Genomic DNA, 72,089 nt, shown 5'->3' with positions numbered 1-72,089 from the left:
AAATGGACAAATTCCTAGAAACATATATACTACCAAAACTGAAACAGGAAGAAATAGAAAATTTGAACATACCTATAACCAAAAAAGAAATCGAATTAGTAATTGAAAATTTCCCAAAACACAAGAGTCCAGAGCCAGATGGCTTTCCAAGAGAATTCTACAAACATTTAAGGAAGAGTTAAAACCTATTCTCTTGAAACTGTTCCCAAAAAATAGAAATAGAAGGAAAACTTCCAAACTCTTTCTATGAAGCCAGCATTACCTTGATTCCAAAACCAGACAGAGACCCCACTCAAAAGGAGAACTATAGACCAATTTCCCTGATGAACATGGATGCAAAAATCCTCAACAAGATATTAGCCAAACGTATCAAACAATACATTAAAAAAATTATCCACTATGACCAAGTGGGATTTATACTTGGGATTCAGGGCTGGTTCAATACCCACAAAACAATTAACATGATTCATCACATCAATAAAAGAAATGACAAGAACCACATGATCCTCTCAATATACACAGAGAAAGCATTTGACAAAATACAGCATTCTTTCTTGATAAAAAACCCCCAAGAAAGTAGGGATAGAAGGATCATACCTCGAGATCATAAAAGCTATATATGAATGACCCAACGCTAATATCATCCTCAATGGGGAAAAACTGAGAGCTTTCCCCCTAAGGTCAGGAACAAGACAGGGATGTCCTCTCTCGCCACTGTTATTCAACATAGTATTGGAAGTCGTGGCCTCTGCAATCAGACAACACAAAGAAATAAAAGGCATCAAAATCGGCCAGGAGCAGGTCAAACTTTCACTCTTCGCAGATGACACCAACTAATCTTTGACAAAGCAGGAATGAATAACCAATGAAGTAAAGACAGCCTCTTCAGCAAGTGGTGCCAGGAAAACTGGACAGCGACATGCAGAAGAATGAACCTGGACCACTTTCTTACACCATACATAAAAACAAACTCAAAATGGATGAAAGACCTAAATGTAAGACAGGAAGCCATCAAAATCCTCAAGGAGAAAGCAGGCAAAACCTCTGATCATGGCCGCAGCAACTTCTTACTCTTACAACAACTTACAACGTCTCTGGAGGCAAGGGAAACAAAAGCAAAAATGAACTACTGGGACCTCATCAAAATAAAAAGCTTCTGCACAGAGAAGGTAATAATCAGTAAAACTAAAAGGCAACCGACAGAATGGGAGAAGATATTTGCAAAGGACATATCAGATAAAGGGTTAGGATCCAAAATCTATAAAGAACTTATCAAACTCAACACCAAAAAAACAAATAGTCCAGTGAAGAAATGGGCAGAAGACAAGAATAAACATTCCTCCAAGGAAGACATCCAAATGGCCAACTGACACGTGAAAAAATGCTCAGCATCACCAGGGATGACACATGAAAAAATGCTCAGCATCACCAGCATCATCATCAGGGAAATACAAATCAAAACCACAATGAGACACCACCTTACACCTGTCAGAATGGCTAACATTAACAACTCAGGCAACAACAGATGTTGGCGAGGATGCGGAGAAAGAGAATCTCTTTTGCACTGCTGGTGGGAATGCAAACTGGTGCAGCCACTCTGGAAAACAGTATGGAGGTTCCTCACAAAACTAAAAATAGAACTACCCTACGACCCAGCAATTGCACTACTAGGCATTTATCCACAGGATACAGGTGTGTTGTTTTCAAAGGGACACACGCACCCCCATGTTTATAGCAGCACTATCAACAGTAGCCAAAGTATGGAAAGAGCCCAAATGTCCATCAATGGATGAATGGATAGAGAAGATGTGGTATATATATATACAATGGAGTATTACTCGGCAATCAAAAAGAATGAAATCTTGCCATTTGCAACTACATGGATGGAACCAGAGGGTATTATGCTAAGCCAAATTAGTCGGAGAAAGACAAATATCATAGGACTTCACTCATGTGAGGACTTTAAGAGACAAAACAGATAAACATAAGGGAAGGGTAACAAAAATAATATAAAAACAGGGAGGGGGACAAAACATAAGAGACTCTTAAATATGGAGAACAAACAGAGGGTTACTGGAGGGGTTGTGGGAGGGGGGATTGGCTAAATGGGTAAGGGGCATTAAGGAATCTACTCTTGAAATCATTGTTGCACTATATGCTAATTTGGATGTAAATTTAAAAAAATAAATTTAAAAAATTAGACAGAAAGAAAGAAAGAAAAAAAATATCCTACTAAGGAATGAATGGGTCAATCAGGAAATTAAAGAACTTTAAAAATATATGGAAGCAAATAAAAATGAAAACATGACAGTCCAAACCCTTTGGCATGCAGCAAAGGCAATCCTAAAAGGAAAATACATCATAAATCAGACCTATCTCAAAAAGCAAGAAAAATCCCAAATACAGAATCTAACCTCACACCTACAGGAACTAGAAACAGAGCAGCAAAGAAACCCCAAAGCCAGCAGAAGAAGAGAAATAATAAGGATTAGAGCAGAAATAAACAATATAGAATCCAAAAACAAACAAACAGTAGAACCTATCAATGAATTTAAGAGCTGGTTTTTTGAAAAAATAAACAAAATCAATAAACCCCCAGCCAGACTTCTCAAAAAGAAAAGAAAGAGAACCTAAACAGATAAAATCATGAATGAAAGAGGAGAGATTACAACCAATACCACAGAAATACAAACAATTATTAGAGAATACGATGAAAAATTATATGCCAACAGACTGGATAACCTAGAAGAAATGGACAACTTCCTAGACATTCACACGCTACCAAAACTCAAATAGGAAGAAATAGAAAACTTGAACAGACCCACAACCAGTGAAGAAATTGAACTGGTTATCAAAAATCTCCCAACATTTAAGAGTCCTGGGCTAGATGCCTTCCCAGGGGAATTCTACCAAACATTTAAACCAGTCATGGTACCTATTCTTCTCACACTGTTCCAAAAAAATAGAAACAGAAGGAAAACTTCCAGACTCATTGTATGAAGCCAGCATTACCTTTATACCCAAACCAGTCAAAGACCCCACTAAAAAGGAGAATTACAGGCCAATATCCCTGATGAACATGGATGCAAAAATTCCCAACAAGATACTAGCAAATCAAATTCAACAGTATATTAAAAGAATTATTTACCATGATCAAGTGGGATTCATTCCTGGGCTACAGGACTGGTTCAATATTCACAAATCAATCAATGTGATACATCACATTAATAGAAGGGTAAGAACCATACGATCCAGCCAATAGATGCAGAGAAAGCATGTGACAAAATACAGCATCCTTTCTTAATAAAAACCCTCAAGAAAGTCAGGATAGAAGGAACATACCTTAACATCATAAAAGCCATATATGAAAGGCCCACAGCTGATATCATCCTCAAAGGGGAAAAACTGAGAGCTTTCCCCTTGAGATCAGGAAATGACAGGGATATCCACTCTCACCACTGTTGTATAACATAGTGTTGGAAGTCCTAACCTCAGCAATCAGACAACAAAATGAAATAAAAGGCATCCATATTGGCAAAGAAGTCACACTTTCATTCTTCACAGATAACATAATACTCTACATGGAAAACCCGAAAGTCTCCACCAAAAAACTGCTAAAACGGATACATGAATTCAACAAAGTTGCAGGACATAAAATCAATGTAGAGATATCGGTTGCATTTTTATTCAACAATAATGAAACAACAGAGGTATCAGGGAATCGACAATTGCACTAAGAACCATAAGATGCTTAGGAATAAACCTAAACAAAGAGGTAAAAGATCTGTACACTGGAAACTATAGAAAGCTTATGAAAGAAATTGAAAACACAAAGAAATGGAAAAACATTCCATGCTCATGGATTGGAAGAACAAGTATTGTTAAAATGTCCGTACTACCCAAAGCAATCTACACATTCAGTGCAATCCAATCAAAATTGCATCGGTATTCTTCTCAAAGCTAGAACAAACAATCTTAAAATTTATATGGAAGCACAAAAGACCCCAAATAGCCAAAGTAATGTTGGAAAAGAAAACAAAAGCTGGAAGCATCACGATCCTGGACGTTAGCCTCTACTACAAAGCTGTAATCATCAAGACAGTATGGTATCGGCACAAAAACAGACACACAGCCCAATGGAATAGAATAAAGAACCCAGAAGTGGACCCACAAATGTATGGCCAACCAATCTTCAACAAACAGAAAAGAGTATCCAATGGAAAAAAGACAGTCTCTTTGGCAAATGGTGCTGGGAGAACTGGACAACAATATGCAGAAGAACAACACTGGACTACTTTCTTACACCATACACAAAAATAAATTCAAAATGGATGAAAGACCGAAACATGAAACAGGATATCATCAAAATCCTAGAAGAGAAAGCAGGCAACAACCTCTTTTGCCTCGGCCGCAGCAACTTCTTACTTGACATGTTCTCCAAAGGAAAAGCAAAAATGAACTACTGGACCTCATCATAATAAAAAGCTTTTGCCCTGTAAAGGAAACAATCAACAAAACTAAAAGGTAACTGACAGAATGGGAGAAGATATTTGCAAAAGACATATCAGATAAAGGGTTAGTATCCAGGGGCGCCTGGGTGGCTCAGTCAGTTGAGCGTCCGACTTCGGCTCGGGTCATGATCTCCCAGTTGACGAGTTCGAGCCCCGCGTCTGGTTCTGTGCTGACAGCTCAGAGCCTGGAGCCTGCTTCTGATTCTGTGTCTCCCTCTCTCTCTGCCTCTCCCCTGCTTGTGCTCTCTGTCTCAAAAATAAAGATAAACATTAAAAAAAGTTGTTTTTAAAAAGGGTTAGTATCCAAAATCTATAAAGAACTTACTAAACTCAACACCCAAAAAACAAATAATCCAGTGAAGAAATGGGCAGAAGACATGAATAGGCATTTTTTCCAAAGAAGACCTCCAAATGGCTAACAGACACATGAAAAGATGCTCAACTTTGCTCATCATCAGGGAAATACAAATCAAAACCACAGTGAGATACCACCTCACACCGGTCAGAGTGGCTAAAATGAACAACTCAGGAAACAACAGATGCTGGTGAGGATGTGGAGAAAGGGGAACCCTCTTGTCCTGTTGGCGGGAATGCAAACTGGTGCAGGCACTCTGGAAATCAGTGTCGAGGTTCCTCCAAAAATTAAAATGTGAATTACCCTATGACCCAGCAATAGCACTACTAGGAATTTATCCAAAGGATTAGGGAATGCTGATTTATAGGGGCACATGTACCCCAATGTTTATAGCAATGGTATCAACAATAGCCAAATTATGGAAAGAGCCCAAATGTCCATCAAATGATGAATGGATAAAGATGTGGTATACACACACACACACACACAATGGAATACTATTCAGCAATGAAAAAGAATGAAATCTTGCCATTCACAACAACACGGATGGCACTGTAAAATATTATGCTAAGTGAACGGAGCCAGTCCATGAAAGACAGATATCATGTTTTCACTTATATGTGGAAGTTGAGAAATAAAAAAATAGATAGATAGATAGATAGATAGATAGATAGATAGATACAAACAGAAAGGGAGGGAAACCATAAGAGACTTTTAATTAGAGAAAAAACTGAGGGTGGAAGGGAGTGGGAGAACAGGGGGATGGATAAAATGGGTGATGCGCATTGAGGAGGGCACTCATTGGGATGAGCACTGGGTGTTTTATGTAAGTGATGAATCATGGGAATCTACTCCCGAAGCCAAGAGCACACTGTATGCACTGTGTGTTAGCTAACTTGACAATAATAAATAAATAAATAAATAAATAGATAGATAGATAGATAAATAAATTTAACCAAAACTAAATAGGACTAAAAAAAAGTTATTTATTGATACCAATTATACTAGTTATTCCATTCTTAAGTCAAAAATCAACAGGACAGGATTTATAAGCCTTACTTCAGTAAAAAAAAAAAAAAAAATTATAGACTCTAGATTTGACATACAGGTGTTCATTTTACAATTTTTTTTAACATCTTCTATGCTTGAAATTTTTCGTAATAAAATTTAAAAAATGTTTTTAATTAAATAGGACTGTAAATTCAGTTATTCTGGCCACATCTCAGGTACTAGTTGCCACACATAGTAGCTGGTGGTTACCTTACTGAACTACAGATAGAGGACATCTCCATTATCTCAAATAAGTTTACTGGCCAGAACCTCTCTAGATAATGTAGCTCAGGAGTACTGCACACCTTCAGAGACTAATTCTTCCCAATAAGGTCATCCTCACTGTCCCGGGGCAAGTGAATCGTCACTACAAGGACTGCCCCTTTAAAAAGTGGGGGTTCAGATGGAGAAAGAACAATACCAGGGGCATGCTTACTAACAGAAATAATGAAAGACCAAGTCTATCAGAAAGACGTTGAAGGGAACTGAAAATCACGAGTGGAAACTATGGTCATTAGAAATTAAAATACACACACACATGTGCGTGTAAAAGCCTAAATTTTTAATAATTTGTCATGCTGAGAACTCATTTAGTTCCTACAGAAACACAAATATATTGTGAAATATCTTATTTACAAAATTTACTGTGAAAATAAGGAATAAGGGCAGAATAAAAGCTGTGTTTAACTTGGGGTGCTGACTTTACTCTTGTAACCCTTTAGGCATGATTGATTATACCAAAAGTATTTAAATTTTAATAATTCCTGGGGGGTTGGTGATAAATGTAAAAAATCCAGAACCTTCTGTAAACAACTTCTATAGGCACCAACAAATTAAGTCCCATTAGGTATGGAAGTAATAAAGGTAACACGTAATTGCCTTTAATGGATGAAACTCTGGCTGCATGAAAGAACTTCTGCCATAGGATGTCCTACCATAACAATTCTTTATTATCTTAAAGTGAATAAAAAGACATACCCTTCTGGAAAAAAGAACAAAAACAAAACAAACAAACAAAAAAAAAACCACTCTCCATCCAGGCTTTGATATGTTTTATTGGAGCAAAATCTCAACAAAAAGTTGCTTTCATTTACAGAATTTAATATGTGTGAGGACTATCTAAACCACTTGGAGCCAAGTGAGAATAACCATTAAGCCTGTTTATGTATTTTCTTATTTTCAGTGGGCATACAAAACAAGAGTTTCACATTTATAAAAATCCCAATATTGTAAATGACAAACCCATCCCTTAATTAAATATAAAAACAGCTTTTAAAAAAACATACAACTTAGATTGGTTTAATCTTGAAATGTAATCCAATAAGACTAAAAACTAAACATTTCAGGTCCTGTACCAAGTAGTAAAATACTCGAAGGCCTTCAGGATCCCTAAAATTTAAAAAGGTAAAAGTTACTTTTTTGTTCCTAAAATGAAACATATCATTTTGTAAGTTAATTCCTAAAACAAAATAAAAAACAAAACAAAGGAATCCAGGAGAAAGGAAGGATTTGCTGCAACTAAAATGAACATACTGAATAATTTTCATTTCCTTTCTCTATCTTTTCTACAAAAAATATAAATTTTATTCACCAGTATTCATTTCATACTCAAGTATTTATTTTCTTATCAAAGTAAGAACTATACATAGCAAAAATGTATAAAGCAGATATAATTATAAAGATAGAAAAAATAATACTCATAATACTATAAAATGTCACTCCTTACAGAAAAACTATGAATATTTTGGCATTTCTCTATTTTCATAACTAAAAGCATTCCCTGGCCCTTTTTGATTACAAAAATTTTTTAAATGTTTATTTTTGAGAAAGAGAGAGAGAGAGAGAAGCAGAATGCGAGTGAGGGAGTGGCAGAGAGAGGGAGACACAGAATCTGAAGCAGGCTCCAGGCTCTGAGCTGTCAGCACAGGGCCCGACTTGGGGCCTCAATTCATGAGCCGGGAGATCATGACCTGAGCCAAAGTCAGATGCTTAACCGAATAAGCCACCCAGGGACCCCTGTTCCTTGTACCCTTTTTAACGTTGTTTTCCATTACATGAAAAATAATTCGCAAATGATTTCTAATTAACAATTCTCTTTTTGTTAAACAGTTGGATTTTTCCCCAATTATAAGTAAGACTCCAATGACCATTTTTATGACTAATAAAGCATTTTCATTATTTGACAGTATTTCCCTAAAATAGATGCTCAGAAATGGAATTACTAAGTCAAAGATGAATTTAAAATGCTAGCACCTTTTGATGCACAATTATCAAACTGCTTTCCAAAAAACACTGTACCAATTTAAAATCCCACTTAGGATATGAACGCCAGCCACATCCTCACCACTGTGGGGAAATAAATGTGATAGTTTAAAAGTATCTGGTCGGTCTTTATTGTATCTAATAGTTACTATACATTCATTCCTTTCTCCTTTCCTCTAACATATATTCACCAAGCACCTATCCTGCGCCAGGCACTGTGTTAACTTTGGAGATATAGCAAGGTTCTCATGGAGTTTATATTCAAGCCAGAAAAGCAAATAAATAAGTTATTACAATTTAGGGTGATAGGACAAAATACTAAGAAAACATTTTGAGGGGTAAAAGAGAAAAGTAACTCCAAGTAGAGAAATTTTTCAGACAAAAACAACAGTATGTCCTACAAAGGCCCAGAGGAAACAAACTTGGAAAGACAGAGGAAGCTAAAACCATCCTTAAGTTACAATGACTTTTTTCAAATTCTTTCAAATATTAAATTCAAAGATGAGGATGATGTGATAATGAATGATATAATCCAATAAGAATTTCTTTTAAACTCTGTAAAAAGATACCCAGACTTTTACCAAAAATAGCTATTACAACGTGGTCATTATTGTACACAGTTGTCAGATTAACATTCTTTTGATAATCACAAAAATACACTAACCACTTTGATAGCAAGTCTTTAATGACATAAAAGTTAGAATTACATCTGCATAATAAACTGATAGGATGCCACCGAAATAATCTTAAAAAACTGGCTACTGTTCTAAAATGAGCCTCTCTAATTAATTACGTCAATTTAGTCAAAATACTTTAACATACTCACTTTGACTGATTTACATCAATAAGAGAACCTATTTTTGATGTGGTAAAAGAAATGTGTTCATCTCCAATTACAATTTCAAGTTCCTGAAAAAAACAAAATAGATTCATGTAGTTAATATAAAACTCCATCTCAGAAGTGTCTGTATTCTTGTTACCTAGAGGTCCCAATTGTAGCTGCGAGTTTTCTAGCAGTCATAGAGGAGAAAAAAAAAAAAAAAGAAAAGAAAAAGGAAAAGGAACTTGACCTGTTAGACATAAACTATGTCTGTAAAATAAAAACCTCATCGAATGCTCAGGAGTCCCCAATATTAGGATCAACCAAGAATTGCTTTCCAGAGATCTCATAAAGAAAACACTATAAATATGAATGACACATGAACATTTCTTATGTCCGTAAAAACTAAAGAAATAACTTTGAAGCACAATGTTGTAAAAATAATAATATGGGTAAAAACCTATTTTTAATAAATAAATATAAGCACACTTAACCATTCTACCAGAAATGCAGAGTATTAACAGCACCACTTTGGGATCTACTGTGTATGAGGCCCTGCTGCTAGGGACTTTAAAACATACTCTGTAATCCCTAAAATACCCTTATCAGGGTATTTGACAAATGCAAAATACAAGATTCATAAAGCATAGGGAAAAACATCAACATTTACAACCACTAATAAGTGATAGTACTCATATTTGAATCCTGGGCTGTTAACACTGAAAGACTCACACTTGTTTGACTTCACAAAACATTTAAAATTAAGCACTACTAAAACAAATACAACATACTGTAGACATTCTCAGTGTGCCATAATTACTGGATAAGTTTTTCTCTATATTTTATCTGCAAATCTAAAACCAATGATTAAGAGGCTATGTCTGTAGTGATTTATCAGGTTAAATAACAAATGCCATTAAAGACAATCTCAGCTATATGTCTGATCAAAAGACCTAATTACACACAGTTTATGGCACACACAACATGGAGAATTACCTAAGGCTCTCAATCAATCATAAAATCTTTGACTTAAAGATCCAATGGATGATCTCTGGAACATGCTTAACCCTCCCCACTAACCAAAACATAAACACATCATCAAGTGGGTACATAAAATACTGGGTTCTCCCAGAGTCTAAAAGAGATAAAAGGTTTACTGCTGTTGTCTGTTTTTTAGTACAAATGTACCCATTGCATAAAGCAAACTGAGATTTAAATTTATTTTTTAAAAGTGTTTCAATGCATAAAATAAATACTGTTAACTATTACCTTTGCTTTCCTAAATAATGTTTCTTTAAACAGAAGAGCTAAGTGACTGCTATAGAATGTCAGCATCTATTCGATTTCTCCACATTTTCTTCTAGAAGAAAGTAATATAAAGTCAAAGAAGGTGACATAAAGTATAATTCTTAGGAACATAAAAAAGTGAAATTAAGTGTTTCTTTCTCCAGGAATTGTATCTCATGTCTTCAAGAGCTGAAAAGACCCAATCAAACTATCTTTTTACAGAGTGAAATGAAACCTTCAAAGTTCTTCACAAGCCCTCTGAGAAACATTAATTACTCTAAAGGGAATATGAGGCAAAAGCAATGGTCAGTTCGAACAAAGACACCAATCAAATCCATCTCCTGGGCATAAGGATGCAGACAAGGGTTCTCAAAGTTATAAAAATGAAGAAAGTAAATTTTACAGTCAATAAGAATCCTGTCTTGAATTTAACAAACACTGTACTTATTCCTAATAGAAGTAATACACAATAGAAATTATTCATAACAGCGTGAAAACATCATAGCTTTAACTGGGGAGGCTAGAGAGAGGACTGGTCAGAAAGGGGTCTAAATCTTGAGCTACACATTGACTCCTTCACTACTCAGAGGTAGCACAGGAAATGAGCCTAAGTGAAACAAAATTAAACAGGATTTACCGGGTGCCTACTAAATGGAAAACCAAAGAACCAATGGTCTATTCTAAATAAATAAGGAGAAACGTAACAATTAATTATATTACCAACTTTTAAGACATATGCATTTAAAGAACCACTAAACACCAACCTGTCGGCCAACTCTGTCAGGGGGAGGCCACAAAGCATCATCTTCTTTTGTAATTTCACTGTCGTCAATGATTCTCTTCAGTTCTTCCATTACACTCTTGTGTACATAAGCCTGAAAATAAGTTCCAGTAAAAATCTCATGTCTATTTCTTCCCCCAACTCAGAATGAAATAATCATACAATGTTACAAACACTAAATATTCAAAGGGAGTATCAGGGAAGAATCGAATGCTGATTCCAAAATTACAAGGTGAGAGAGAATCACTCATCCATAGGATTCTTCTTCATTCTCTTGCCCTTTCCTTGAATATACATTTGTCTCCAAATTAAAAAAAAAAAAAGGTAATTTACTCTAGCCTCCTTTTAAAACCCTGGATTCTGGACTTCATAACATGGGACTCAATTACCTGAGTGGTTAATGGTGATAAGGGAAAATCTATAAGGTGAACAGAGGCAAATACAAGTAGACATCACAGCTACTGTTCTGAACTTTTTCTTATCCCTAACTTTTGAGCCTTTTATTTAAATTCACACTGTGTTTAGCACCTGGGTAGCTCAGGTCATGATCTCAGGAGTTCATGAGTTTGAACCCCACATCAGGCTCTCTGCTGCTAGGGCAGAGCCCGCTTTGGATCCTCTTTCTCCCCCTCTCTCTCTGCTCCTCCCTTGCTTGGTTTCTTTATCTCTCTCTCTCTCTCTCCAATAAATGAATAAAAACTTAAAAAAATAAAATTCATACTGTGTTTAAATACTATCAATTAGTTTTAAATAGTGAATGTGACATAAAGACAAAATGAATTAAATCATATGTTCAAAGGTGGGTCTACAATTTATATTCAGATTGCTTCTTTTGATGTTACACATGCTACAGTTATATCTAATTTAAATAGAATCCCTTTCAAGTCTATAAATGGCTTCTTTATAGTAATATAGCCTTAGATGTAGTTTTGTAAATTCAAAAAAGATCTGAAGAAAATGGTCTAAATGTAAAAAATTAGACATTCAAAAAGAACTTACCTCCTTTCTGATCATGACGTCATTTTTGTAGTTGCTGTTGTTGGCATATCTAAGCTTTCCTGTGGGGAGTGGAAAAAAATTCAATCTATAACAGCAAAAACTGCTAAAAAAAAATAAAGAAAGAAAGAAATGACACTGTAAGCAATTTTGAAGGTAAAGACCATTTTATACTACCACTTTTTTTATTAAAAGCTTCTGCCTTTTTAGCATAAGATCAATGCTAGATCTGTATTTGCTGGTAAAAAAAAAAAAGTTAGCTAAAGCTGAAGTTAGTCATTTTCAAATATTCCATACCTTCAACAGAATTTTTAAGTACTCAACATAATTTTTAAATATTTCATGCCGTTGGGGCACCTGGGAGGCTCTGTCAGTTAAGCGTCCGACTTCAGCTCAGGTCATGATCTCATGGTTCATGAGTTCGAGCCCCACGTCGGGCTCTGTGCTGACAGCTTGGAGCCAGGAGCCTGCTTCAGATTCTGTGTCTCCCTCTCTCTCTGCCCCAACCCCACTCATGCTCTGTCTCTCTCTCTCTCTCTCTTAAAAATAAATAAACGTTAAAAAATTTTTTTTCAATAAATAAATAAATATTTCATGCCTTCAATATAATTGGAGGGCCTTTTTTTAAAGTTTATTTATTTATTGGGGGCGGGGGAGCACAAGCTGGGGAGGGGCCGAGAGAGAGAATCCCAAGCTGATAGCACAGAGCCCAATGTGGACTCAGTCCCACGAACCACGAGATCATGACCTGAGCCCAGATCAAGGGTCCGACACTTAACCAACTGAGGCACCCAGGCACCCTTTAGGAGAGTTACTTTTAAGGCTCATTTGCTTAAGCTATTATCATGAACTAGACAGGGAATCTGAAAAAGGAACTAACATTTCTTTTAAAGCCTATGTTTTATGTCTTCATTGGTCCTAAGTGATTTACCCAGAGCATTTAATCTAATCGGTACTTCATCTATTCATGGTTGAGAAAACAAGAGTTCAGTTATTTGCCCAGGGACACAAAGATTCGGATCTGGATCCACCTTCTTTCAATACTCACGCTTTCCCTACTACTCCAAAATGTTCTCTATACAATATGGCAATGCTAATATTTTAGCACTGTCACTAGGATGCATATGCTATGTAATGCTTCTAGATAAAAAGTAGGCCAGTTTGTTAGCTGACCTACAGTTAATTTTAATCCATCGTTGACTTTTGTACTCCCTGATGCATGCTTCTCCTTATGGCTGTAGTCAGTTGCTCAGGGACAGATGTAATATGGTCCTGATCTCTGATGTTACCCTAATGAGGTGATCCCCTCACTAATGAAGGAAGTATGTAGAATGGTGTGATGGCAGATTACTGGATGAGAACCACCGTCCTGGCATGAAATTTTCCTGATAGTATCAGACTGCTTAATTTACGTGACTGGCTAAACAGGATATAGGCAAGCTGAAAGCTGTTCACAGGCAAAGACACTAAGATTATCACCTAAAAAAAGAATAGATGGAGTATTCAGGTAAATTTGGCTCCTTAGCTAAATTGAGAAGAGACATGGGGAGAACAAGGGAGAATAAAGTGATTACAGTTTCTAAATTGCATGGCTGTAGTTACCTTGAGTTCTTCCTTCAACGTCTGATTCTCTTCCTCTTTCCTTATATACGAGGCTTCTCTACTTTTTCTTTTTCTTTTTTTAAAGTAGGCTCCACGCCCAGCGTAAAGCCCAACATGGGGTTTAAACTCACACGACCCTGAGATCAAGACCTAAGCTGTGATCAAGAGTCAAACACTTAACCGACCCACGCGCCCCTTCTCCACTCTTTCACTCCCACAGAACTTTGCCCAAAACATATCGCACCACTTAATATCCACGCTGTTTTATGGCTAGTTTCATGTCTGTGTCGCCCACCAAGACATAACTCCTTCATGGAAATTAAAGAGTCTTATTCATTACTGTATCCTCAATTTTTGTATTTACTTGTTGCCCAGCACATAACACGTATTCAAAGAAGGAAAAGCCTAGGTGGGTGGACTGCCCAGGTTGCCAGGAGAGTTCAGTATACGGGGCTGTCAAAAGATAGACTATGTTGCACCTACACGGCAGCAGACCGTTCACCCTTTGCTCATGCTATTTTCAGCAGTCTGAATGGTTTTCTCCCTCACAGGCCCAGAACATCCTATTCTCATTTAAAGACTCATTTGGGGCTCCTGGTGGCTCCATCGGTTAAGCATCCGACTTCGGCTCAGGTCATGATCTCTCAGTTTGTGGGTTCGAGACCCGCATGGGGCTCTGTGCTGACAGCTCAGAGCCTGGAGCCTGCTTCGGATTCTGTGTCTCCCTCTCTCTCTGCCCCTCCCCTACTCGTCCCGTCTTTCTCTCGTTGTCTCTCTCAAAAATAAATAAATGTTAAAAAACTAAAAAAAAAAAAAAAAAAAAAAAAGACTCATCTTGAAAGAGGGCTTCGGCTGCCTCCATTGTGATCTCAAACTTTTTAGTTAGGTTCCTCCTTCCAGCTTATCTCTCGGCTCCTGCAGAAGACCCTAAGGGCAAAGTATCTCCTAAAGGAAACCAAAACTACCCCCTCAAGCAACAAGGACTGCCCCGAGCCAGCAAGACCTCAACTGGGATTGAAATCCAAGACAATGATCAATTTAAAATTCAAGGTCCACCGGCACACAACCCACCCACCTGTGCCCCACGTTTTCCTTACATAAACCTGGAAGTATTTTTGGCATTTTAGAGACGTATTTGAGAAGCTAGTCCGCTGTCTTCCGGTGCTGGCCTCTCTGAAATAAACTTTCTTGTTTCACCATCAGTAGATTCTCTACCTTTGGATGTGTCAACAATGAGCCTCCGATTTGGTCTGTTTGGGAACCCGGGAGACAAGTGCTCCTGTAGCCCTGCGCACCAGCTGCAATTTCAACTGTTACCTTCTCTAGGAAGCTTTCCTTGACGCCTCCTACACGTAGCCCTAACCATCCCCCTCTTTTGTATTCTTAACACATCCTATGGCAAACAACTGTATTTAAGCACCCTAAACACATCATTACATTCATTTTTCTACACTGAAGAGCTCCCCTCTTTAGAGCAGGTCCTTTTCCTACACACGTGGCTTGAGAGGCAGGGCCTGAATGAATACAATGGTTGAACGGGGAGTCCGAAAATTAACTGGTCACCGGAAGACCTTCAGCATCCCTTGGACCCCGGCACGATGGGATGTTCTTCAAAATGTTCAGGTATGACGTCAAGTACACGAGATGCCTTTTCAGGTCCCTTCCGGTGCGCTGGATGCAGGATTCTGCTTACCCCCAAGTTTTCAGTATCTGGCAGGGTTCGATTTTTCTGAATTAATTTACACCGATCAATTTTCTTTTCTTCACGGAACCAATGTACGCCTCTGACAGACTTTCGTTCGTGTGTATTTCGGCTCTAGTGGCCCCGGCCCCCACCGCAGGCTCGCCAGCCCACCGCGGACGGCTCAGCCCACCCCGCCCCCTCCGCGTCCTCTGCGCTCCGCTTCCCCCAGCCGCGCAGCGCGCTCGGCGGCGGCGCCGCTCCCCTGCTCACCGTCTGGCCGAAACTCGAACTCCAGGAACTCGTGTCCAAACTTGCCCTTGTGCCCTACGTAGTAGCGCAGGTAGAAATCACTGGCCATAGCCATTTTCGTCCCCCTGAAGCCCGCCCGAGGCCTGGCCGACGTGCCGCCCGGCGCCTGGTAGTGACGTCATCGCCCAGGGTAAAAGCGTCGCGGCGGGCGTGCCTTTCTGGTCCCCGGTGACCGGAGGAAAGCGGGAAGGCGGGTTCTCCCGGGAGAGATTCGGAGGCGCTGGGGAGATCTGAACTTGGTTTCGCAAGGTTGGAAGAACATTTTTTTTCCCCCAAAATTAAGTAGATCGTGTGCTACAAGCAAAACACAGAAGTGTGAAAATGTCATAGTATTTTTTTATGGGCTGAGAATTCAGGTTTGCAAGTCGCTTTTACTTTTTGGGTCTCTAATTCTCGCGGCACCCTGCCCTCACGGGGGGGGGGGGGGGGGGTGGCGTGAATTCGCCTTTCACTGGTGGAGTGAGGAAAGATAAAGCCAGAATCCGAATGGTTGACCTGGACTACAACCCTTTCCTGCAGTTAGATTCCTAACCGGAGATTTCCCCCTTTGCACCACGGTTGCTAGCTAGCTGACAGCTAGAAGCCTATCAAACAAGAGGTATGAAATTTGAAAGACACATTGAAACTAAACATCCCTGAAGTCACGGTATAAAAGAGTTCTTTTAATAGTAAAACGTGTACCATTCAGCAAGGGTTAATCTTCAGTAGCCTGTGGAGTTTTGGCAATTTGAAGATCAAATGGTTTAGCCCACGTTTCTTACCAGAAAAGAATTACATTGGGGAGGGGAAAGAATGCTCCAGTGTGGAATGGGTTTTGAAGGAGGTGGAAAGACAAGGGGAACGTTTACGGAGTCTACTTTTCAAATATTATTGATCACCCTGTTTTTACCAACCGAGTAATTCTGCTGGGTGACCTTTAACCCTCAGCAGTATTTAAAATAAAGAGTGGCAGTCAGAAGACCTGCGATTCATTCCCATCACTTATGCTCTACTAACCTTGGTTACTTAGTCACTGTCCACACCTGTTTGTTCACCAACTGAATGAATATCCTATGATCAACTTTGTCAATCTTTGTTGAGAAGATCAAATGAGATAATACATATATAATAAGCTTTAAAATTTATGAAAACAAGGGTGCCTGCGTGGCTCAGTGGGTTAAGCATTGGACTTCGGCTCAGGTCATGATCTCACAGTTCATGAGTTCGAGCCCCACGTGGGGCTCTGTGCTGACAGCTTGGAGCCAGGAGCCTGCTTCAGATTCTGTGTCTCCCTGTCTGTCCCTCACCCGCTTGTCTTCTCTCTCTCTGTCTCTCAAAAATAAATAAACAATAACTTTTTTTTAGTTTATAAAAACATACAGGGATTTCTTATGTGCCAGAAATGGACAGACACTGGTAATAATGATAGAGCCCTTTACAAGTTTAGTCTAGAAAAGAAAGCAAACATGTAGTCACGTATTAGCACAAGGAAGCAAATATTATAAGAATATTTTTAGCTCTTTTGAGGAAGATACAGTCACAGCTACAAAGGAGCTTTGGACTTGCCCGCTCCTGTTCCCAGCTCACTGCTGTTAGCTCTCTCCAAGGAACCAGTCATGAAGAAGCTGCACCACAGCCATGGCTTTTAAAGACACCATAAAGACACCCGTGGAACCAGAGGTTCTAATTCACTGAATTAGAATTATTATAACCAGACGCAACTTAAAATCTTTGGAGAAGGTATATGCTGACTTGATCAGAGATGCAAAGGGAAAGAATCTCAAAGTGAAAGGACCAGTTCAGATGCCTGCTAGATTCACCACAAGAAAAATTCCTTGTGGTGAAGGTTCTAAGACTCAGGATCATTTTCAGATGAGGATCTACAAGTGACTCATTGATTTGCACAGTCCTTTTGAGATTGTTAAACAAGATTACTTCCAAGAGTATTGAGCCAAGAGTTGAGGGTGAACTCACCACTGCAGATGCTTAAATCAATTTTTTTAATAACTTGATTATCAGTTGTTAAAAAAAAAAAGAAAAGAAAGCAAATTTTTAAATGCTGGTAGTACAGCAGAAGAAGCAAGCCACTTTATTGGGGAATAGGGGAAATTGAAGAAAGGGAAGTATCAAGGAAGGGTGTGTAGATGTACGATATGAATTGGACCTTGTTGGGTAAGTTCAGTGTATGGTCAAAGGGAGGGAAAGCATTCAGGGCAGAAAATAGCCTGAACAAAGGCACAGTGGTATGAAAGTGCCTGATTCTGGAAAGCCAAACACTTCACTATAGTTAGAACATAAAGTTCAGGGGCGCCTGGGTGGCTCAGTCAGTTAAGCGTCCGACTTCAGCTCAGGTCACGATCTCGCAGTCCGTGAGTTCGAGCCCTGCGTCGGGCTCTGGGCTGATGGCCCAGAGCCTGGAGCCTGCTTCCGATTCTGTGTCTCCCTCTCTCTCTGCCCCTCCCCCATTCATGCTCTGTCTCTGTCTCAAAAATAAATAAACATTAAAAAAAATTATAGGGGCGCCTGGGTGGCGCAGTCGGTTAAGCGTCCGACTTCAGCCAGGTCACGATCTCGCGGTCCGTGAGTTGGAGCCCCGCGTCAGGCTCTGGGCTGATGGCTCGGAGCCTGGAGCCTGTTTCCGATTCTGTGTCTCCCTCTCTCTCTGCCCCTCCCCCGTTCATGCTCTGTCTCTCTCTGTCCCAAAAATAAATAAAAAACGTTGAAAAAAAAAATTTTAATAAAAAAAAAATATAAAAAAAAAAAATTATAAAAAAAAATTAAAAAAAAAAAAGAACATAAAGTTCATACAAGTGGAATGACTAGAAAGGCAGACTGGGCCAGATTATGTTGAGTCTATATTAACACTTACATAACTGTCAATGTAGAAATCTATATTAACCATTGTATAAATGTTAATATAGAAAAGTTATTCAGTTCCTATTATTTGCTGCCATTATGGAAAATATACAAGAGACATAAAGCACTATCCCTTAACACTAAAGTGACTAACTGTTTTGGTTTGCCCAGGACTAAGGAGTTTCCTGCGATGTGGGACTTTTCAGTTGTAAAGCCTGCAAAGACCCAGGCAAACCGAGATCAGTTGTTCACTGTACTTACTACAAGAATAACCCATAGAAATCTGACCACGTATTCCATAGTATCTCTGAAAATATAGGCAATAATCCATTTGGGTTGTTTTGTTTGCTTGTTTGTTTGTTGTGCCGGGAGCCTCATTCAATATATTTACATTCCCCAGTACATATCCATCAGATTTTTGGCTCACATGCCAATGTTCATCTTCATGCTTACGTAAGAGAGCTACCGGTTCCAGAACTATGACTATGCCAATAGTGCATGTGGAATGCGGTAGTAAGATCTTTATCTGTAGGCCAATTACTGTTTCTAATCCCCTAAAAAGACTTCTGCGCTAAAGACTAATCCTTTCTAACCCCTGTCGGTTTTTAAGGTGAAATGTGAAAATATATTCACTTAATCCTTTATATATGAAAAAGTAATCTCTTGTATCATTCTCTCTTGTATCATGATAAGCATTGCAAAGTGGTCTTCTTGGATGGTATACGAAGCAGATGTGGAAATGTTCTGAATGGCTTGTGAGCACTTGAAATGTGGCTAGTGAGAATAGGAAGTGATTTTTTTTCTTTGTAAAGGTTTCATGGGGGGTGCCTGGGTGGCTCGGTCAGTTAAGCGTCTGACTTCAGCTTAGGTCATGATCTCGCGGTCCGTGAGTTCGAGCCCCGCGTCGGGCTCTGTGCTGACTGCTCAGAGCCTGGAGCCTGTTTCAGATTCTGTGTCCCCCTCTCTGTCTCCCCCTCCCCTGTTCATGCTCTGTCTCTCTCTGTCTCAAAAATGAATAAACGTTAAAAAATATATATATATATATATATAAAATAAAGGTTTCATGGGTATGAATTTAAAATAATACTGAAATAGCCACATGCGTCTATTGGCTACCATGTTGGACAGTGAAGTTATAAAAGAACCATTTCATACACTTTTAGTTGGGCTGGAAATAGTGAAAATATTTTTCAAACATTGATAAATCTGAATCCCAGTTGCTGTAGGCTTCAAATTAGAGTATACTTACTAGTATCACCACAGTTCATTTATGAAAATAAATGTCTAGGGCGGCCTAAATGAAGCCAAGTAAAGAATTATTTCTGTCTTCGCTAATGTAACCTATCTGTGGTTAGCTTTAAAAGACCCTTCTGAAGCAGTTAAGAAATACACATTTTATTTCCAACTCCAGTTGAAAATAAGGCTTCATGATTTAGTCAAATACACAATATTCACTGATAAAATAATGAATTTTAAGTTTAGTGTTTTCAGCTTCATGGTAATGAATCAAGTCAGAGGGCTATGGTCAGAGATGGTTATTTCTTAAGTGTTAATTTAGTCTTTTTTAAACGTTCTGATTTTCCCTGCATCTAAAACTCTTTCTTTTTTTGGTCTCTCAAATCTGGTTTATCCTCACACTTCTTTTGCCTTTTGCCTCACTATTTAAAATTATCAAGTTATTCCTACTTATAATTTTCAGAAATATGTTATGAATTTCGTGAGATAAACACTAGAGAGGACAGGTTTTTTGTTGTCCTTTTCTTTCTTTTCCTCTCGGCTGCTCTCCTCTCTTCTCCTCTCTTTTCTCTTCTCTTCCTTTCCTTTCTTTTCTTTTCATAATCAGTAGCTTTTGAATAGTTTACTTTTGTATTTACAGAACAAAAGCTTCCAGGACTATCTCCTTCCATTAAATGGACCAGAGTAATAAATCAAGAATATTATATAATCTAAAACAGCAGTCTAAGGTAATTTAAAGTTTTTTTTTTTACTGTCAGAATGAGATGGTCTATTTCAACCTTTATTCCATCCACCCACCTTTCTCTTCTCTCTTCTATAATACCTTCTCTATGGAATTTTAACATAATGTCATTTTAATCACTCAGTGGTATTGCTTTTTTAGTAAGAGAAACACTATCCTGCAGAAATACCAAAATTTTCACATCATTGTTTCTCAGATATGTTCATATATGGTGAACACTATTGCTACATTATTATGACATGATGATATATTTAATTCCATCATTCAAACTAATAATTTTTTCCAGTGTATGACAATATTATATGCTTCTAACACAAAGCACGACCGCTAACCCTTACTTTCAAAACAAGTAAAAACAGTCTCTAAATTAAGCTATACTTAAAAATCCCCAGTTTTCCATTGTACTTGCCCTATTTATTTGTTCAAATGAGATATGGTAAAGCAAAAATTTAATAAAAATTATTATATAAAGGTTAAGATTAAGAGGATTCTGTCCATTAGCTTATTTTTTCTTTAAAAATGGTGAAGAAATTATTCCATTTTAATAATAAAATACCTAAATCTACCGTGAAAAACACTAGTGTTCTGCCTAAGCATGATTTGAAACTACTGTTTCAGACTATTCTAAGTTAGACCACATTTTCAACTTTGAATTCGACACTGTATCCAGGTGGATGTTTGCTCAGTTCCTGGCTGTGTTAGAAGCTGTTTTGAACAATAAAGCATAAATTGGGAAAACGGGATCAAGGGAAGGAGGGAATCAAAACAATAATACAAAGGCTATCCCAGATTCAACATAATTGAATGGTAGATATTTTAATTCTCTTTTCCATTCATTAGCTCGGAAATACGATGACTGTCTGACCAGTCGAAATGCCAGAAATATAATCCTCCTTTTGGAAAGAGCCTGGCCAAGTGAGGAAAAGACCCAGTTTTCTTAGAATGAACAATTACTGAATCCAGTTTTCCAAACCTGTATCCAGAAAAACAAATAAAATTATGGGTCAAATTTTAAATAGCAATCATCTGATTGCTGATTTCCCTCCTACCAGAACATATTTTAACATGCAGTATGAAAGAGCAGCTCTCCCATTAATTATGCACCACTTTTCTCCTAACTTCAATATGTCCCCATCCACTTGCCTATTTGCAGTTCCTCAAATAAATTATGCTTTTTTTTTTCCTTGCCCCAGAGTTTTCACACATATAGTCCCTCTCCTGGATGGTTCCTCTCCTCACTTTTTGTCTGGGTTTAAATACCATCTCTTCAGGGAGGCCCTCATTTTATATCTCATTCTACTATCCTATACTTTTTCCTCATAGCGCTTAACCATAATTTATAATTATACCTACACAAATATATACATACAGTCTCTTTCCAGACTGTAATCAAAAGCCCTCTGTTTTATCCAACATCTAGAACAATGCCTGGCACAGTTGGCCCTAACACCTTTTTAAAAACATTTGAATAAATACATAAGTATTTTGTAAATCTGACTTATGTGAACAGGCAAGAAACAACGAGATTCCATAGGACTTTATCATTTTGTGCCAAGCCACTCTATCTCCCTTCTCCCTATTGCAGCTTAACACCCATTTAAATCCTGAGGAATCATTGTGGTATTCCTACAGATGCAAGAATCATTATTCAGTTGAATGACTCATCGTGACTCCATCAGGATTCCAACTTCTACAAACTTTTCAGCTGCCAGCTATGTTTCCTATGGCAGCCTTAGATGTCCCTCCAGAGCACCCAGAATATTCTTTAAAATCACAGATAACTTGTTCAGATAAATTGTCATCATCATGATATTTTCAGTATTTTTAAACAGTAGGAGGCTACTATCATCATCCAGAAGCTCACACAAAAACGATGACCTCATTATTTTAGTCATGTGAGACTTGTTTAAAAAAATGTTTTTAACATTTACTTATTTATTTGAAAGACAGAGAGAGACCGAGTGTGAGCAAGGGAGGGGGAGAGAAAGAGGGAGACACAGAATCTGAAGCAGGCTCCAGGCTCTGAGCTGTCAGCACGGAGGCCAATGCGGGACCCGAACCCACAAACCGTAAGATCACGACCTGAGCTGAAGTCAGACGCTTAACCAGCTAAGCCACCCAGGCGTCCCTGTATCATACCACCTTTAAGCATGTCCTGCCTTGTAGTGTTACTGGCAGACTGAGGTTCTCCTTTTGGCTACAGCAGATTTTAAATGAAATAGATATGAGTAGGAAGGGAAAAAATAACGAAACTACCATTTATTGAGCACATATGTGCCAAATATTGTCCAAATATATATATTCTCATTCAGTCCTCACAACAACCCTGTGAGGTAGGTATTATCCCCATTTACACGTGAGGAATCAGTGTTCTGGCAATGTAGATTATCTCTTGAATTTTTCTGTTGACATTAATTTCCATTTATTTACTTTCATGCTCCCTATTATAGAGATCTGGGCAGCTATCTACTAGAAAATCCTATTTTTACCCAATAAATATTAATTTAATGAAGTTTCACAGTACATCAGTGAATGATTGAAAAGCAGAAACTACCATCCTTCTGTCTCAGATGACATAGTTTTCTAACCCTTTTAAAGACCTTCTGGACTACTAAGCATTCACATTTCCTACTTATTAAGTACATAGTACAGGTGACCCTTGAACAACACAGGGATTAAGTGCGCCGACACCTGCACAGTCAAAAATCTGTATATAACTTTGGACTCCAAAACTTAACTAGTAATAGCCTACAGTTGACGAGAAGCCTTACCAAAAACATAAACGGTCAATCAACACATATTTCGTATGTTCTATGTATTATATACTGTAATCTTACAATAAATAAACTAGAAAAAAGAAAATGTTAAAATCATAAGGAAGAGAAAATACATTTACAGTATTGCACTGCATTTATCAAGAAAAAAAATCCATGTGTAAGGGAACCCACACATTTCAAACCTATATTGTTCAAGGGTCAACTGTATATTCATTGTCAGCCTAATGGACTCTCTAGGCTCAGTTTCCCTAGTCTTATGGGGACCAGGAAGCTAGTCAGATGAACAATAGATGTTGAATGTTCTTAATCATGAAAGGACCCCTCCAGCTTCTAGTTAAAAGTATTTCCAGCAGAGTTCACTTGTCTCATAAGTAGATAAAAGGAGACCATCTTTCTCCTATCTGTACCCAAAGGGAAGCTCAGAAGTTTTCCTTCCTGGTCCTCCTCCAGTCCCGCAAGGATGGACCAGGATTGAAGAACTTTATCTCCTTCCTCCACCACCTCTCTGAAGGATGACCTTGGTCCACATCTATACTCCTTTTAATTCTCTTTCTCATCAACTTCTTTGTCAGCTTTCTATTCCCTCAGCTGACTGCAACTTCTCTGGGCCCTGTAATAAGTTAGGTAAAGGTATGCTTCAAGAGGAAACCAGCCTATGGTGGGAGGGCCAGCTTATGAGTGCAATGCCAGACAAACACTGGAGATTTCCAAGCCCTTCTTTGCAACGCTACTATCCACCACAGTCTACCCTGGATCTTCAGGACTGAGACAGCAGAGATGAAACTGTACTCCTCAGTCTCCATGGTAGACGGTGTGGAGAGCCTCATCTCGCATCACTTCAGGTATCCAGGGAAATGTGTAGGGGAAGGTCCTATTTCTCCCTTTATGCCCCGCTAGAAAGCCGTTTTCTGTCCTTGGAGGAGTTCTTTCCAATAGGATGTGATCACCCGTCAATGTTTCGTGCCCGAGGATCTTCAAAGGATGCTGTAGCTGTAGGAGAGGCTCTCCAGGCTGATACCTGCGACAGCTGCATACAGCTCAGGCACCACCAGCTCGGGCACTTGCAACACAGCCTTGTCATTGGCAGATCGAGCGGCAGTTTCGAGGCGTGAGTGTAGCTCTTTGAGTGAAGGGCGGCTCTCCTCACTCCAGCGCCAGCAAGACTTCATAAGATTGTACCTGAAAGGGGAGCAAGAGAAACCGACTTCCTTGACAAGGCAAATATTTGAGGAACACATCTCTTCCAGTAAAACTTAACAACAACCACCACCCCGCGATTCTTTAATCTACTTCTCATTGTCCTCTCATATTCTTCCCAGGGAATAATATTCCTTTCTTTTCCTAATACTAAATCTCTTAACATCATCTTCTCATCAGGGCCCTTTTTATAATAGGAATGACTGGGGGCATCTGGGGGGCTCAGTCGGTTAAGCGTCTGACTCTTGGGTTTCCGCTCAGGTCATGATCTTGTGGTTCGTGGGTTGGAGCCCTGCATCAGGCTCCACGCTGACCATGCGGAGCCTGCTTGGGATTCTCTCTCTTTCTCCCTCTCTCTCTGCCCCTCCCCTGCTTGCTCTCTCAAAATAAATAAGTAAACTCCAAAAAAAAAAAAAATTATAGTAGGAATGACTGAGGATTTCTCAAACTGGAATCGGTATGACAAAGCAGTTGTTTTCATTCTATTACCAAAAACTCTCACAAGTTAAGTGTTTCTCATCTTTAGATGTTACTGACTTGTAGCATGACAGGCCATGGCTATAGGGTGTCTCCCAGTAAAAGCTACACTAAGCCAGGAAAATAAGAAATAAAAGAAGAAGAATACAATAAGAAGAATAATATGATTCATATTATTTTGAGTAATTAGCTAATTAGATATTTCCTTTCATTAACCCAGGCCATTTCCCTCTTTTATTATTTAGCTTCTCCAGGAAATTGCCTTAATCTAGATAAAAGTACTTACCACCTTAAGCTGTCTTCTCTTCAGCCCAGTTTACAAAGAATGAATAATGTCTGTTATCAGACACTTTTTTCATGTCTCATCCCTCTCAAGAACCTACAGTGGCTCCCATGTAAAGCTGACATCCTCCCTGCTAGCTTCTCTGCCTCAGAGACCTTGCCTAACTGAACCCTCTCCTCCAGCTAAGTCAGTGTCTTGCAATGCCTTAGATGTGGTTTTTAACACCCAACTCTGTCTTTGCTGATGCTATGCCCAATTCCTTGAATACCCTCTATGGTCATCATTTCCTGCAGGTTTGTTTTAGGTCTCAATTCTTCTGTTCAACCTTCCCTTAAAAACCTCAGCCCACACTGCATCTCCCACACTCCTCACTGTCATACAGTGTAAAAGATGCCAATTTAATAACACTGATAACATTTAGCAAGAACTTACTTATTTTATAAGGCATGGTAGTGGAACTTAACATGCATTGTTTTATTTTAGCCTCACAATAACATTGAGGTAGGATTATCATTATACGTATTTCAAGAAAAGTCAACAATGTTCAGTAAAGTAGCAGGACTAGGAGTGAACATGTGTCTTTTTGACTCTATGACCTGAGTCTGAACTTTTCATCATTCTTTTATATGGCCTCCCATTTTATGTTGATTTTCATATTGCTTTTAGATATCTCCTCATCCCAATACTAAATTCTTGAAGATCAGATACTTTATTGGTTCAGTGTCTCCCCCCACCAATATAAAGGACAGCTTTTTACACATTAAAAAAGTCAACAAGAAAGTTTTCAACAATCATTCCAGTGTATCCAAGCAGTATTATTATACTATATATATATGCATGTGTGTGAGTGTGTATGTGTGTGTGTGTGTATACATATATATATATAGTTATGATATTTAACACTTATAATCTGCTTGATACAGTCACTGTTCATTGATGTGAAACTCAGGTGATGGAAATTTACCCTTTCAACGCTGAAAAATTTATAAATACCAATAATTTTATAAGAAATGTATATTAATATATTCTCCCCTGACTTCTTATAAATATTTTAACCTTTCCTTATATTCTTTAACAAGCCCTTTTTGTACTTCATTGGTTTTGAAACTCTGTGTGTAATTTTTAATTTTTCCATTTTCTGCCTCTGCATTGGCTCACCACCTGTCCCTTTCTGCTGACATTATTGGCTATTCCTCCCATCTTTCTAATTTCTTCCTACCCTCCTTCTTCTGGTTGACTTCTAATTTGATCAGAATTGGAAAAAAATAGATAGTCCATAGTTTTTAAAAGTTAAATGCTAATGAGAGCCAGTGAGTAACTAGGGGAATGGATTTTATGGCAGCCATATTAGAGCTGAGGCTGGCAGTCTCTGACTGATACTGACATTTAGACAGACAAAACACTACTATATTTGCGTTGGATTTGGTCCCCTCCTTACCTATTTTAGAAGGTTCTGAAAGAGCTAAACTTTATCTACTTAGAACCCTCATATAGTTCTCAGTAGTTGCTTCAACATTGTGTGTGTGTGTACACAGATATACACACACATATACACATATGTAAATATATATGACATATGAGCAGATGTATTTTACCGCATAGGTATGTCTAAGGCTGTATATTAGCACATAAAGGACAGATAGGGATCATCTGAGCCACTTTAGAAGGGCAAGATCGATGGGGATCAAAAAGGCATTGTAATGAGAGGAGAGTAGGTCCTAAAAGCCACTTACATGGTATGCGTGCAACTACTTGGTTTCTTCATAATTTTCCTTCTTTGGAGATGCTGCAGGATGCTGGTTGGAGGAACTTCAGGATATGGCGGTGCCCCTGTTGGCATGGAAAAAAAGGAGAGCAGCAAGGGAACCTTAGGTCCTCTAGAATACCAACTATAACATGACTCTTCATGCACTGGGGCTAATTGCCTGCAAAAGGTGGAGCCAAGGGGAAAATACCAGAGACAATATAAGTGTTCCCTGGTGATCAAGTAAGGACACAGCTTAGAAAGTCTGGGGGGTAGAAAAGGTGTTTGGGAGGAAAAAACCTGAAAATTTAGGATAATGTTGAGTCTTTACAAAAGTAACAAAGCAAAGTGAGAAATGAGACGTGCCCTCTACTCCCCAAGCACGGGAAAATACTGCATTTTCTCAATCAAATGGATTAATACATCTCAGGACAATACATTTATGTTTATACAAAATCACCCTTGGAATTATTCTTTGGACTTTAAAATATGCTTTGGAATTGGTAAAGTGTTAAGGAAAAGAAAGCAAAAAAAAAAAAAAAAAAAAAGCTAAAAGGATGAGGGGGATTTCATGTCAGCCCAGTTAAAACCTGAGATTGTAGGGAAACCTCTCCTCATAGAATATGTCACCCCCCACTCAAATAAACATACTTGGATATTTGCATCCAGGTACATACTACTTTAGGGACCCTCCTTACCTAGAGTCACCATCTCATAAAGCAGGATCCCAAAGGACCAGCTGTGAAAGAAACAAAGCCATTTACTTGGTTTCTATTTCTGCCTTTCCTAAAGAGAGCTCATTTCAACTCTCAGAAGTCTTCAAATAAGAACCCTATAAAGAAGACAATGAAGGGGAAATTAAGGGTGTCTGATAACATAAGCAACGTAATTAGAAAGCACTGCTGCTCAATCCCCTTCAAGTCTAATCTCTTTGTGGACTGGCTTTATGTCTCCTTTCTTCTACATTTCACATTAATGGATGTTTATTATTATTTGCTACACTGTGTGTATATTTATGGAAACACACAAACACATCTACGCAAACAAAAAGAAATGACACTGTGCATCCTTTTCATCCTTTCCATTTCTTCCTGCTGAAATTCTAACCTTTATTCTTAGCACAAATCCCAGTGAGGCTTTAATCATTTATCTACTATTTCCTCAATAGCTCTAACTGCCCAAACCTAGGAAACACATTAACAGAGCAAGCGTTACACATAATGGGAATAGATATTTGCCAGAGCAATATGATTTGAGAGATGTATATTTCACTATTCTATAACATCATCATTAAACAAGCAATATTTCCCAGTTAAACTTATTACTCCCAGACCCCTACTGAAAAGCAGATGTGAGTGAAACAGCAGTGGAAGTCTTTTGATTGACTCACCATATTAACTGATGTTCTAAATTTTTTCTGCTGCTCACAACATTCAGGCTAGTAAGATATTCTATATTACCTCTCTGTGCTTCTCCAAGCTGCTGAATTATCTGGTTACCAAAAACCAATCATGATTCTTTACAATACTGTTTACGCCATCATATGTATCAATGTAATTATGTAATGAATTAAATATCAATGCAAAAAAAAATGCATTAGCTCCTGAAAACTAGGTTGGATGCTTTGAAAGTATTCTGTAAAAATAAGCTGCTAAAAAGAAAGTGTTGTCCAATTGTGTGGGAGAGCCAACAGTAAAAAATAATAATCAATGTCTGCAGTCAAATTGCTTCACAATTTTTTTCAAATTTCTCACTCAGAATCATCGCACGCAAAAACTCAAAAATAATGTATTATGAATGCTTTTACACAAGAAATCCAATGTATAACTTCATTTAGGAGGTCCATCCTCATAGAAAAAGCCTTGGCCCTCCCCTAAAAGACCAATCAATACATACATATTTATATGTTTTAAGCCAAAATAAATTATTTGAAGTATGTATATTTCTTTTTATTTTAATAATTACTAGTTTAACAGCTTTTGATTAAGTGGACCTACCTCCTTCAGATAAAGGGGACTCTACTAGATTAAATCCTTGGATATTGGTATGAATAATCTTTTCATTTTTCTTTTCTCTTTCCTAATTATGGCTGCTAATCTAATACAGGAGTCATACTTAAAAAGACACTAAAAAGGACTGTAGCCAAATGCCCAATATGAGCTCTGTCACAAAACACACATTTCCCCTTGAGAGTCTGTCTGACTTCTAAATAGAGATTTCACATGTAGACATAACTGACAATAGACACAGTCATGGTCAGGGACTGGAGGACACCTAGGTCAAGAAGGGAAGAAGTCTGGGACACCTGGGTGGCTCTGACTTGATTTCAGCTCCGGTCATGATCTCACGGTTAGAGAGATCAAGCCCTGCATCAGGCTCTGCACTGACAGCAGGGAGCCCGCTTGGGATTCTCTCTCCCTCTCTCTCTGCCCCTCACCCCATCACGCTCAATCTCTCTCTCTCTCTCTCTCTCCCCAAAATAAATAAAGAAAAAAGAAGAGAAGAAGTCCAAAGGGCAGGAACAAACCGTACACATCTCCTCTGATGCCAGCTGGTCTCAGCAGAAGCCGTTCTGGGGCGAGCCACTTGAGAGGTATGGGGTAAGTAGCTGGGATGGCCCCTCGGGCATGGACTTCATAAGCCAGGCCCAATCCACAGAGCTTAGCAGTAAGATCACATTGGATCAGGATATTCCTGGCTGCCACATCCCCATGGAACAGATGCTTATCCTGGAGAAATTCCTGTCAGCATAGGATAAAGACGGATCAGCTGTCTGAGGTCATGGCTCGAGTCACAGACAAGGAGAAACAGTCCTAGGAATCCTCAAAAAGACAAGGACATTTTCAACTCTGAACAAGCCTCATTGATAACGACATATCACTTCCAAGGCACTCTAATGAATCGCACATTTTTGCACTGTGTTGAGGATTACCAAACTGAACAAATAATCCGGATAGCTTTAATAAGGTTTGGAAAGTATGATCACCCGCTCTGAGTCAAGCTCTGACTCCTGCCTGATTTTACATTCCTCTCAGATAGGACCCAGCTAGCTATCAGAAAAGGAAGCCGGTTTCAAGTTTCTAGCAGCAATCACCCAAACAAGGTAATATATACACAGTGAAATTGAGTGCCATAATAATGAATTTACACAGAGCTTTATATCATCTCATTTTGTCCCTAAAATAACTAAGGTGAGTTAGGGAAATATCTTTGCGATAAATCTAAATGATTACGTAAAGCCACACCGTTTTGAGTGGTAGTAACCAGAACGAGGTATTCTAATTCATAGGAAGTACCACAAATTCTACTAATAATTCTCAAGCCAGGCTGCAGATAAGAATTAATTGCCTGAGAGCTTTTGAAAAACACACACTTTCCACACCAGCTGTACTTAACCAAAATCTAGGAAGAGGAACCTGGTAATCTTTATTTTTATGAAGTGTCACAATGATTCTAGCACAGCCAACAAAGCATTTAAAAACCATTGCATCTGGATGATGCTGATTTGCTGCAATCCTTTCCCCCCAACATCAGGCTATTCAAGGGATAAGAAGCTGAAAATCTATACATGACCAAAGAGCTAGAGATTGAGGTCCATGACTGCTAAACAAGAATGACATTTAAAAAAAAAAAAAAAAAAAAAAAAGAGGGTAAGATGGTCATTTCCAGTCCTTGATGATGAAGGAACCAGTGACTGGCAGTTTTCTGTCCCCGTGAGGCAAAGTTTTAGAGCAAAGAAATTATTAAAGAATTAAAGAATGTCGTGACTTTGTGGTTGTTAAAATTAAGAAAAAAGATAGTATGATATTGCCTTGTAACTGGTAATCTTGAACCTGGTAACCTGGTCAACGCATCCCCGTGGGGCACCACCACAGTTGTGGCTCAGAATACAAGGTAGGCTGTATTCTGACACCCAGACTTTATCAAGGGGACATACCAATTAGGCCTTCCAAACACTGTAGACAATATTCATTTATACATATATACTACTGCTCTTTCGCACCTCACTCCTTCTTTTCTAAGCTTTCCCAGATTCCATTTATATCCCTGGTACATTTCACATCTCGAGGGGGCAAGATATACCAAACACTTAAACAAGTAGCCTCACAGATGCTGATTTTCTATACCAAATGCTAATGTTAAACGCTATTATCTAAATAACTTCATAGAAATTGTCATCTAAATTTCCTGGTTAATCCTGACAAAGGTACATTTTTTTTTCTCTTAAATCTTGCTTTCTCTTACCTCTTTATCTAAGTTGGTTTAAAACGAAGGAATGATCTCACTGTTGTCCCTTCTGATATCTTCTCTCCCACTATTCCTTGTTCTTTTTGAAGTTTATATATTTCCTCTCACATTTGGTATCAAAACAAGTCTCCAACCAAACGTGTCCTGAACTAGTCTTTCTTGTTTTTCAGGTACAAAATTGTACACTTCCTTGTGGCTCTGCAGCCTTTCACCCATTTGGTTTCTCTTCCTGTGTCTCCTCCCAACTTGCTCATTATTTGCCATTTTATATCTCTTCATGTTAGTATATATGAGAAAGTAAGAATATAAAGCATCTAACTCTTGGCCCTGAGTTTTGACCTTTAAGATTGAGAAACCCTTGTAATGTCTATTTTATTTTTGAGACACAGAGACAGAGCATGAGCGGGGGAGGGGCAGAGAGAGACACACACACACAGAATCCCAAACCATCTCCAGGCTCTGAGCTGTCAGCACAGAACCCGATGCGGGGCTCAGACCCACCAACTGCGAGATCACGACCTGAGCCAAAGTAGGACGTTCAACCAACTGAGCTACCCAGGTGCCCCAAGACTGAGAAACCTTTTAAAACCTGTCCTGTTCCTTCTACAAACCCTAAGTTGACTACTTTCTTCCCAGAATTACCATCTTGTAGTATATTATCTAAATAATTTCATAAAGAAAGAAGTGAAAACAATTTATCAGTGCTTAGGTTTCTGCCCCCTAACTTCCATTTGATTTTCTCTATAATGTATACCCCATTTGGAAATATAAATATTAGAAATATGATTTCAAATACCAGGCTAACAAGAAACATCCATACTATCTGTGGTCATTTTGCCCAGCCTTACCAAAGCCTGGAGGACCTGCCTTCCGATGTGATATACTTGTTTTTCTGTGAGATCATAGAGAAGGCCATCCATGGTCATCACATCCTAAAGAGACAAAGATAAAAGCATTATATCAGAATGACATGAACAGATTTGAAAAAAAAAAAGAGAGAGAGACACAGAGATATTCTCTTTTTTTAAGTTTTAATTTAAAGTCTAGTTGGTTAACATATAGGGCAATATTGGTTTCAGGTACAGAATTCAGTGATTCATCATCCACATATTACATCAGTGCTCATCACAAGTGCCCTCCTTAATACCCATCACCCATCAAGCCCATCGCCCCCCCCCCCCACTGCCCCACCGCAGCAACCCTCAGTTTGTTCTCTATAGTTAAGAAGCTTTTATGATTTGCTTCCCTCTCTTTTTCCCCCTTCCCCTATGTTCATCTGTTTTGTTTCTTAAATTCCACATATGAGTGAAATCATATGGTATTTGTCTTTCTCCAACTGACTTATTTCACTTAGCATAATATGCTCAAGCTCCATCCACATCATTGCAAATGGCAAGATTTCATTCCTTTTGATGGCTGAGTAATATTTCTTTGTACACACCACATCTTCTTTATCCATTCACCAGTCAATGGACATTTGGGCTCTCTCCATAGTTTGGCTATTGTTGATAGTGCTACTCTAAACATTGGGGTGCATATGCCCCTTTGAATCAGTATTTTTGTATCCTTTGGGTAAATACCTAGTAGTGCAATGGCTGGATTGTAGGGTAGTTCTATTTTTAACTTTTTGAGGAACCTCCACACTGTTTTCCAGAGTGGCTGCATCAGTTTGCATTCCCACCAACAGTGTAAGAGAGTTCCCCTTTCTCCACATCCTTGCCAACATCTGTTGTTTCCTGTGTTGTTAATTTTAGTTATTCTGACAGGCATGAGGTGGTATCTCATGGGCTTCTTTTATTTGTATTTTCCTGTTGATGAGTGGTGTTGAGCATCTTTTCATGTGTCTGTTAGCCATTAGTATGTCTTTGGAAAAATGTCTGTGTCTTCCGCCCATTTCTTACTGGATTATTTATTTTCGGGGTGTTGAATTTAATAAGCAGAGTTCTTAAATGCAAGTATCAAGGCAAAAGAAAAGATACAAAAACATAGGGACTAAGATTCAAGGAGAGGCTAATATCAGAGATTCTCAGATATGCAGAGAAGTACAATGATTTACTGGCCTGGAAAAACAATACAGAATGTAGATGAATCACAGAATGAAGGAAGAATAGAATAGCAGGTAAGAAAGACAAATATATATAAGACTATCCCCTGGATAAAGCAACAATTTTCCTGGGATAGTGTGTGTGTGTGTGTGTGTGTGTGTGTGTGTGTGTGTCAGAGAGAGTGATAATTAAGCACATTAATCCAACACATCATCATTGAATGCCTAATATGTGCCATGTTCCATCTTAGGACCTCAGAACACAAGAGGGAGCAAAATAAACATATCTGCTGCCTTCCGGATCTTACAATGTGACAAACACGTGTGAATCATAATCAAATAATCATGCATAAATATATGCACCATGAAAGTCATGGAAAATAGCACATGATGGCGACAAGAAAAGATCTGAAGGATGAGTGGACAATGACTATGCAAAAAAGAGAAGGGAGAAGTTTGGTGTAATGAGGAAAGCATGTTCCAATGGTCTAAAATAGAGAAGCATAATTGTTTTGAAAATAGAAGCTAGTGAAGTTAGAGCAGAGAACAAGTTACAGATAACCTCTTAAAAAGATTTAAACGCCTAAAGACTTGCACATCATCCTGTTTGTACCTCGTTTGGATGAAAACAGGGTCCCTTTATCATACACAATTAGTAGTAAAATAATCAGTCTATGAGGAGGCTTGATTAATATTGAACTTGTCCATTGGTAAGTGAGGAACTAACTAGGAAAATGCAGCACTTCAGAAAGACGAATATATAGAGAAGTAGGAAAATTGTAAGGAAAAGAACTTGCATTTTAGTCTGGAAATTTCTGAACACTTAAATTTTTTTTAATAAGAATTTAAAGTACAAAAACTTTCAAGCTGATTTTGCCTCATCCACCCTGGCATACTAGAGCAATGTTACGGAATAGAAGACACACTTAAGACTAACAGCAACAAAATTACAAGCAGTACTAACAAGAGTTTTTACATGCATAATTTCTGTTAATTTTCATAATAATTTATTTTTATCCCCATTTTACAGATTCAGAAAATTCAGGCTCAGAGAGGTGGCCTGCCCAAAGTCACACAGCTAGTACGATGCAAAGCGTAGAGTTTATATTCTAATCTGCACTGCCCAATCTGGTAGCCATTAGCCACATGTGGCTATTTAAAAGTTTATTATTTAAAATTAAATAAAATTAGCAATTCAGTTTCTCAGTCACATCAGCCACATTGCAAGTGCTCCATAGCCGCATGTGATTAATGGCTACCATTTTGGACAGAGCAGATATAGAACATTTCTATCATCATAAAAAGTTCTATTGGATGGTGATACTCAGTCATTCTGTTATGTTACTATAATGTCACTCTGCTTAGTCATTTGCCAGGCTAATTGACATGTGAACAGCTAATCAGCCAGGTCAAGCCTTGCCTTCCTAACACCTCTACGCTACCGCTTACCCGCCGGCAGGTCCAGAGAAAGCTGAGCAGGTCTCCTTGGGCCACATCCTCCAACACCATATAGAGTGGCAGCCCTTCTGTGCAGCAGCCTTCCAGCTGTACCAGGTTCTTGTGCTTCCCCAAGTACTGATAGAATTGGATTCGCCCTAAGAAATCCTGCACCTCATAGAGCCCAACTGGTTCTGTGGAGGACAGGAGAGCGATGGGAAGTGAGTAATCAGAACATTACCAATAAAATGGGAGGTATGAGGGAGGAAGCAACCTCAGATGGCAAAGCTCCAAAGGAGAGTAAGTATAGACAAAAAGTAAATAGAAAGGGAACTAATTAGAAGATAATCCTCAATGTCACTGCTTTTTTGTCAAAGCTAACCTAGAATCATAGGTTTTAGAACTGGATAGGCTTTCATTTGCCTAAATAGACAAGTGTTCACATTCAAATATGATCACTGCCTAGGCCTTTTGATTAGTATTCTTGCTTATCCTATCCTTGTTCTGTTGTATCTAGCCCCTATTACTGGCCCATATGAAAGAAAAAAAAAGGGGAAAGAGGGAGGGAGGAAGAAAAGAAGGAAGGAAGGAAGGAAGGAAGGAAGGAAGGAAGGAAGGGAGGGAGGGAGGAGGAAGGAAAGGAGGGAGGGAGGAGGAAGGAAGGGAAGAAAACAGTATTAGGGAAAGTGATAGTACAGAAAAAGAAGGAACAACTTCAAAATCCTCATGCAAGTAATATCCATATGAAAAACTGACTTCTAGCAGCCTCAATAAGCAAGCTTGAGCTAGGGAAGGTCCCTAAAGAAAACATTTCGGCCTCAAGTTTTCACTTCCTCTTCCCTTCTTATCCTGCACACAATGGTGATCCCAGCTATCTGTTGATTAGTCTTCATGTCGGCAAGCTTGTCAGCATTCACTGTTGAGGGCTCGCAGTGGAAACGTGAAAAAGGGGAAAGGAAGTCAAACCCTTCTCCTTTTACCTTTCAAAGCCTTGATGACAACACTCTTTGGCTTAGCAGGGTCCCCAGTGTACATCTTGGTTCGATAGATGGCTCCATAACTACCACTGTGGATCTGCTCCAGAGAATCACAGAATTGCTCCCGGGGCACTTGCAGCTTAGCCAGAGCATGAGTCATGGTTTGTAGGAGGCTTTCCACCGATGTCTCTTTAAGTGGCACAAACACGCTTCCTCCATGACCTGCTGCCTCCAAGCTTAAGCCCCTAGATGGAGGCACAGGGGCAATGCCTAGAACGAAAAGATGATACCAACCACCGGTTCCCTACCCCAGGGACTCCAGGAGGACAGAACCTGGAACAAACTGGCAAGGAAGTCCCTTTAGCAATTTTCTCTCTGCCCAATGTGAGGATAACTTCTGAGTCTTCTCTGTGAACCAGCATCAATACCAACCTTTCTAGAATATTTATAATAACCCCATTACTTCTAAGACAACTCAAGATGGATCTCTGGAAAGTGGCAATGACATTTCCTTTCTGTCTCTCTTGGGATTATAGTTCAGTATAAGTATAGCATGGAGACAATTAAGGAAGTTCCTGAATAGGTACTCTACCTCCAGGTACTTAAAGGTAGTGGTAGCTACCAGTAGGGGCTATTGATTAAGTCGATCAAATGGCTTTTAAAGGTGGAGAGGACGGTATGGATAACTCCTCAACTCCAAGCCATGGTTATTCTTCCTCCCTTAAGATGTTCCCAAAGTTAAGTATTGCATATTTCCTACAGCCTCAGTCAAAAAAAAATCTTCTGGTATTTTCCCCTTTTCTTAGTCAACTTTTCTCCATTGGAAACGAGAAATTCATTCTTCTCATTAAATCTCCATTCATTCATTCCATCTATTCGACAAATATCACATGTTGTGTGCCAGGCATTGTTCTAGGTGTTGCGAATAGGCAAAGTCCAGATTCTTATGATTACCCTCTAATGGTAGGAGAAAGGAAGCAGATAATAACAAACCAGGTGATGAGTGTTATGAAGGAAAATAGCAAAGTCAGAAACACCAATGATGCTATTTTACATTTGAAGGTCAGGAAAGGGATTTCTGATAAGATGACATTTGAGAAACGCCTGGAAGCAACTAAAGAGCAAACTATACTTGTATTGGGAAGGATATTCTAGACAGAGGGAACAGTAAGAGCAAAGGCATCAGGAAAGAAGCATGCCTAATATATTTAAGGAAGAGAAATGAAGTTAGTACAGCTGGAACCATATGGGATAACTGGAGAATTATATGAGACAAGGCCAGAGAGTGCCCAAGTCATGGAAGGTTATTGAAAGAATTTTGGCTTTTCTAATTCTAAAAAGAAAAAACATTCTATTTTGTTTCAAGGAGAGAATGGCCAGGACTGACTTAGGCCTTAAAAGAATAATTCTGCTGTCCTGTGGAGAACAGACCATAAAGGGATAGTGGTAGTAGAGAATCCAGTTAGGCGTGCATTACAAGGATCTACGAGAGGTGAGAGCTGCCTCGGTTTATCCTGAAGATAGAGTTGACAGGATTTGCTAAAGGATTGGACATGGAATGCAAGAGAGAGACGAATCAAGGAAATCTTCAAGATTTTAGACTGAACACATAGAAGACAGGGCTTGCCATTTACTAGTAGAAAAGACGATTGAGGGAGAACATTTGTGAGGGAATTGCAGGGCCTTTGTTCTGGGCATATTACAAAGATGTGCATTGGATCCAAACTACAAAATGGGTGGTTTAATATAGGAATCTGGAGTTCAAGGGGGACTAGACTCAGATCAGAGAAAGTGTTTGAATCCATAAGACTGAAAAGGAGATCGTTTAGGAAGTGACTGTAGATTTAAAAGGAAAAATGAAGTGTTTCGAGAAGGAGGAGGTACAAAACTGTGTCAAATGCTTTTGACAGGCCACGATGAGGACTCAATATAGCTGTCAGTGCTGATCTTGGAAATAATTGTTTTGGCAGAGTGGTGGGGATAAAAGCTTCGGAGAATGTGACAAGTAGAAGTCATCAGAATGAGTTTAGACAACTCCTTTGAGAAGTTTTTCTGTAAGTGAATTCAAAGACAGTGGGGATAAAATGTAGAGAGGGATTGAGGACCAGCCACTATACAGTTTCTGATCACTGTCAGGAATTTTTTTCCTTCTTTTCACCCTTAGTTTCATGTGAGCTAAATCTCTCGCATTATATGCTTCAGGACAGGACATCATCTCCTACTTAACACTTCAGAGACTGCTATGAAGGCTACCCCTCTTCATCACATAGTCCAGGAGCACAGAGCAGGGCTGGGATGTATTACATAGTAAAATGTCATCCTTCAAGGCTGGTAACAAGGCCTTGGGCTTTACCTACTAATCTTCCTTCCCAATATGTAGACACTCACATGGCCAAATAGTTGATAGTGCAGTAGGAAAAGAAGACAGAAACAGGCCACATGAGGCTTCTCTTGCCTATTGTAGTTTCAACTACCAAGCACATACTGAGTTGCTACTCATGACTTCCTAGAGAAGAGCTCACCTCCATTCAACTCCACAAGAGGGGCCCCAGACCTCCTCTCCCACAGTGGGGACCTCACCTTATAGACGTGGGCTCACTGACACTTGGGTCTTATTTTCTGTAATCTCCATCTTCCCTGAGCCTCTCCCCAGCCCCACTTTGAGTTTTACCTCGGAGTCCAGGAGAGTGTTGTTGAGCTCTTTGCCCTCTGATAAAAAGCCACAGGATGACCGCAAGAAGGATGAGGAAAGTGCCCACCAGAATGGTTGGGATGATGATGATCTCATACTGCTGCTCCCGGACAACTGGGTAGGAAATCAAGCAGGAAAAGAAGAGATTGAAAAAGAACCCAAATCTGATATTCACTCAACTTCCCCTATCCACCCGTTCTCAGCTCCTCATACATGAAATGATCATCTCTTCCTTCTTCCCCTCTACTTGCATACAGTGGAACCACTACAGGGAGCAGCTCTCTAATCAGAGACCCCAGTGTCCCTGCTTCTCAGCCTATCAAGTGTGCTCTGTGCCTCATCTTCCATTTTTCCTGCTGGGGTTAAGGATGCAACATCTGGATCTCTGGCACTTGCCCCCCTCTTCAAAGACAATGACCTGGGCACCTGGGTGGCTCAATCAGTTAAGTATCTGAATCTTGATTCTGGCTCAGGTCATGATCTCATGATTCATGGGACTGAGCCCTGCATCAGGCTGTGTGCTGACAGTGCAGAGCCTGCTTGGGATTCTCTCTCTCCCTCTCTCTCTGCCCCTCCCCAGCTTGAGCACTCTCTCTCTCTCTCTCTCTCTTTCAAAATAAATAAATAAGCATTAAATAAAAAAGAAAATGACCTCCTGTGTGCCCATTCCTTTATCAACACCGTCTTCATTTCTACTAGAAGTCATCTCATCCTCCTTCTAGAATCTGTTCAAACCTTAGTCTCTGTCATCCTAGAATCAGAAGATAGGCATCTGCGGTGTTTGTCCTTACCACACAGCTTGTCACTGAGACTGCATTCCAATAGCATTCGTGCCATGACCCTCTCATCTCAGCCACACAGCTGTCCACTTCTATGCTTGGCCCTCAGAGAATGCACAGGGCACCACTGAGAAGAATTCCCAAGGACTGAGTTGTTCTAAAAAACATTAAATGGAGCATAGAGAGTTTTAAGACACCTCTATAGATCATTAGGTATTAAGTACATGACTACCTGGAACTTTCTGAGTCATCTATTCATCTTATCCATCTGCCTGATACTCAAGTGTGAAGAACTTTATTTTTTCCTGGCATTTTCCCTTTTTTCTATTATAGAGGAAGTATAGCCCTGATCTGGCTTCATCCTTTTATGCCATTATTTCTCAAATTATTTCAAAGGCTTCCCTTCTACCCAAGACCGCTGCTCCAATGTTTGAGTCCATAGTACCTGTCTGAGCAATTGTGGTCCACAGGCAATATGGGAATGATTTACCTGCCCTATGATCCTAAGCAGGTTCGGGGTGCCTGGGTGGCTCAGTTGGTTAAGCATCCAACTCTTGATTTTGGCTCAGGTCATGATCTCACAGTTTGTGGGATGGAGCCCTACATTAGGCTCTGTGCTGACAGTGCAGAGCCTGCTTGGGATTCTCTTCTCTTCTCTTCTCTTCTCTCTCTCTCTCTCTCTCTCTCCCCCCACTCTCTCTCTTTCTCTCTCTCTCAAAATAAATAAATAAACATTTTTTTAAAAAATCCTAAGCAGGTTTAATTTTTTTCTGGGTATTACTTATTTTTTAATTGGACCTTCCCCTGCCCATTATATATAGACAGACACAGGCATTCATTCTAACAAGTAGATAGATTAAAGGGATTATTGCAACCAAGCCATCTTCTTTCTCTTTCTAAAACTATATATATACATATATATGTATATATAAAATAATAAGGTATTTTACCTTATTTTATATTTTATATTACCTTATTTTATTTTATATTTTACCTTAATTTATATTTTATATTTATATATTTTTACCTTTATTTTATATAAAATAATAAGGTAATAAGGTATATTTTATATATATATATATATATATATATATATATATATATATATATGAAATAATAAGGTAAAGTGATATACCATAAATATATTTCTCCCACCCCGTCATTCTCCATTTATCCCAGTCCCAATTCTCCTCCAAGTAAACGGTAGTTCTTAGTTTCTTGCTTATTGGGCCACAGATGCTTTATGTACATCACTTTTAATTCTATATCATCAGCATATATTTGAAATTACACCTCCAAAAACTTGGTTCTTTCTTTCTGAAGAGAACTGGTGGTTACCACTCTTTCATATCCATCTACAAACCTTATTTTGCCCTTGGTAAACAAGAGTCTTCCCTGGTTCTAGTCAATGCTGACTGACCTGGAAAAAAAACAGTGGTGGTTTTTTTTTTCACTGTCTAGGTGATCCTAAGTTTATGATCTAGTTTTGCAGTGATTTGATAATGAGGTAAAACTTTATGAATCAGAGCTGTAGCTTATATAATATTATACTATATTGTACATATGTGCTATTCACCATATTAGGTGGTCTTTTACTACATTGTCTGTTGTGCTTTATTGTTGGTCCTAATAACCACAATGTGACTTATGGAGGCAGAGTCACTTAGTGCTGGAAACACATACAAAGAGACCTTCCAGTTCCAGCCACACCCCCTTTTCACTCTTCTTTATGGGGAGATGAGAGTTAAACAGTTTTCTTACCACCCAGAAGAAAGACAAGTGTGTGGTTTGTTGACAAAAGCCCGTGCAAACAGAGGAGTAGCCAGGAAGAAAATAGCACAGAGGAGAGGCACCTGCTTATCTGTGGGCTTGTACCTAAAAAGGGATCTATGCACTCAATGAATTATAAGATAACAACATCCATCTCATTTGGTTATAAGCCAAAAAGGCAAGGTGAAAGGTGGTTGAGAACGTTTCCACAATTCCACAAGACCCTATGGAAGGAAAAGCCCTGGGATGGGGCCAGAATCAGAGAGCCTCGAGAAGGTGGAGAAGGAGATCTTAAATAATAAAACACTGGCTCAGTCAGGTGAATTCAAAAGCCGTTTGAAAATTTCTCACTGCCATTCTCATTCTTGTTTTCCTTTCCTCTTACTTCCCTTTCAGGGCATTATCAGATGTAATTGTGTTCATCCAGGGAGCAGCCAGTTAAACGAGTTTGGCTCTCTGGGGAATGTTCTGTGAACATAATCTCTCTTAACCACAGTACCAGTAAGAAAAAGTCAGCAGCCAGCCCCGACTTGCGAGCTCTGCCCAGAAGCCAAACCACGCACCCACTAATACATAGTGAAGGAAGAAATGTAAAGGCCTGTGTGCACATGTATCCTCACTTAGAACTGCTCATGGTGGGCCAGACTCAACTACAGACACGTGGTCAAACATACCCGCACCCAATGACTCAAATCCACGCCTAGACCCTGGCACCTACATATCACACTTATTACAGGGCACAGTGTGGTCATTTGGATACAATATGACCTTCTATTACATTTCCTGAACAAGGTTCATTTGTGTGTAATTTTATTTGCGCATGGATACTTTAAAAAAAATGTTTTTAACATTTATTTATTTTTGCAACAGAGAGAGACGGAGCATGAACGGGGGAGGGTCAGAGAGAGGGAGACACAGAATCCAAAACAGGATTCAGGCTCTGAGCTGTCCGCACAGAGCCCGACGCGGGGCTCGAACTCACGGACCGTGAGATCATGACCTGATCTCGACCGAAGTCGGCCGCTTGACCGACTGAGCCACCCAGGCGCCCCTGTGCATGGATACTTTAAAGAAGCTAGGTTTATTAACAACTAGAAGCCCAATGTGATCAGATGCTGGAGCAAGGAAACAAATGTATAGGGCTATGGTGAGGCCCACTCAGTAGATAGTTTTTGTATGATAAGCTCTTTCCAATTATTACAGTTTGGCTAGAGACCTATGGAACATACCACATGAGTCTAGAATTTTTAAGGTGTACACACCCAACCATACCTACCCACATATGCATGGAAGCCTACACTTACCTTACCACTTAGAGCCCACCAAAGCATTTATATCAGAAGATGCTCATATTTGCCCGTAGCGACAATATTCCTCTCTACATCGCTCTCTTCTCTGCAGTTTATATTCAATTACCACACGACTCTGCCTGCCCAGTGTGTCAACGTGAGAAAACACATGCCTTGGTGCCCAAACCTTCTAGGATAACTTTTCCTATTGGTTAGCTTCTAACCTATGTATTAGAAGAATGTTCTTGACCATTTCTGTACAATATGACGAATACTCTATCCCCTTCTATTATATCTAGACCATTTTCTGACTGTGTTAAGAAAAAATATATAGGGGCGCCTGGCTGGCTCAGTCGGTAGAGTGTGCGACTCCTAATCTTGGGGTTGTGAGTTCAAGGCTCATGCTGGGTGTAGAGATTACTTAAAAATTAAATCTTCAAGGGGTGCCTGGGTGGCTTAATCAGTTAAGTGTCCAACTCTTGGTTTCGGCTCAGGCCATGATCTCACAGTTCATGAGTTCAAGCCCCGCATTGGGCTCCATGCTGGCAGCATGGAGCCTGCCTCAGATTCCCTCTCTGCCTCTCCCTCTGTCCCTCCCCTGCTCACTCACTCTCTCTCTCTCTCTCTCAAAATAAATTTTAAAAAATCTTCAAAAAGAAAAAAATAATACTGGTTACTGCTTCTTCTCCTTACCTAGACTGTAAAATCCTCACGCATGTAAAACATTACCCCACAGTTCTCTCCTTGGTACCATGTATCACTAGGTTTTACTATATTCAAGCCACTGGAATCAAGGATCTAGAAAAGTTGTGAAATTGTTTATTCTGATCATTCTATTCGGTGGCTGGAACATACGTACATTGGCTGCCTATAGCTTTCACATACCTATATCTACAATGTCAAATCCCCTCAGACAGGCCTCTCATTAAAACAATATTATTGCCTCACTTGTGGTTATCATTCTTTACTTTCTCTCTTCTCAGTTTCTTCTTTCTGTCGGCATATTGAAAAGTGTAGCTCCCTTCTTGAACTGAGAACCGAGAGGAGGAAACAGCACGATGAAGAAAGAGATACAAAGGAGTATGAAATGGGGAGTACAGTGCAGCTCAAATCTTTGCACGATTAGAGTCTGGAGTCGAATGACTATAACTGAAATTAAGCTAACTATTTAACATAAACTCTCCAAACCCTCATGCATAGGCACGATGCAAGCATAATGCCACGTCCCCTCTCTGTCTGTTTCATTACACACAAAGACAGTTCTATTTCCAAGAATAGTGCAACCCCCATGAGCCACACTTCTGTCCAGTGAGCACAATAGTCTCCCAGATATGATCAGCAATTTACTCATGGGTGTCCAGAAGAAACTCATCTTACCAAAATACATCTACAAATAGAACTTTATTTGTTTATGATTATTATTTTATTTATTTATTTTTTGAATATGAAACTTATTGGCAGCTTGGTTTCCATACAACACCCAGTGCTCATCCCAACAGGTGCCCTCCTCAATGCCCATCACCCACTTTTCCCTCCCTCCCACCCCCCATCAACCTTCAGTTTATTCTCAGTTTTTAAGAGTCTTTTATGGTTTGGCTCCCTCCCTCTCTAACTTTTTTTCCTTGCCCTCCCCCGTGGTCTTCTGTTAAGTTTCTCAGGATGCACATATGAGTGAAAACATATGGTATCTGTCTTTCTCTGTCTGACTTATTTCACTTAGCATAACACTCTCCAGTTCCATCCACGTTGCTACAAAAGGCCAGATTTCATTCTTTCTCATTGCCAAGTAGTATTCCATTGTGTGTATAAACCACACTTGCACCCCAATATCTACAGCAGCACTTTCAACAATAGCCAAACATGGAAAGAACCTAAATGTCCATCGGTTGATGAATGGGTACAAACAGAACTTTAAAAATTAGATCCATTCTCCCGCACTCCAACTGCCTAAGTGTTGTGAGTAATCACTTGACTGATCTCCGTATAACATCTGGTCCCATTCCCGTAAGATATGGTTAAACGTTACACCAGCCTCCACCCTCAACCTTACCACCTGTGTATCAACACAAATGGATCTGCCAGCCATGTTGTTTTTATAAAGACAAGTGACCCACCCACTCAGATGAATGCCACACTGGGTAAGGGAGTTATTAATAGCTATGGACCTTGGGGCAGAGGACCCAAAGGCTTTGGGTGAGGAGAGTAAAACATACAGAGGTAGCAGCTCCCAGACTGAGACAGTTTGCCTTCCAGCTCACTCCCCTCTTCCCCTCCCCCTTCTTCCTCATCCATGAGATGTCCTAGCAAAACAAACAAAACAAAACACCATTTAATGGAATGAACGTGTTAAATTGGAAATGAGATCGAAAAGAATTGCTCAGATCTATCTACAGGATTCCAAAATTAGTCTTTAACATTCTGAACAGCAAGCCGTCCTTCCTATTTTCAACTCCAATAAACATATGTCGAGCAACTATAATGTGCCAGGTGTGACGCTAGGCACTTTCACACAACGGGGAAACTGAGGTCTGAAAAGGTTAAATTTGGGGGGCACCTGGATGGTCCAGCTGATTAAGTGTCTGACTTTGGCTCAGGCCATAATCTCGCAGTTCACAAATTTGGGCCCCACGTTGGGCTCTGTGCTGACTGACAGCTCAGAGCCTGGAGCCTGCTTCTGATTCTCAGAGCCTGGAGTCACCCTCTCTCTCGGCCCCTTCCCCGCGCACACTCTGTCTCCATCTCTCTCAAAAATGAATAAACATTAAAACATTCAAAAAGATTCAATTCTGAATAAGCCCAGGTTAAAAAAAAAAACAAAACAACAAGCAAATGCCACAGCAAGGTGTCATGCCCCAGTCTTTTAATTACAAACCCAATATTCCTTAAACCACTTTACTGCACATCTGTACTTGTCACTCACATGGAAGAAGAAATTATGTCCGAATCCAAAAGAATCATAGAAACCGTAATGCAGAAACCAAACTTCACCAACAAATGCAACAGAATTTGGAAAGCACAGGGGAGGAGAATCTGCCTGTTAAGTGTGTGCTCCAAGGTCTTAGAGGGCCACAGACAACGACTGCATGTCTGTCTTCAAACTGTATCCAGAAAATAAAGGTAGAATCGAAACTTTCCCCCAGTACTCCCCAGATTATGGAATCTTGGATCATTTTCTTTGTCTGTTCATTTTCCTGGATTTGATCTCCATCCTAAATCCCTTTTTGAGGGAAAGGGTCTAGTTTCCAGGACTGGCGATCTCTCACTGTGAGCATGAAGGTCCAGAAGGAGCTAGAACTCCCAGGAGACAGGGCACTGGCCTGAGAATTGGGAGCACCATGCAGCGCCCAAGGCCCCACCATGCAGCGCCCAAATCCAGAGGATTTGACTAGTGTAGACAACTTGCCTTGTGCCAGGTGATATCTCCTAGGGTGGATGAGGCAGAGAGAAGGGGAGGTCACCCAGAGGGAATCCCTTGTCCTCCTGTTCTCCTCAGATACTGAAGGATTGTGATTGTTCTGATCCTCCCCCTCCCACACCTTCCTAGAGACCCAGGGCTTGAAATGCACTTTGAAACCATTAGAAGAGAGGCTCCCATGGTGCTTGGGAATCCTGACCTTATTTCAACAAAGGTCTTGTAATAAGGAGACTGAGTGTTATCAGCTTTTCTTCCTTATTTTTTTTTTAATGTTTTATTTATTTTTGAGAGAGCGCAAGCGGGGGAGGGACTGAAAGAGGGGGACAGAGTATCCGAAGTGGGCTCTGAGCTGACAGCAGTAAGCCCAATGTGGGCCGATGTGAGATCATGACCTGGGCCTAAGTCAGATGCTCACCTGACTGAGCCACCCAGGCGTCCCAGTCTTCCTTCTTATTTTAACGTGTCTGCAGGAATTCCTAAAACACATGTACAACCCAGTAGAGATGAAGAAGCCTAATTTGTATCCTGGAAGCTCCCAAAAAATTTGCTTTGGAGAGGAGTACTGTGATTGCAAGACAGACAGGCCCCTTAACATCTAAGTAAGAATCGCAGTAACACTACCCACCCCATGAGGTTTTTAATATGACTGCAGAGATTAATTTTAGGTCCTTTGAGGTGTCACCCAAATTCAATACATTTTATTTTTATTATAATTATCATTCTGTTTTTCACGTTCTCAATTCCATAATTCTCCATCTACCACAGGCAAACCTCAAAAACCCAGAAATGATATATCCCAAATTAGACATTATCTCGCTGATTGTTTTCTCTTCCCGAGATTACCAATCAACAATTTCCCCAGCCCAGAATAAGGGTTCTCTTTTTTTTTTATTTTTATTTTTTTAGTGTTTATTCATTTTTGAGAGAGAGGGAGAGAGCGAGAGTGGGGGAGGGGCAGAGAGAGGAAGACACAGAATCCGAAGCAGGCTCCAGGCTCTGAGCTGTCAACACAGAGCCCTATGGGGGGCTCGAACCCACTGACCCGAAGATGACCTGAGTCGAAGTCAGTCGTTTAACTGACTGAGGCACCCAAGCGCCCCGAAAAAGGGTTCTCAATAAGGGAAAAGCCAAGGACACACAACTACCACCACCCCCCCCCCCAAAACACAGAATCGCCTCTTTTCTATCTGCGTCTCCTTTCTCCTACCCGTTGGACACGCCAGAGGAGACGCCTCCCTGGGGCTTCTCTCAAACACTTCGCTGCTGCTGTGGTCAGTCACAGTGCATTTCCAAAGATCAGTCCCCCTCTCTGCTATTCATTCTGCTAGACTTTTCATTCAGGGGCAGTGGGGGGACTTCTGGAACTTGAGAAGTCTTAGCAGTTTCCCCTGTAAGTGAGGAGCTCCACCCTGTTCTACCACTCTTCCCGCCCATTCTAGCACATTGCCCTCTGGCAGACGGGAGAGCCACACTGAAAAAGGACAGAAGGAAGGCATTCTGCGAAAGATGGCGGGAACACACATACGTGCACACGCGCGCACACACACGTACACACGCTGTCTCATACTCTGATAAATGAGTCCCGGACCCGGGCAGGCAGAGAGACAATGGACAGGGGATGTCACAAGCAGGAAATGTGTGAAGTGCTGTGTCACACAGGGCGGGTCCCTGTAAAGATCCTGCACAGAGAAGGTAATCCCAGGTACACAACCACAAACGCCTGGCGAGATGAAAACGATGCCCCCGGGAACCTCATTCTGCACAGCAAGGAGCAAACAGCGGAGTCCCTCCTTAAGAGTGGCTCAGTGTGCCTCAGAGCTGAGCAGTCTGGAAGCTGGGAAAGATGGAATCAGCACTGAGCTGGTGTTATGATAACAGAGGTGCCAATTCCGGTTTGATAGGTGATTCATCAAGCGTCCAGAGGCACGACACCTGACTTTGCCATGCCTTCCCTTCCTAGTTCAGGGAGCGGGACACCTGTTTCTCTCCTGAGGGCAGTGAAGAACCACAGACAGCAGCAAGGAATGAGTCACGTCAGAAAAGGGGGCAGGGCAATGAGCAAGTCCCCTCAACCAGTGAGACGACCTTGCCTCTCAAATTCTGAAGGTCCTGCAGACCTGCCTCTTTCTACCCATATCCCAGCAGCCCCAGAAGCTCACAAGCTTCATTTCTATCCCTGCCCTGCCTGCACTTTCCTCCAGGGAAGTGGCAAGAGAAGGAGATTTGGAGTCAGACTTCTATTTGGATCTCAGGTCCAACATTCTCCCAGACTGTGTATAAGTCATTCTAACCTTCTGAGCCTCCATTTGTCCATCTGTCAGCGGAGACAATGATATCTCTCTCCCGAGACTGTGGAAAGCTCTCCAGGATAATTTACGTATAATACCTAGCATAGTGCTGGGCCCATTATTGACAATCAATATGAAGCAGTGCCTCCCTTCCTCCCCCATCCCTTCTTCACCTGTCTCCCAGGTTGGGAGGTAGTCACATAGCTGTACCAATCAGGTAAGCGTATATAACTCCAGATAACAAAACAAAACCCCTATTGTCAAGATATTTATAATATTGGTAGATCTAACTCCACGTAGTCCTGTGTGCGAAGAGGAAGTTAATCATAAAGGAACGTGGGTGTTAAAACTTCATACAGCAACTACGTACGATTGGACAGTCTAAGTATTACACCTTCTAAGAGGTCTCTGAATTTGACAATCATGTTGAGGACGGGAGATTTAAACAAGACGGATCAAGAGCACAATGCTGTAAACTAAGGTATAAAACAGATAGAATGCTACATGGTGGTATATTATTAATTAGTTAATTAATTCACCTTCTGTCCCTAAATGTCTCAACGCCTTCTAGCTGCTTCCATTGACACCACCTATCTGCTGGCTACATTTTTACCCAGTCTTGGGTAAAATTCCTGAACTAATCTGGATGGAGGCAGTAAGGAGATCAATAGTCTCGGCTCCTTCTCCCTATCCTTCTTGCCACCCTCCTTAGTTTGAGAAGACAGGTCGCTCATTTCTCGTAAGGTTGTCCAGGTACTCATGCTGAGTACCCAAGTACTCTCAAGTCTGGAGTCCTATCCTGAATGTCTCACAAGTGGATAGGCCCTCACTGTCCTCTCTGCCTAAATCAATCCTCTTTCATGAGATTAGAACTGCACAATATAGTCTGGTTACTGACGTCCTACTACAAATGGAAAGCCACCCCCCTCCTGATAGATACCCTGATGGCCTTGCACCTGAATAATGGCCATCACCCCATCCATACTCTACTTCACGCCCACCCATGTGCCCCTGGACCTCTTGCCCCTACTGTTCTGCTTGCCACACTATAAACCCAAGTTGCTTACTCTCACCTACATGTGAATGTATCACCAAACTGTCGACCTTTACCTAGAATTTACCTCCAAAACCTAGTTAGTTTATCTCAAATCACTCTCTCAGAGAAGTGGCCCAATGGATACAGGCAGAACGGAGATCACTCATGGTCCTAGAAAGAATAAGCAGTAGCGGAGCTAGAGAGGGGGGTAGTTCAGAGAATAAACAGAAAATGAGGATGGGGAGAAAGTTTAGGTAGCTTTTCTAAGATGTGTAAGTAAGTTGAGAAGTTCAATAAGGACTTGTTACAGTTGTTTTTGTTTTTGTTTTTGTTTTGCAAACTTAGGGCTCCAGCAAGATGAGGATAAGAACTAGTGATATCCCAGCATGCATTAATCTCTCATTCCAAAAGCAAAACAAGATTTGAGGCAAGAAGCATATTCTAGGCCTGAATATGTTACAAAGCCTAACACACACACTAACCTACACAGTGACACTCAAAAATAGAGAGTAAGCTTAATAGAGCACATAAATATCCCAGAAATAAATGACATATTTAGGGATTTAATATAAAGAAGTCAGCATGAAACAGAACAAGCAGATTCTCAAACCTGGCTACACATTAGCCTCTTGTAGGGAGCTTTCTAAAAAATGCCCATGTGGGGTTCACTCCCTACCTTAGAAGAATTATGATGTTTATGTATCCCATAAGTATGATTTCACTTATCAGCACTGAAAAAAGGGACTGCTTCCCAGGAGACACTAAATTACAGCCAGGTTGCGAACTGTTGAGATTGATTATCATTATGTGGATTATGCATCATATGCATATTATGGTTACTCGCTTGGCAATAATAATTTAGATCCTTGCTTCATTCCTGTGCAACAATAAATTTTAGTTGGACAAATGATTATGTTTTAAGAAACAAAAACTAACATTGTACGTTATATGGGATTGGTGAGGACTAGGTAAGATTAAAAGAAAAGATTCCTGGGGCGCCTGGGTGGCTCAGTCGGTTAAGCGGCCGACTTCGGCTCAGGTCACGATCTCGCAGTCCGTGAGTTCGAGCCCCGCGTCGGGCTCTGTGCTAACAGCTCAGAGCCTGGAGCCCGCTTCAGATTCTGTGTCTCCCTCTCTCTCTGCCCCTCCCCTGTTCATGCTCTGTCTCTCTCTGTCTCAAAAATAAATTAAAAAAAAAAAAAACAAAACGTTAAAAAAAATAAGAAAAGATTCCTGTACAAATCAAAACCACGATAACATACCAACTCACGCCAGTCAGAATGGCTAAAATTAACAGCTCAGACAACAACAGATGTTGGTGAGGATGTGAAGAAACAGGAACCCTTTTGCACTGCTGGTGGGAATGCAAACTAGTTCAGCCACTCTGGAAGACAGTATGGAGTTTCCTCAAAAAATTAAAAATAGAACTACCCTATGACCCAGCAATTGCACTACTAGGTATCTATCCAAGGGATACAGGTATGCTGTTTTGAAGTGACACATGCACCCCCATGTTTATAGCAACACTATCAACAATAGCCAAAATATGGAAAGAGCCCAAGTGTCCACTGACAGATGAATGGATAAAGAAGATGTGGTATATATATGCAATGGAGTATTACTCGGCAATCAAAAAGAATGAAATCTTGCCATTTGCAACTACGTGGATGGAACTAGAGGGTATTATGCTAAGCGGAATTACAGAAAGACAAATATCATGACTTCACTTATATGTGGAATTTAAGATATGAAACAGATGAACATAGGGAAAGGGAAGCAAACATGATGTAAAAAGAGGGAGGGGGCAAAACATACGAGACTCTTAAATATCTTAAATATAGAGAGCAAACTGAGGGTTGTTGGAGGGGTTGTGGATGGGAGGATGGCTAAATGAGCAAGGGGCCCATCCCATTGCTGGGATGAGCAATGGGTGTTACACGTAGGGGATGAATCACTGGAATCTACTCCTGAAATCATTACTGCATTAAATGCTAAGTAACTTAGATGTAAATTTAAAAATAAAAATAAATAATCAATAACAAAAGAGATACAAATGCATAAAGTAAATAAATAAATAAACAAATAAATAAATAAATAGAAGAATCCTTCCAACAGAAAAAGTAAAACCACAAAGAAAGGATCAATGCATAAAAACAGAAATTCTACAAAACTTAGTAACTATAGTAAGAAAATTAATAAGATGACAATAAATAAATGGTCATGAAAAGTGAAAAACATGGGGCACCTGGGTAGCTCAGTCGGTTAAGCGTCTGCCTCTTGATTTTGGCTCAGCTTATGATCCCAGGGTCATGGGATCGAGCTCCGTGTCAACCTCCACACTGAGTGTGAAGCCTGCTTGGGATTCTCTCTCTCTCTTCCTCTGTCCCCCTTCCCTGTTCACACAGACTCTCTCTCTCTCTCTCTCCCTCTCTCTCTCTCTCAAAAAAAATTAAAATTAAAATTAAAAAATAAAAATTAAAAATTAAAAAAAACAGTGAAAATCAAAAGAAAACCAGTATATCAAATCAAAGTGTTTAACAAATATGGGAGAAGGGTGATGTTAAGATTAAAGATGTTCAATTTAATAATTATATAATATACATTCAAGTAAAACCAAGATGTGAAATTTTTGTATTTCCATTTAAGAAAAAAAAAGAAAGAGAATTCTGATGTTCTGAAGAACCCTATTTTAAAAAGCCCACTCTTACACATTAACAGGGAATCTAAATTTCTACATTATGGAAATGAATTTGGCAATGTAAGAAAAGAGTCTGAATGACGTTCATAATTTTGACCCAGTAATTTCTCTCCTAAGACTCAATTATAAAGGGATTTTTTAAGAGATATTATTTTTAAGTAATCTCTACACCCAACATGGGGCTCAAACTCACAACCCTGAGACCAAGAGTCTCAGGCTCCACTGACTGAGCCAACCAGGCACCCCATAAAAGGATTTTTTTAATGGAAGATGTTTCCGAACATGCAAAAAAAAATTATCATTTTATTTAATAATTATAATTGATTGTTATTATTATTGATTAATAGTAATTATTAATAAATAATGATTGTTTTTAAATTGCTATTATAATTATACAATTATGCAAATTGTATTAAAATTAAAAGTAGAAATAAAATTAAATTTTCATGAAGAGGTGTGTGATGGGTAATTTTATGTGTCAACTTGGCTAGGCCATGGTACCCAGATAATTGATCAAACGTTATTCTAGATATTTCTGTGAAGGCATTTTTAAAATGAGATTAACAATTAAGTCAGGGAACTTTGAAGAAAGCACATTACCCTCCATAATGTGGGTATGGCCCATCTAATCAGTTGAAGGTCTTAATAGAAAAAGACTGACCTCCCCAGAAGAGGAAATTATGCCAGCACACTGCCTTTGGACTTAAACTGCATCACTTCACTGGGTCTTCAGCCTGCTGGTCTACCTTGAAGACTTTGGACTTCCCAACTATCCACAGATTCTTAATTTTTGTTAATGCTTATTTATTTATTTTGAAAGAGAGAGAACAAACAGTGGAGGGGCAGAGAGAGAGAGAGAGAGAGAATCCCAAGCAGACCCTGCACTGCCGGTGCAGAGCCCAACACAGGGCTCAATCTCACAAACCGTGAGATCATATCCTGAGCCAAAATCAAGACTCGGATGCTTAGCCAACTGAGCCATCCAGGCTCAGATCTGTTCTTCAAACTAGATCTCAATAGACGATACATACATACATATAGGCATACCTACATGCATATACATACATACATAGACACACAAACATCCTGTTGGCTCTATTTCTCTGGAAAACTCTAATGCAAAGAGGACTGCCAAATTTTTATACAGCTATACAATAGAATAAATATATCAATTTTACGTTCATGAAAGTTTTTAATAAAGGGGTTTTTCTTATGTTCATAGGTAAAGTGATATAAGCAGATTTAAAATTCATCAGGATCTAGTTTAATACAGTTCTAAATTGGCAGCCATATCTTAACATTATCTCTGTTTCTCTCTCCCTTTCTGTCTCTATCATTTGGAGCAGGTGTTATCACATCTCTGGGTTTTAATTCCTGATCCATAAAGTAATGGATCATAATCCTTGAACTGCCTAATCAGACATTCTGGCAAGACAAATAAGATAAAACATAGGACAAGACTTTAAAGTCTTAGAATAAAAGAAATTGATGGAATTCAGAAAGGTCGTATTATCACGTTCTCCCTCTCCCCTGCCCCCACAGGTCCACTGCCCTCTTTTCTGATGTACCTTGCTTCCCACCATTAAAGCATTTCTATAGTAAATGATTTGGAGATCTGTTAAGCTGGTGTTAAGGTTTTGGTATTTCAGAGAATTTCAAGCCAGTTCTACTAACTTATTGCTCTATCATTTGCTAATCATACTCTTTCTCCTCTCATATATCAATACCAGTGATTTTGAGGAAGACAGAGATTAATGCAGATATGAGATGCACTTTGGAGGAAACCCTGTGATCAAATGAACTTTAAATAACACTATTTCTACACTAGCATGGACTCCAGTATAATGAGGCCCCAGCACTGATCTTCATGTTGGCTTCAGCTGCCTTCTGCCCTGGAATTGGTTATATTTTCCTCACCTAGATTATTTCTCAATGGAAAGTTCTAGGAGAAATGTAGAATGAAAAGAAAGAATCCTCTCCTAATACAGGCAAAGGAGACGTGAGATCTCAGTTATGACACTGGGTTAGCACCATCTTGTGTGTGACCTTAAGCAAGCTAATTAACATGTCTTGGTCTGAGGTTTGTATGTAAAACACCATGAAATATATAGAGTAAAAATACAAGGCATTATAATTATTTATTTAGAATCCAAGAAAGGAAAACGATGATGAAACCAAGGATATATAACATATACTCACATAAAGAAGGGAATTCAGAAGTGTAAAACCAGAGGAAAGGTGAACAACAGAGTTTTCTCTATTTTTTTTTTAAGTAAGAAATGTGACACCTTTCTATCATTCCCTCAAAATGGCTATGTAATATAGTCCTTCTTTGCTGTATGTTGACAGAAAGAGTGAGATCTAAAGAAAAGTCATGAATGGGAAGTGCATCTTACAAAGATGCAGAAAGCAGTTTAAAACAAAGGGATGTGGTCAAAAAGAATGAAATCTTGCCATTTGCAATAACGTGGATGGAGCTAGATGTATTACACTAAGCGAAATAAATCAGAGAAAGACAAATACCATATGATTTCATGCATATGTAGAGTTTAAGAAACAAAACAGATGAACACATGGGAGGAGGAAAGAGAGAGAGAGAGAAACACAGTAAGAGACTCTTGAAGATAGGGAACAAACTGAGGGTCAATGGAGGGAGGTGGGAGGGGGATGGGCTAGATGGGTGATGGGTATTAGGGAGGGCTCTTGTTATGATGAACACTGGGTGTTGTATTTAAGTGATGAATCACTGAATTTTACTCCTGAAACCAATATTGCAAATATGTTAACTAACTACAATTAAATAAAACTTTGATTAATTAATTAATTAATTAATTAAAAAAACAAAAGAATGTGAATCTTGCTACAAACACCTGCCACTGTCCTAGCTTCTTGATCTGTCCTGGGAATAAAAATGTGGCAGTGACATGAACTTTAAAGATTTGTTTGATCTTTTTTTTTTGTTGTTAAAAGGTTATTTATTTATTTTGAGAGAGAGAGAGTGCATGAGCAGGAGAGGGACAGAGAGAGACAGAGAGAGAATCCCAGGCAGGCTCCATGCTTTCTGCACAGAGCCCAATGCGGGGCTTGAACTCACAAACCATGAGCTCATGACCTGAGACTAAGTCAAGAGTCAGATACTTAACTGACTGAGCCACCCAAGTGCCCCTGTCTGATCTCATTTTCAATTGAAAGATGAAGCAAGGTCCCAGTAGAGACAGGACAAGAGAACAAAATCTTAAGTTTATTGTCTGAAACCAGAGGAAAACCCTCAACATTTTTGTCTAATATTTATTTAAACTGAGCAACAAAAAATTTATCCAATACTTTTCATCATCCCTGGCTCTGGTGCCCTCCTCTATGTGTCTCTCCTAACATAGTTCTGGATCTTTTCCAGGGCCAGGAAAGGTTAAATATAGATATGGTATCTTGGATCCATATTATCTCTTCCTCCTTTTCCACTACACCCAGTGTCTTTCCGTGAGTCAGCCTGGAGCAGAGTTCAGACAATAAACCAATGAAGCAATCTGCTTTGGACCCTGCCCTGCTCTGCCCCTCTTTAACCGTCACTTACCTGCAGCACAGCTTCCTTCATGCTGGTTTTTGCTTCCCATTACAGCCTAGTAGGCATATAGTTACAATGGCACCAATGACCTCTGGGTCACAGAGACGTAAAGTAACTTGCTCTGGACCACTCAGCTAGTAACAGGGATTTGGAACTCCCAGGTTGTATGGCTTTGGAATCCATTTTCTGACATTATATCATCTTCCTAGCAGATTCTGGAAAACCTTTTTTTTCTTTTCTTTTCTTTCCTTTTTCTTTTTTTTTTTTTTTTCAAAATTAGAATTACGTTCAATATTGCTTTCTTTTTGACTGAGATATAATTCACATACCAGAGAACTCACCCTTTAAAAAAATTTGTTTTCACGTTTATTTAATTTTTGAGAGACAAAGAGAGACAGAGTGTGAGCAGCGGAGAGGCAGAGAGAGGGGGAGTCACAGAATCCAAAGCAGGCTCCAAGCTCTGAGCTGCCAGCACAGAGCCCGATGTGGGGTTACAACTCACAAACCGTGAGATCATGACCTGAGCTGAAGTCCAACACTTAACCAACTGAGCCACCCAGGGGCCCCAAGAACTCACCCTTTTTAAAGTGTATTATCAGTGGTTTTTATAGTCACAAAATCGTACAACCATCACTGCTATCTAATTTTAGAATATTTTCATCATCCCCTCCAAGAAATCTGTACCAATAGTAGTCACTCCCCAATGCCCACTCTCCCCAGCGCCTGGCAATCACCTATTTTCTGTCTCTGGATTTACCTATTTTGAACATTTCATACGAATTGAATCATACAATCTGTAGCTTTGTGTCTGGTTTCTTTCACTTAGCATGCATTTAAGATCACCCATTGTATTAATCAGAGTTCTCTAGAGAAACTGAACGAATAAGATATAAAGATGTAGATATATAGACAAATATATAGGAGGACATTTATTATGGGAATTAGCTCATGAGATTACAGAGGCCGAGAAGTCCCCCAACCTGCTGTCTGCAAGCTGGAAAATCAGGAAAGCTGGTAGTACAATTCAGTGTGAGGCTGAAGGCCTGAGAGCGGGGGACCATGGGCGTAAGTCCTAGAGCCCAAGGGCCGGAGAACCAGGAGTTCCGATGGTGGAGGGCAGAAGATGGGTGTCCCATCTCAAGAGAGAGAAAATTCACCCTTCCTCCATCTTTTTGCTTTCCTCAAGCCCTCAGCAGGCTGGATAATGTCCACCCACACTGGCAAGGGCAGATCTCCTTTACTCAGTCCACTGATTCAAATGCTAATCTTTTCCAGAAACATCCTCACAGAGGCACCCAGAAATCATGTTTCCTCAACATCTGGACATTCCTCAGCCCAGTCAAACTGACACATAAAACTAACCATCCTGGGGCACCTGGCTGGCTCAGTCAGTTAGCGTCCGGCTTCGGCTCAGGTCATGATCTCACAGTTCATGAGTTCAGGCCCCACATCAGCTCCGTACTGACAGCTCAGAGCCTGGAGCCTGCTTCAGATTCTGCGTCTCCCTCTCTCTCTGCCCCTCCCCTGCTTGCTCTCTCTCTCTCTCTCTCTCTCAAAAATAAATAAAAACATTAAAATTTTTAAAAAAAAATTAACCATCCCATCCATGTTATAGCATAAATCAGTACTTCATTCATTTTTATGGCTGAATAATGATTTTAGATCTTACATTTAGATCTTTGACCTATTTTGAGTTAATTTCTGCAAATGTTGTGAAGTAGGCAATCAATTTCATTCTTTTGCATGTTAATATCCAGTGCATCTGCACAATGAATTGTGTTGGCACTATATAGAAAGTCAAATGGCCCGGGCGGCTGGGTGGCTCAGTCGGTTGAGCATCCATCCAACTTTGGCTCTGGTCATGATCTCATGGTTCATGAGTTTGGGCCCCGCATCGGGCTCTGTGCTGACAGCTCAGAGCCTGGAACCTGCTTTGGATTCTGTGTCTCCCTCTCTCTCTGCCCTTCCCCCACACACACTGTGTCTCTCTGCCTCTCAAAAATAAAGAAAAATAATTAAAAAAAAAATTTTTTTAATAAAAAAGAAAATCAAATGGCCATAGGTATGAGTTTATTTCAGGACCCTCAATTCTGTTCCATTGGTCTATATGTCTATCTTTATGCCAATAGTACACAGTCTTAATTACTTAGTTTTAAAACTTAGTGAGTTTTTAGGGGCACCTGGGTGGCTCAGTTAGTTAAGCATCTGACTAGGGCTCAAATCATGATCACACGGTTCGTGAACTCGAGCCCCGCGTGGGGCTCTGTGCTGACAGCTCGGAGCCTGGAGCTTGTTTTGGATTCTGTGTCTCCCTCTCTCTCTGCCCCTCCCGTTCATGCTCTGTCTCTCAAAAGTAAATAAACATTAAAAATTAAAAAAAAAAAAAACTTAGTGAGTTTTTAAATCATTAGACATGACTCCTCCATCTTTGTTCTCTTTTTGACTGTTTTGGATATTTTAAGACACTTATGTTACGATGTGCATTTTAGAATCAGCTTGGCCATTTCTGTAAAAAAAATTGGGGTAGAGATTACATTGACTGTACAGATCAATTGAGAGGGTACTACCATCTTAACGATATTAAGTCTTCTTAGATCCTCTTTAATTTTTTCAATGATATTTTGTAGTTTTCAGTGTGCAAGTCTCATTTGTTGTTGATGATGACAAACAGTTCCATGGCCTCTAAAGGTTAAACCAGAATTTGTGTATGATTCGGCAATGTCACAGAATGCTCTGTCTCTGAGAAGATCCATTCTAGAACAGGTTGGACAATACATGCCTCCTAGAGTCTGGCCAAGCATGCTATTTATATATGGTACCATAGCATACTAAAAGGCCACTTCTGATCCTCCTCATGTTTGGATAAAGGCACACACTATAGAGCACATTTTGTAGTTCTTAGCATCAGCACCCAGTTTATTTTCTTTGACGGGCCCGAGTTCATCTGATTCCTCACATTGCCATGAATTTGGTGGGACTCTGGTACCCAGAGTCACATCTCTAAATTCCTATCCATAAATGCTTCTTCACATCAAACCTATAGAGAACACTGTTCCCTGGGCACCCAAAATGTTATTGATTGAGCTTAAATGAAAGGCGCAAAGGAGCAGTCCCTAATACCACTATTAAATCCTGTAACTCACATGTAAAACTATAAGGACCTCCATCTAGCACAGAGAGTTCTAGCCCAGCGTTCAACTCCTTTTGGTGAGTGACTTATCTCACATAGTTTTTGAATACCTATAAACCCACAACCTGCAACCTTGCTGATACTATCAAATCTTTATTGCCCATCTGTTTGTAGATAACGTAAGCTCATACTTTGGTTTTGAAGTCAGCTTGCCTCCATTCCATGGTCAGTGCTAACTCAGTGAATTAAAAATAATCAATTTCAATATCAGCCCAAGGAGAGCAGACTTGGAAAGATAAATGTGATGTGCCGAAGAAGTGATGCTTTACAGATAATTATAAAGTCACATTTGGCTTATTAATATTTCTTTCTTCCCAATCCTATAGAGTTAGTATATTTCTCAAAGTTATCTATCGATCGATATATATAGACATGTATATATCGATCGATAGATAACTATCTATAGATCGTTATATAGATATAGTTATATAGATAGTTATATAGTTATACAGATATATACCTATATATCGATAGATAGATAGATATAGTTATATAGATATATAGTTATATATAGTTATATAGATAGTTATATAGTTATATAGATATATATCTATATATATCGATAGATAGATTTTAAAGTTTATTCATTCTGAGAGAGAGAGAGAACATACAAGTGGGAGAGGGGCAGAGAGAGAAATGGAGAGCGAATCCCATGCAGGCTCCATTCCGTCTGTGCAGAGCCCGACACGAGGCTCGAACTGACAAACCATGAGATCATAACCTGAGCCAAAATCAAGAGTCAGACGCCTACCCGACTGAGCCACTCAGGTGCCCCATCTTCATTAAAAAAAAAATTTTTTTTGATGTTTATTTATTTTTGAGACAGAGAGAGAGCGTGAGCAGGGGAGGGGCAGAGAGAGAGGGAGACACAGAATCTGAAGCAGGCTCCAGGCTCCAAGCTGTCAGCACAGAGCCAGACGTGGGGCTCAAACCCACAAACCGCGAGATCATGACCTGAGCTGAAGTCGGACGCTTAATCAAGTGAGTTAAGTGCCAGGTGCCCCATCTTCATTTTTATAATAGAAAACCAGTTCAGAATAATCCATGGCTACCTTAGCAACTCCATTATGTGGAAACTAAGGTCTGAGTGAAAAGGGGACTCGCTTAGGGTCAGAAGATAAATCAGAGACCTAATTGGATATGAAACCCCTTCATCATGAATCCATTATTAACTCATCCTAAGAGTGGAATGTGGGTGAGGACAAGGACAAGGACAAGGAGTGAAATCAAGGTCACTTGGTGGTAGCAGAGATGGCTGGGCTTCAAGAAGGGAGGAAGATACAACAATCTCGACTCTCAATATCAAAAAGCCATTTTTTTTAATGTTTTTATTTATTTTTGAGACCGAGAGAGACAGAGCATGAGCAGGGGAGGGGCAGAGAGAGGAGGAGACACAGAATCTGAAGCAGGCTCCAGGCTCCAAGTTGTCAGCACAGAGCCCGACGCGGGGCTCGAACTCACGGAGTGTGAGATCATGACCTGAGCTGCAGTTGGACACTTAACCCACTGAGCCATCCAGGCGCCCCCCAAAAGCCATTCTATTCCCATGCTGCAAATTAAGTAACCACTGCTGTTTCCTCTGGGCCATACTCGCTGCTACAGAAACAATGAAAACAGCAACCCTGCCTTCCATTGCTTATTCTGCCTGACAAGCACACTCTGAAATGCAACACGTGCTCCACCGATGCCACAGAATCCTAAACAACCGGGAGAGCCCTTTGAACTCAACAACAAAAAAAACCCCTCAGCTCCATAACTTATGGATGAGCAAACTCAGGCACAGTTTGAGGTATCTTCCAACAGCCAGTTAACACTCAGGCTAAGACTACTCTCATGTGTCTTGAATCTCCACCTAGTGCTCCTTCCCTACAATTTTCCACCCTTCATAAGGCTGGCTGGATATTTGATCCCCCTTTTTTCCAGTTGGGGTTTGGAGGGATGAGGGTAAGGAAAAAGATCCCAGTTTGTACAGTTCATAATGTGCATACGCTTTCATAGTTTCTTCTGCCTGACAGGTCTTTGGGCTCTTTATGTGTCTGGACGAGCCTCTGGAAATCTCTACCCCATGCATGCCCCAAGTTGAAGACTCGAGACTTCCCATTCTGGCTGTGTTTTTAATTGTTGGCACTTCCAGGCTTTATGAATATTTTAGGGGATACTCTGCTTCTTTCTTCTTCCTCTGCCGGAATTCATTTTGACGCACACTTAATGATCAGCCCCCAGCAACGCTAAAGGAATCGGGCATGGAGACCTACGAGGAAGGACCACAGAGGTAGGACGCAGGACAGCTTCAGACCAGACTGGCTGGATTTGTGGAATCTGATTATGTATCTGATGGAAAACAAGGTAATGGAGGTAAATATTTGGCATTCTCTTACGCCTCCTCCTCCTTCCTTGAACCAGAAGCAAGCCTGTCACTTCTACTACTCAGATAAATCAAGTCCTTTCCTGCTGCTTTAGTCTCTAACTGGCCAGAAGGAGCACTAGATTGAGGCCTGGACTGAGCACTTAGGCAAGACAGCCCCATCTGACGTAAGAGGGACTTTGGAGAAGTTGACCCAAAGGACACAAACCGGGGGTGGCTTGGATAGAGAGTTCTGTCAGAAAAGAAGAGCTTGGGATCAATTTCTCCAAACTCCAAATTATCGTCTTTGGCAGATGTTTTTCAACATTGAGTTGATAGCATAATATGAATAGAAAATAAATGGTGTCTCCTAGAGTTGTTCAACACAAAACTCTGCATTTACCCAACAATACAGTGCATTTGGCTAAATCACTCAAAACTGATGAGACAATGGGGCACCTGGGTGGCTCAGTCGGTTGAGCGTCTGGCTTCAGCTCGGGTCATGATCTCACGGTCTGTGAGTTCGAGCCCTGCATTGGGCTCTGTGCTGACAGCTCGGAGCCTGGAGCCTGCTTCAGATTCTGTGTCTCCTCCTCTCTCTGCCCCTCCCCTGCTCATGCTCTGTCTCTCTCTCTCTGTGTCAAAAATAAATAAACACTAAAAAAACAAAAACAAAAAAAAACCTGATGAGACACAAGCTAATAACTTGGAAGAGTTCTCTAGAAAGCTAATTGGCTTAAAATATGAGTATTATTTTGTGTATTTTGTGTAATTGTGTATTGTGTATTTTGTGTAAATGTAATTGTGTATTGTGTATTTTGTGTAAATGTAATTGTGTATTGTGTATTGTGTATTTTGTGTAAATGTGTATTATTGAAATTTACCTATGGCCACAATGTACAGTTTGAAACATATTTTTTTTCCTTACCCTACAGCATCTGCTACAATTTGTTCTTAGTAGATTTCTGACAGAGCCTAGAATTATATACATGTCATAATTTTAATTTAGATCAGTATTCTGGAAATAGCACCATATTTCTATTTTGTTACCTGCCAACATTGAAAACCACTGCTCTACAAATATATACTGATGGGGCAGTTTACTATGGCTGAGGCTATAACAGAAGGAAAATTAAAACAGGTTTCCTTTCTCATTTATAATTCTTGCCAGTAATTTAGTTCATAAAAATCTTAAAAGTGCAGGTTTGAAACATGCAATCACTGTCTTCAAGTTGATTTGATCATGGCCATTACTGAGAATTAGCTGTATTGACTTGATGGTTGGCTGAGTTGTGGGTGGCGACGATTCTTAGAAGTCGGGCCACAACAGAGACTGATGAGGGTTAAAGGAGGCATGAGCCTAGGGAGATCCTTCCGTTCCCTGAAAACTCACCCTTAGGAAATGGCGTTCACAACATGAGGCGGCAGGAATCTACACCGCCCAATTCAGCTGGCCTTGTAGACAGGAGAAAAGTAGTGAAGGCCACCTGAGCTGAGCGGGTAAGAGTACCTTCAGGAAAGGAGGCTGAAGTCAAGGGATGGATAGAAACCCCTGCACCCCATCCCCAGTTTCCTTTCTGGCCCAGAGGTGACCATCTCCCCAGCTGAATTCGAACCTGTCCCCTCATTATTATTCTGCTTCAGAAACTCAGAGAAATTGTGAGAAATTCAAAAATAAAAGACTCATTTTGTTTTAAGCCTGGAAGACTCCCCGGAGGTTTCCCAGTCTACCTCAACCCTTCATTTGTTAAGAGAAGAAATAATAACAATAATAATAACGAAATAATAATAATAATGAAGGACACTGAAGTAAGTCCCTTGTTCTTTGCTTGCAAAAAGAGTGCAAGAGCTTAAACCAGATTTCAGGTCCCTGGACTCGGGACAGGACTCATTCCGGTCTACGCTGATGTCTGTGCAAGCAGCCACTTTTTTTTTTTTTTTTTTTGGTATGTGTGTGCTCATTCCCTTCTACTTTCATTTTTCCCAGTTAGAAACCATGTCCAAGAGGTGATATGCTAATATAGAGCATTGAACCAGCTGACTCAGTGCTTCATTGGCTTGCTTATTATTATCTGCTTCTTCCCAAACAGTTGGTAGTTTCCTTGAGGGCATGGCAATTTCCTTCCTTAGGTCCTTCGTTAGTACAGCCCAGACATAGGCACAGAGCAGTAGCCACATCTAAAGCCAGGGATGTGGTGGGGAATTGAGACCGGGGGAAGGACGAGAAGGGAGTGAGAGGGACACCTTCACAACAACAAGAATTTAAGGACCCCAGCTCCTTTCTGCATTGCTATGTCTCTTCTGCCTAAAGCAGCGTCCGCCCACATGTCAAAATTCATACGGCTGTTCGATAAATACACAGCTAAATTCACCTATAAAAATAACATTGGAGCTGAAAGAAATTATTTTTAAGTTTATTTATTTATTTTGAGAGGCAAAGAGACTGAGCGCAGAGCCCAGGGAGGGGCTTGAACCCACGAACTGTGAGATCATAGCCTGAGCTGAAACCAAGAGTCGGGACGCTTAACTGCCTGGAGCCACCTACGCGCCCCTAGAAAGACACTTTTATCAAAAAAATAACCTATACAAATTAATTGGGTATAAAGAATTAAGCTGTAATGCTAAAAGTACAAGGGATGGGGAGTCGTTTTTAATAGTATTCGATAGAAGCATCATGCTACCCAGGTTTCTGCTCAATGGGAACACATTTTTAGCTCTATCACTAGACAGGATGCTGGTTTTCTCTTATAAAAGGGATATAAAGTTCCTTGCTACACATAGCAAGCAAAACACTGATCCCTCAGAGTGAAAACAGGACAATAAACCCAATAAAGAAAACCCAGTTATTCAAAGCTCAGTGTGGCTGTCAGTGGCCCCTCAAACACATCTATGTCCAAATCTCCAGAACTATGAATATATTAGTTTCTTTTTTTAAATTTTTTAATGTTTATTTATTATTTTTTTTAATTTTTTTTTCAACGTTTTTTATTTATTTTTGGGACAGAGAGAGACAGAGCATGAACGGGGGAGGGGCAGAGAGAGAGGGAGACACAGAATCAGAAACAGGCTCCAGGCTCCGAGCCATCAGCCCAGAGCCTGACGCGGGGCTCGAACTCACGGACCGCGAGATCGTGACCTGGCTGAAGTCGGACGCTTAACCGACTGCACACCCAGGCGCCCCTAATGTTTATTTATTTTTGAGAGAGAGACAAAGAGTGAGTGGGGGAAGGGCAGAGCGAGATAGGGAGACACAGAATCTGAAACAGGCTCCAGGCTCTGAGCTGTCAGCACAGCGCCTGATGTGGGGCTCAAACTCGGGAACGGCAAGATCATGACCTGAGCCAAAGTCGGATGCTTAACCGACTGAGCCACCCAGGTGCCCCGAATATGTTAGTTTTTAATAGTGTTAGAATAGCAAAAGGAAATTAAGATTGCAGATGGAATTAACCCACTGACCTTAAAATGAGGAGATTATTCTAGATTAGCCCGTGAGTCTGATGTAATCATAAAGACCCTGAATATGGAAGAAAAAGGCACAAGTGTCACTGCCGGCAAATGAACTGTGAGAAACACTTGACGTGGCTTTGAAGATAGAGGAAGAGAGTCCTGAGCCAAGGAATGCAAGCAGTCTCTAGAAGCTGAAAAAAAGGCAAGCAAAGGGATTCTCTCCTAGAGCCTCCAGAAGGCATGCAAACCCCTTTTGGACTTCTGACTTCCAGAACTGTAAGAGAAAAACATGTGTTGGTTTAAGCCACCAAATGTGGGGTGATTTGTTACTGCAGCAATAGGAAACTAACACCCTCAGTTTAAAACAGAGCCGTAGTGGGGCGCCTGGGTGGCTCAGTCGGTTGAGCTTCAGACTTCGGCTCAGGTCCTGATCTCACAGTCTGTGAGTTCGAGCCCCGCATCGGGCTCTGTGCTGACAGCTCAGAGCCTGGAGCCTGCTTCAGATTCTGTGTCTCCCTCTCTCTCTGACCCTCCCCCATTCATGCTCTGTCTCTCTCTGTCTCAGAAATAAACATTAAAAAAATTAAAAAAAAAATAAAACAGAGCCGTAGAATCACAAAACTCCCTATGTGACACTCAACTCACTCTGAGTATGTACATAATGAAAGAACAAGGAACTGTTACAGATCGAAGTGTGCACCCCAAAGTTCATACACTGAAGTCCTAGCTTCCAATACCGCAGATCGTGACCTTACTTGGAAATAGTCTTTAACAGAGGGAATAGAGACATAAAAGGAGGTCATTAAAGTGGGCACTAATCCAATATGACCAATGTCCTTTAAAAAGGGGGAAATTTGGAGACACCTGGGTGGCTCGGTTGAGCGTTGGTCTCTTGGTTTTGGCTCAGGTCATGATCTCACGGTTTGTGGGTTCAAGCCCTGCCTCGGGCTCTCCACTAACAGCACAGAGCCTGCTTGGGATTGTCTCTCTCCCTCTCTTTGTCTCAAAAGGTGGCTCGGAACCTTCTTGGGACTCTCTCTTTCTCCCTCTCTCTGCCCCTCCCCCACTTGCAATTACGCACACGTGCTCTCAAAATAAACATTATAAATACATAAATAAATAAAAAGAAAGAAATTTGAAGACAGACTCATATGCAGGGAGAATGCCATACCAACATAAAGACAGCCATCTACAAGCCAAAGAAAAGGGTCTGGAATAGATCCTTCCCTCCCAGCGCTCAGAGAGAAGCAACATGGCTGTTGATTTTAGACTTTCAGCCTCCAGAACTGTGAGACAATACATTTCTGTTGCTTAAGCCACTCGATTTGTGGCCATTTGTTAGAGCAGCCCTAGCAAGCTAATAGTGAAGGCACTAAAGAAAGAGTGTATGATTTTCACAGAAGCAACACAGGCGTGTGGTCCTAAAGCATTTTGTTTTATTGCGCTTCACAGGTATTGCAGGTTGTTTTGTTTTGTTTTGTTGCAAATGGCAGGTTTGTAGCAACTTTGCATTTTTTTTTCAAGAACACTTGTTCATTTCGTGTCTCTGGGTCACATTTTGGCTAATTCTCACAATATTTCAAACTTTTTTATTATTATTGTATTCGTTACAGTGGTCTGCCATCAACGATTATGACTCTCTGGAAGCTCAGATGACAGCCTTTTTTAGAAAAAAAAAGTATTTGGGGGGGCGCCTGGGTGGCTCACTCAGTTAAGCTTCCAACTTCAGCTCAGGTTGTGATTTCGCGGTTAAGTTCGAGCCCCGCGTCAGGTTCTGTGCTGACAGCTCAAAGCCTGGCACCTGCTTCAGATTCTGTGTCTCCTTCTCTCTCTGCCCCTCTCCTGCTCACACTCTGTCTCTGTCTCTCAAAAATAAATCAACATTTTGAAAGAAAGAAAGAAAGAAAGAAAGAAAGAAAGAAAGAAAGAAAGAATTTTTAATTAAGGTATACACATGACTTTTGTAGGCATATTACACACTTAACGGGCTACAGTACAGACTAAACATAACTTTTGTTTGCACTGGAAAACCAAAAATTTCATCTGACTCACTTCATTCCAATATTAATTCCACTTTAATGCAGTGGTCTGAAGGCAAACCCACAATATCTCCAAAGTATGCCCGTAGAGTTGACCCTTGAACAACACAGGGTTTAGCGACACCGATCCCCTGTGCAGCAGAAAACAGAGGTAAAACTTCTGACTCCCCCAAAACTTAACTACTAATAGCCTACAGTCGACCTTACCAATAACATAAACAATCGAGCAACACTGTATGCATACGATATTTTGCATATCATACGTATTATACAGTGGATTCTTAGAATGAAGTCAGCTAAAGAAAAGAAAGCACCATTAAGAAAATCATAAGGAAGAGAAAACACATTTACAGTACTGTACTGTACTTATTGAAAAAATCCATGCATAAGTGGACCCACCTAACTTAAACCCGGGATGTTCAAGGATCAATGGTATCTCCCCATGTCTCACTGAAAGACCCAGATGGCCCCTCGCTGAGTGTTAGGAGTACTGAGGAGGGTCAATCAGGTCGAAGTCACCATTTCCAGGTGCATTTCACTGTGTGTGTGAGCTGCACATTACAGGAGCTCTGGTGCTTGATTTCCACAACCACTGATGGTTCTCACTAAGTAGCAAGAAGAAAGCTTGGTCTGAAACGTCTGAGAAACTCAGATGGCATGGGGATTCATAACAGAAAGACGCCACAGTCACAGAAACCAAAGGGTCGCCTGGGTGGCTCAGTCAGTTAAGCGAGGGACTTCAGCTCAGATCACAGTCTCAGGGTTGGTGAGTTCGAGCCCGGCGTTGGGCACTGTGCTGACAGCTCGGAGCCTGGACCCTGCTTCAGATTCTGTGTCTCCCCCTTTCTCTACCCCTTCCCTGCTCGTGCTCTGTGTCTCTCTGTCTCTCAATAATAAATGTTAAAAAATCTTTTTTCAAAAAAGAAATGAACGGGAAAAAGGAGACAAATGGGGATGACATTGACAGGTAGGTAGGAGGGAAAGAGACACAGAAAAAGAGAAGACAAATTCAGAAGAAAGCAAAAATCCGGTCAACACGGAACAGCATATCACATCGTACAATCATAAAAACATAAAAGTCAAAATCCACAAGATGTTCCTTCCAAAGAAATACATGTTCGTTCACCTGGTGATCATTGCCCGTTCAGATAAAATTCGAACCGCCTCTCACAACCTTCCCACTCTTGGCCTTCTCCCCCCTTTCCCTCCCAAACGCCCAAGCTATCCACCTCCCACCCCCCCTACCCCTGAACCCCAGTTCACTACCGTGTCCCTCCTCCGGCCACTCTGCTCTCAGATGGAACCGGCCCAGCCAGGGGGGTTAGAAAATGATCGGTTTGGATGTGACAAGGTGTGCCAGCCTCAAGGAAATGCTTTTCAGTCCCTCCTTCCCACTGTGGGGCGTGGCTGCCCGCAAAGGATGGAGTTGGGGCGGGCTCCCCACAAGGGGAAGTCTGCGGGCAACTGAGGTTTCCGGGACTCACCGTGCACCAGCCAGCAGGAAACCTCTGCCGAAGCTGTAAAAGCTGCACTTGCTGCTGGTCTGCTTACTGTGTTCCTCCTCTAGAGATCGCTACATGGTCCGTTGTGAAGGAGACGGCAGCCCAGGTAAAAAAAAAAAAAAAAAAAGTCATGATAAAGCGCAACAGCGCCACCTCATGTCCGACCTCATAGCAGCAGCCTTCGTCGGTGCTCGCAATAGTCCGGATTCGAGGACAATTTGAGCTTGATGAGTCCTCTCCTGGGATAATCTCCACCTCAAGCCTTTGCTGGGAAATCGCGAAGGAATAAGTGGAAACAAAACTGTCATTAGTAGGTAATCGGTCATTAGCACATACTGTCTAAATACATTCTGGGCTCTCTTCTAGGGACGTAGCATAAACAGAAGTAGTTCTATGACCTGCCCACGTGGCATTTATAATCACAGGAAACACTGAAGAAAATACACAGCTGAAGTAATTCCAAATTGGATACTAACACTTAATACAAGTTCTGGTAAAGAAACGCGGGTCACAGATAACTGAAATAGGGGACCAGTTTGTTGAGGACCGATAGCATATCAAACAGAAAGGGGTACCTGAACAGAAAGAAGGTAGGGGCAATGTAATATGGGTACAATACATTTACACACTGAGGTTCTTTAGTTCTCTAGAGGCTTCTCTACTGCAGGTGAGCTCTCTGAGGGGCGCCTGGGTGGCTCAGTCGGTTGGGTGTCCGACTTTGGCTCAGGTCATGATCTCACGGTCTGTGGGTTCAAGCTCCGGGCCGGGCTCTGTGCAGACAGCTCAGAGCCTTGGAGCCTGCTTCAGATTCTGTGTCTCCCTCTCTCTCTGTCCCTCTCCTTATCACATTCTCTCACTCTCTCTTGCTCTCTCTCTCTCATAAATAAATAAACATTAAAAAAAGGAAAAGAAAGAAAATATATTTGAGGGGCACCTTGGTGGCTCAGTAGATTAAGCATCAGACTCTTGATTTTGGCTCAGGTCATGATCTCATGGTTCCTGAGTTCTAGCTGTTGAGCTCTGTGCTGACTTCAGATCCTGCTTGGGATTCTCTGTCTCCCTCTCTCTCTGCCCCTTCCTTGCTCATGCTGTCTCTGTCTCGAAAGGAAGAAAGAAAGAAAGAAAGAAAGAGAAAGAAAGAAAGAAAATACACTTGAAAGTACTCAAAAATCAAGAGCACTATATAAATATTAACTAATACTATCTGATAGTATTAACAATCTAGATTTTTATTAACCTCTACTTGTGCAAGCTCTGATGGGTTGTACATTTGTTGCTGTTGTTGTTGTTGTTTTAAATTTTATCTTATTTCAGTCCCCTTCATGCAAAACATTAAAAATAATCCTGAATCAAATCTCCGACTTACACTTTTCTGGCTGTATCATTGAGACATGGTCAACTACAAGTTGATTTAAAAAAAAAATGAGGGGTGCTTGGGTGGCTCAGTCAGTTAAGCATCTGACTTTGACTCAGATCATGATCCTGTGGTTCATGAGTTCAAGTCCCACACCAGGTGAACACAAGCCATGCTTCAAGGAAAAAATACATGAGCCCCGCTTCAGGTGAGCTCCGTCTCTCTCTCTCTCTCTCTCTCTTTCCCTGCCCCTAGCTCACTTGTGCCCTCTAAATAAATAAATATTTAAAAATTTCTACATACCTGGAGAGCCCCGTGGCTGGCTCAGTCAGTATAATGTGCGACTCTTGATCCTGGAGTTGTTCAAGCTCTACATGGGGTGTATAGCCTACTTAAAAAAAAAAAAAAAAAATATATATATATATATATATACATATACACATACATATATATACAGTGAGGTATATATATATCATATACATATACATGTATATACATATATATCAGTGAAGTACATAGAAATATATATATATGTTTATAAATATTTATATATTGAGCTCTGTGCTGACTGTATATATATTTTATATATATATATATTTCTATGTACCTCACTGATAACAGTAAAAGAACAGGGTTTTAAAACCTGCCATTAAATAATTCTCTAAAGGTTGACCCCAATTAGTTGATAACACTCTCTGGATATGATTTTCCAAAAAGCTACCGGTCTCTCTAAGAAGCTTCAAGTTTAGAGTACCAAATCCACTTAACTGTGCAAATTTTAAGCTGGGAAATGCTGCATTGAGGCTTATCACTCTTTCTACCCCATTCCAGCTCAACAGATGGCACCAAGGACAGTCCTACCTATACATCTCTATCATTCCTCTTTCCCCTTTCCACTGAGTTCACCCCCTCTTCTCTTGCCTGAATCTCTGTAAGTCTTCTAACGAGTCTCCATCCCTCAGCCTCACCACCCTCTCATCTTTCGTATTGCTGCCAGAATGATTTCTCCAACAAGCAAGTTTTGCCATGGAACACCTCTTCCCATCTGGAATCTTGACACTATTGAAGAATGAAATCTCTTACTGATTACACATCTCCATAAACACCTTCTTTCTTCCTCAGCCTCAATATCCTTCAGTCATACTGTTCACATTCCCTACCATAAGAAAAAATAAATGAGAAGTACTACGTCCTCTGACCCCACAATCATTTGCACGCTCTGGTCCCTATGCCTGCACTGCCCTTCCTCTCCTAACGTTTCTAACAATTCTTCCTGGTTCTTTAGGATTCAGCTCACCTCTGAGAAGTGTTCCCAACCTTCACTTCGAATCCTCTCCTACACAGACTGTCCTTCTCCATCTTCTTAGCATCCAGAATGCTTTTCATTGCTAGAAGTTTCTTTATTTCTTCTATTAGGCTATATTCTCCCTGAGAGCAGACACCACAATTTATCACTATATCTAGACCCTAGCAAAATATCTGGCACAGGTTTATCGAATAGGGGAAGCAGATCAGAAGAAGTAACGGTCTTAAACTCAAGTCTCAACATACTTTGAGATTCATCATCTTCTTCGATCCCTAGAACAGCTTTATGGGGCAGAGAAGATGGATACTGTGAAGAACACGTATTTCTTTTTTTTTTTTTAGTTTATTAATTTTGAGAGACAGAGAGAGCATGAGTCAGGGAGGAGCAGAGAGAGAGAGAGAATCCCAAGCAGGCTCTGCACTGTCAGCACGAATTCCAATTTGGGGCTCGAACCCATGAACAGTGAGATCATGACCTGAGCCGAAGTCGGACGCATACCTGACTGAGCCACGCAGGTGCCTCGAACGTGTATTTCTTTACTGTAGAGTAATTGAGACTCGGTAATTGTGGCTCCTCCATGGTTACAGAAAGTCAGCTTCCGAGTCAGGATCCGAACCAAGATCTCTTTCCAAATTAAATGTTTTATTAAGTACATACTTGTACTTAAATATCTGAAAATTAATAATAAAACTCAACTTTAGGGGCACCTGGGTGGCTCAGTCAAGCGTCTGACTTTTGCTCAGGTCATGATCTCACCATTCATGGGTTTGAACCCCACTTCGGGCTCTGTGCTGACAGCTCAGAACCTGGAGTCTGCTTCGGATTCTGTGTCTCCCTCACTCTCTGCCCCTCCCCCACTCGCACTCTGTCTCCCTCAAAAATAAACATTAAAAAACTCAACTTTAAAATATATATAAATATCTAAAGTCTCTAAGAAGTGATTAAGAAATGCATTGAGATTAGGAAACCCAAATCCTGTTAAGGACTCATTTATGTTATACCAATGCAGTGGTCTAAGTAGAGTAGAGAAAAAGAAAAACCAACGAGTGAAATTTGTCAAGTGCGTTCAGCATCACCTAGGGGAAAATATGCCTTGATCAGATGATGTGAACATGTTGTGACTGTTACATCATGCAAGATCCATAGTACCTCTCTGACTGCACCTCCCCAGCTTCCTACTTTCAAAAACTCTAAACATGTTCCCAGACCAGTGTCCTTGCCATTTACTGCTTCTAGAACGTTCCAGATTTTTGCACAGCTAATCACCTCACTTCCTTCGGTTCTCTGTTCACATGTCATCTGGTCAGTGAAGCCTTTCATGACCATTCCATGCACTCCATCTTGGTACCTCTATCCCCCTTACCATTTCCCCCTCTTAGGACTTAGCAGCCCCACACGTACTAAAACATCATTTATTTGTCATCTCTCTTCCTTAATTACATAAGGCCAGAATTTTATTCTTTGCACAGATGTATCCCCAGAACTAAAATAGTATCTGACACATAGTAGTCACTCGATAAGTATTCATCCATCATGAAATAGATGAATGGATGAACCAACATTCCATGGGTTATATTTTCTTCTGGTTTGAATATTTATTGTGGTTGTACATGTTTTTGAAGCAAATGATTTAATTTTTCTCATAGATTCAGTGCACCCTATAACTATTTGTGTTTCCATCTTAGAACCATAGTTGCTACAAATCTTAGAACCAAATTCGTTGT

The 72,089-nt window shown here is 40.3% G+C and overlaps 2 protein-coding genes and 1 pseudogene across 4 annotated transcripts; 1 reads left to right on the top strand and 2 right to left on the bottom strand.

Annotated features, from left to right (window-relative positions):
• Positions 1-6,953: 6,953 nt before the first annotated feature.
• MAGOHB (mago homolog B, exon junction complex subunit) lies at positions 6,954-15,788 on the bottom strand. 2 transcript variants are annotated; one of them, XM_019451962.1, is made up of 5 exons: positions 15,619-15,788; positions 12,066-12,124; positions 11,050-11,160; positions 9,005-9,087; positions 6,954-7,305 (listed from the first exon to the last, which is right to left on the bottom strand). In XM_019451962.1, exons 1-5 carry the CDS (start codon positions 15,710-15,712, stop codon positions 7,206-7,208), a joined length of 447 nt encoding a protein of 148 aa, XP_019307507.1. In that variant the 5' UTR covers positions 15,713-15,788; the 3' UTR covers positions 6,954-7,205. The 2 variants fall into 2 exon arrangements, with proteins under 2 accessions (XP_019307507.1, XP_019307508.1); XM_019451963.1 differs by having other exon boundaries at positions 12,066-12,168; positions 15,619-15,732.
• A 1,238-nt stretch (positions 15,789-17,026) lies between these two features.
• Positions 17,027-17,719, top strand: LOC109261810 (40S ribosomal protein S20-like; annotated as a pseudogene).
• A 4,986-nt stretch (positions 17,720-22,705) lies between these two features.
• On the bottom strand, positions 22,706-67,765 carry STYK1 (serine/threonine/tyrosine kinase 1). 2 transcript variants are annotated; one of them, XM_019451966.2, is made up of 10 exons: positions 67,688-67,765; positions 39,138-39,282; positions 38,326-38,460; positions 35,658-35,924; positions 34,690-34,871; positions 32,045-32,128; positions 29,481-29,689; positions 27,647-27,687; positions 26,938-27,034; positions 22,706-24,426 (listed from the first exon to the last, which is right to left on the bottom strand). In XM_019451966.2, exons 2-10 carry the CDS (start codon positions 39,181-39,183, stop codon positions 24,222-24,224), a joined length of 1,266 nt encoding a protein of 421 aa, XP_019307511.1. In that variant the 5' UTR covers positions 39,184-39,282; positions 67,688-67,765; the 3' UTR covers positions 22,706-24,221. The 2 variants fall into 2 exon arrangements, with proteins under 2 accessions (XP_019307511.1, XP_019307510.1); XM_019451965.2 differs by lacking the exon at positions 67,688-67,765 and adding an exon at positions 67,470-67,643.
• Positions 67,766-72,089: the final 4,324 nt, after the last annotated feature.

The sequence above is a fragment of the Panthera pardus genome, unplaced genomic scaffold (genome assembly GCF_024362965.1).
Source record: "Panthera pardus isolate Hobbes unplaced genomic scaffold, ASM2436296v1 HiC_scaffold_6, whole genome shotgun sequence".
Taxonomy (NCBI): domain Eukaryota; kingdom Metazoa; phylum Chordata; class Mammalia; order Carnivora; family Felidae; genus Panthera; species Panthera pardus.
Note: the sequence above shows the minus strand (reverse complement) of the source record. Positions and strands in the feature narration are given on the sequence as shown.

Excerpts from the sequence above, each read along its gene's own strand:
- MAGOHB (XM_019451962.1), bottom strand. The coding sequence starts at position 15,712 with ATGGCTATGGCCAGTGATTTCTACCTGCGCTACTACGTAGGGCACAAG. Across the intron at positions 11,161-12,065 it reads ACGTCATGATCAGAAAGGAG|GCTTATGTACACAAGAGTGT; the intron begins GTAAGTTCTTTT and ends ACTTATTTTCAG. Across the intron at positions 9,088-11,049 it reads CTGACAGAGTTGGCCGACAG|GAACTTGAAATTGTAATTGG; the intron begins GTTGGTGTTTAG and ends TGTTTTTTTCAG.
- STYK1 (XM_019451966.2), bottom strand. The coding sequence starts at position 39,183 with ATGGCACGAATGCTATTGGAATGCAGTCTCAGTGACAAGCTGTGTG. Across the intron at positions 35,925-38,325 it reads ACACTCTCCTGGACTCCGAG|GCATTGCCCCTGTGCCTCCA; the intron begins GTAAAACTCAAA and ends TTTTCGTTCTAG. Across the intron at positions 34,872-35,657 it reads TGTCATCAAGGCTTTGAAAG|AACCAGTTGGGCTCTATGAG; the intron begins GTAAAAGGAGAA and ends TGTCCTCCACAG.